Consider the following 71096-nt stretch of genomic DNA (forward strand, 5'->3'; position numbering starts at 1 on the left):
AACAGAAAGTGATTTCAAGTAGCAGGACTAGGAGAAACCCCTGTCTGATAGAGTTGCCAGCTCCGGGTTGAGCAATATCTGGAGATTTTTGGGGTGGTGCCTGATGAGGGTGGGGCTTGGGGAGGGACTTCAGTGGGGTATAATGCCATAGAATCCACCTTCCAAAGCAGCCATTTTCTCTAGGTGAACTGGTATCTATCGGCTGGAGATCAGTTGTAATAGCAGGAGATCTCCAGCTAGTACCTGGAAGCTGGCAACCCTATTAGCATCTTACGATGCTGGCCTAAGGCAACTGTGCATTCTCCTTTTATGCCATGAGAATTCCTGTGTAAATAAAGAGCATTGCTAGGTTTTTTTTAAACCTTCAGCAAATGCAACTATCCTGCATGGTTGGCAGTGGTATGGAGGCTGTTACTCTTATTGTGACAATGGTGTATTGATGTAACAATATTCTCGTGCCATTTTTTTAAATTGCAAATGCCCTGGGGGCCCAGGGTGGGTAACTTGCCATGTGAAAGCCATTGCTGCTGCCCTTTATCAGCAGCTGCACCAGCCGTGGAGAAACCACAGAAGCCCATCCTAGTGTGGAAACACTCAAATTATTGTGCATGCACACTCCCTGAGAAGCTAAGCCTCCCTCAGCCTGGTCTGTCTCTAGGCAGTGTGGGAGAAGGGTTTTATTTTTGTTGCCAAGACGCAGCCAATTTAGGGCAACCCTGTAGGGTTTTCAAGGCAAGAGATGTTCAGAGGTGGTTTGCCATTGCCTGCCTCTGTGTAACGACCCTGTTTATTCCTTGGTGGTCTCCCATCCAAATACTAACCAGGGCTGACCCTGCTTAGCTTTCGAGATCTAATGAGATCAGGCTATCCCGGTCAGGAGTAACTAAGCTGAGCTCCATCAGTGGATGGGTGTGTGGTGTCTCCTGGCTCAATCCACTGTTGTCTGTTTTTCCCCCTTCCACCATCTTCTCCAACTACTGCCAGTTGGTGTAGTGGTTAAGAGTGGTGGTTTGGAGTGGTGGACTCTAGACAGGACAACCAGGTTTGATTCCCTACTCCTCCCCATCAGAGGCACACGCTAATCTGGTGAACCTATAGCTAACAGCATGGTGTAGTGGTAAGGAGTGGCGAACTCTAATCTGGTGAACTGGGTTGGTTTCCCCATTCCTCCACATGAAGCCAGCTGGGTGACCTTGGGCTAGTCACATTCTCTCAGCCCCACCTACCTCACAGGGTGTCTGTTGTGGGGAAGGGAAGGTGATTGTAAGTCGGTTTGATTCTTCCATAAGTTGGTAGAGAAAGTTGGCATACAAAAACCAACTCTTCTTCTTATCTACCAGATCACCCTCTCTCGTCTTTCCACAGGCTTCCTCATCTTCCTTTGGTACTTGGCAAAGACGGTGCAGGCTCGCCGGTCTCTCTCGGCTCCGTTCACATCTTCTAACAGCGTAAAGCTCCATTCCAGCAGCAGCGTGTTGTGACCTAGCAGGGATTTGCTGACCTTGAGGCTGTGCCATAACCCTCTGGAGCCTCGCAGATGAGGCCTGTATATATGTATTATTGTCATACGGGGCGGGGCAGGCACTTGCATCCTGAAATAATATATTTGTGATGTCTTCATTTCTAATGTAAATATGCATTCCCCCCCCTTTTTTTTTGTAAATGGCACGTGTGAAAGTTTCTAAATGCTTCACATCCAAACTGCACTTATTAAAAGAAAAGTCTCCTTCAGGGAAACTGTGGAGGCGTACTTGCTTGCACTGGAGTTAAATATTTGCGAGGTGGTGTCACTGTTGTCTGAAACACCACACTGGGGAGTGCATTCTGCCCACGGCTTGCCCTTGAACGCTCCAGCTGGCGCATGTTACAGCCAAGCTCCCACCTTCCCACACTCGTCTACACTCACTTCAAAGAACAGTAAAGGCAACTTTTCTGTGGGCGCACCAAGCAAAATAAGATTTAATTCGGTCCCTTTAGGAAATTGCCGGAGTGTGGTAATGCATCAGCCTAAGTCAGAAGAACACCCGGTACTTTTGGGGCATATTCACCGCTTCACACTGTTGAGGGGGGAAATGCTCCTAGTACCTGTTTCTTCTCATCTTCTCCATGGAAATAACTCTCCACAAGGGCTATTTTGGCTCAGGAAAAAAGATGGGAAGGAGGGAGGAGCCCCCCCTCCCCGCCCCCCACTGTCCTAAGACTAAAACAGGTTCCCACAGACTTTAAAAAAAAGTTTCCCACAGCTGCTGTGTGACTGTAGGAAAAGCAAGTCAGGTCCAAGGAACCCAGGTCTTTCAAAAACATATGGTATAGTTTGGCCCTGAAGATACGGTGCAAGCATGAGGCAGGGAAGGACTTTCAGTGGGTTAGAGGCATTGGAGGAGTGGGTAGCAGTTTTCTGTAGCCTCCAAGGGAAGACCAGGGGCAGCACGGGCAAAGAGGGACCGTTTGTTACTCAGAACTGCAAACAGGAACCTTGGACTTAAAAGTCCTTTCATAAGACCTCTTGGAACAGAAGAGGGAGGGTGAAAACAGACATGAAGCAAAACATCTCCAAGCCTTCAACTTCTGCTTGGTTTTTCTAATCTCCTGTTTGCTGATTTAGCTTTCTAAAAGGGGAGAAATGTTTTTGGAAGGCACAGCTTTCCCCTCCCTTTAGAAATGCTAATAGCAGCACTAAGAATGCAGCCAAGTAGAGGCTGAAGGGTTAAACCCCCTTCTCCTCTGGCTCCGCCCAATGCCAGTGGGCGCTGCATGACTATGATGGATGCAATAAGGTTTCTATGATCAATATCTGGTCTTAGAAACAAAGCAGGGTCAGGCAGCTATGAGTACCATTGTATCTCTTGGCTGAGATAAGATTCAAAAGAAAAGCATGTAGCTGTGGTACTGTGCAGGTCTGTTGCATTTCCACTAAAGCTGGTCCTTCAGCCTCCCAAAGTTAAACTAGGACTAGAATAGCCTTTCGGAAAAGAGGAAGACCCAACAAGGGATGGATTGACTCAATAAAGGAAGCCACATCCTTCAATTTGCAAGATCTGAGCAAGGCTGTCAAAAATAGGACATTTTGGAGGACTTTCATTCATAGGGTCGCCATGAGTCGGAAGCGACTCGATGGCACTTAACACACACACACACACACAAAATAGCCTTTTGGCACGTGAATGAAGCTTTCCATCCTTAACACAGCAAGAGTACAAGAAGAAGAGTTAATTTTTATACCCTGCTTTTTCTCTTCCTTTGTGTCTCAAAGCAGCTTACAATGACCTTCCCTTCCTAGGGTTGCAAGGTCCCTCTTTGCCACCAGCGGGAGGTTTTTGGGGTGGGGTTTGGGGAGGGGGAGGGACTTCAGTGCCATAGAGTCCAATTGCCACCGTGGCCATTTTCTCCAGGTGAACTGATCTGTATGGGCTGGAGATCAGTAGTAATACCAGCCACCACCTGGAGGTTGGCAACCTTTTCCCTTCCCCACAACAGACACCTTGTGAGGTAGGTGGAACTGAGGGAATTCAGAGAGAACTGTGACTGGCCCAAGGTCACCCGGCTGGCTTCATGTGGAGAAGTTTGGAATCAAATCCTGTTCTCCAGATTAGACTCCGCCGCTCATGTGGAGGAGTGGGGAATCAAACCCGGTTCTCCAGATTAGAGTCCGCGGCTCCTAACCACTACACCATGCTTGCTCTCACACACCTGCTTTTGTTGTGCAAAGTTGTGAGAGGGTAGAGGCCTCTCTACTGCTGTAGGCAATACAGGAAATGAAGGCAGGGTTTGCCATTTGGGCTGGGCACATGCCCCAGAGGAACGCCAGTGGGACAGGCATCGTTGTTTCACTGCAAATGGTTGAGAATGCCATTACTGGCTGCTGCATTTCTGCTTTTTCTCAACACAATAAGGCAAAGCTGCCCACTTCCCACTTTGCTGACCTACGGGAATAAGTTTTGCTTGTATAGCACAGCATCCCAGGTTCACATCACTGACGCTTCCAATTAAAGACTGAAGGTATTAGGCAGAGAGGAAAGACCTCTCTGCCTAAGAGCCTGAAAAACCATATATTTAGCAGTAACCCCCTTGGTTAGGTGGATTGGTGGGCTGCCTAAAACGAATGAAATTAGGAGCTGCCTCTTTCTGTCACATGGCATAATTCCTGTTATAGCAATGTGCTAAGGACCATATCCACAGCCCAGTCTCACAGCGTCATAATGGCCCTCCATGGTGACTGGTTGGCCACTGTGGGAAACAGGATACTGGACTAGATGGACCACTCGTTGGGCCCAGCAGGGCACCTCTTACATTCTTATAGTGCAATTCTGTGAATGGAGCAGTTGTGTTATTTAGAAAGTGTCTACTTGCAAAGGATGCTCGGAAAGAGAGTTGCTTAATTCCTTCCTACGCCAGTGTCTCCCTCCCTGGCAGACAGGTGAAAATTGCTCCTCTAGCCAAGTCATTGTATCAAGAATGAAAGTGGACTGTGCAGCTGGTCAAATGCCATTGCAGACTCTGAAGTTGTGCTATGTGGCGGGTTTTTTGCACATTGCACACAAGGTTCCCTGTTGGGGGTAGATGGCTGTATAGAACCAGACATTTCTTCTCCAGCTTCTCTGCTACAGAGTCTACAACATCCCAAGGTCATCTCTACAAAACGATTGACCTTCAGTTCCAAATTTCTAAACGCAGAGCGTTTCAAGGTCCAAATGAGTCACACTTATAGAGGCATCCAATTTTTACAGTACAGGGTATAGGGGGTATATGTGCTAGGTTGTGCTGAATCTTTTCCACCTTGGTGTGCTCCCATCACTTCAGGCACCTTTCTCCCTAGCTTGGCTTTCTTCCAGCATCAGAGCAACCATGTGAACATGAGGAGGGGCCATGGCTCAGTGGTAAAGCATCTGCTGGACATGCAGAAGCGCCCCTAGGTTCAATCCCCAGCATATCGAGTTAAAGGGACTAGGCAAGCAGGTGATGTGAAAGACCTCTACTTAAAGACCCTGGAGAGCCGCTGCCGGACTGAGTAGACAATACTGACTTTGCTGGACCAAGGGTCTGATTCAGTATAAGGCAGCTTCATGTGTTCAACAATTACTTAGTTGCCCATATTTAGTTTAGCAGGCTCAAGATGTAGCCAGAGAGAAAGACAGAGGCACACACCCACCTTTTCTTGCAATTCTCAGCTTTAATTTGAACTCTGCTGCAGACAAGTTGCTCATTTCTTCATGGCTTTGGCTACAGCAGTCAAAATGACAGCAATACCGATGCCTGCCGAAACCACTGCACCGGGGATCCAGAACTGTAGGTCTAGAGAGAGAGAGAGAGAGATGAGCATTTGTGTATGTGGTAATCAGAGCCAGGAGCCCAGGCTATTCACACGTGCTGGTTAGCATCTGAGGTAGGAAAACATTACATACCCCATGGAGGAGATTCTTGGCTACCATTGGGCTTCGTGTTCCGTGTTTGCAAGGAAGCAGGGGCCAGGAGGCGAATAGGTCCGTAGGAGACTATCTTACTGTAGTCATTATCCATCGCTCTTTTGCGTTTCGACTTACTGGGACATTGCTGGAAGCAACAGCAAAAAGTATTAAGGCAATGTATAAAGGAAGCGAGATCTGACTGACAGTCGCTTTCCCTGTGTCGATCAATTCTTGGAAAAATGACAGCTACAAGCTGCAGCAATTCTAAAGGTCAGACAAGCCTCTGCTTTGGAAGACCACGGATTTATTGTAGAAACTATATGCTGGCTCACAAAGTAAAAATCATAAAAACAACATAAGAATATGAGAACAAAATTCAAGTTCAGTAGCAACACCCAGCAAAATTTCTTAGGATATACATGATGTTTCAGGCTATCTACCTCTAACATAAGTTTATGAATAATAACACAAGCCATGGCCTAAAAGTATAAAGTATTCAGCAGCCTGAAAATATATCCTTAAAACAGCCTTCAGACTAGAAGCGGGCTGCAAACTGGACTCCAACACTACTCAGAGAGAGTGACTGTTTAACCCTTTCCTTTTGTTCCAGAGTGGTGTAGTGGTTAAGAGCGGTGGTTTGGAGAGGTGGACTCTGATCTGGAGAACCAGATTTGATTCCCCACTCCTCCACATGAGCGGCAGAGGCTAATCTGATGAACTGGGTTGGTTTCCCCACTCCTACACATGAAGCCAGCTAAGCGACCTTGAGCTAGTCACCACTCTCTCAGCCTCACCTACCTCCCAGGGTGTGTGTTATAGGGAGGGGGAAGGGAAGGGGATTGTAGGAAGAATCAATCTGGCTTACAATCCCCTTCCCTTCCCCCTCCCTACAACAGACACCCTGGGAGGTAGGTGGAGCTGAGACAGTGTGACTAGCACAAGGTCACCCATCTGCTCTCTTAAGTATTTGAAGGGCTGACACTTAGAGGAGGGCAGGGAGCTGTTCCTGTTGGCAGCAGATTGATTCTTCCTTAAGTGGTAGAGAAAGTCGGCATATAAAAACCAACTCTTTTTCTTCCTTCTTTAAGCTCATCCAGGCTGTTTTCACCTGTAGGAGGGCAGGGCCAGCCCAAGGATTTTGGGCCCCCTAGGCTAAAACAGGGAGGTGGGAATCTGCCACCAGCCTTCCTCACCGTGGGGAGACAGAAAGATACTGGGATGTCTCCCAGGGCTGGTGCTTGCCATGGCAGACCCTGACTCTGTGGGTGGGCAGGTTAGCCACAGCACTGGTTGGCACCCCTTCACCTCTGGCATCCTAGGCAATTGTCTAGGTGCACCTAGTAGACGAGCTGGCCCTGCAAGAGGGAGAAGAGAAAACCTGGCTCTCTCTAGCCTTCTCTCCCAAGTTGCAGTTTGGCAAGAGCTACTGAGCTGAAAAACAAAACTGAATCAGCTTTCTCCGATGCATTCAGACACTGTCTGCCCTGTTTCCTTTTTGATTATTTAAAAAGAAAAACCAGGAATTCCTTTGGAACTTTGCTTCGTGCGCCATTTGAGCTGCAGACTACCCTCCCTCCGCCCCCAACGAGACACAAGGTTCAAGAGACCATACCTTGGCACAGGGCTCTTGGTTTTCTGGAATGCACAGGCGCACCTGACAGTGGAGGTACACCTCCGTGAAGTTTTTGAACTGGAACATCTGAAAACTGAACTTTGCCACGGTGCTGGTGCCAATGTCATTGAGCAAGGTCACGGTCTTGTCATGGGGACACCTGGAAGAGGTCAAGTGTATCATCGGTCCAGTCATTGCTGAAAACACACCGGTCCACAGTGTAGGCTAAGAACAGCAAGGCCGAGCCTTGGTTTAAATCAGTGCTTCCCAAACGTTTCAGGCCACCGCCGCCTTGGTTCCACAAACCCAACTCCAGCACTCCCTACCCTACCCTATTAAAAGCATTATTCAAATAGGGGTTTGCATGACTCACTAAAGAAGATAACAACAATAACATTTCAAAACAGTAACAATTAACTACACATCTATTCAAAATCAAATTTAAACTTTTTTAGTGGAAATTTATTCAACAAAACTGATGAACTGATGAACTTGATCTTCAAGGTATGGGAAACAATTCTGATAGTTTCTACCAAATTTGCCAGCATGGTGCCATAGCTTGATCTATTGTAAATTAGTGAACAACACAGTTGAAGGGGCCCATCTCAGCGCCCCCAGCTGCCCTCTTGCCTCTTAGTGCCCCCCCGGGTAATCCCACTGCCCCCCCAGGGGGCGGTACTGCCCACTTTGGGAACCACTGGTTTAAATATTAACCCTCAGTCCCAGCATGTGGTAAACAAAAAGGTGCAGCCAACCACAAAATGGCAGCTGTGGGGGCTGGGGCCATAGAGTCCAATTGCCAAAGTGGCCATTTGCTCCCGGTGAACTGATCTCTGTCAGCTGGAGATCAGTTGTAATAGGTTGGCCACCCTACTGGGGCCCCTCACAAAAAGTTGTGAAGCTCCGAGCCAAGCATCATCCTACAGTGGAGGCTGTGGTTTCTGACTGGGTAATCCCTGCAGACCTAAAAGTGATGCCTCCTGGGGGGGGGGGGGGGTTGAAGCACCTTCTGCTCCAGTGAGGTGGTGGAAAGCTAGAATTGGCTGTTTGCTTTGGAGTGGAAATATTTTGGGGAAGAAGGAAGCAGGTGCCAGGAAAACACATTAGCCGTTCAACATGGTAAAAGATTCCTTGGGTCAGCTGAAGAAGTCACTAAACCCAGCATGGGCTGTACCTGGTCACCCACCGTCACCATAACCCACCACAGATACTCATGAGTCAATCACAACACAGGGTTGCCAACTGCAGGTTGGGAAATTCCTGGAGATTGTGGGGATGGAGACTGAGGAGGACAGAGTTTGGGGAAGGACCTCAGCAGGATATAATGCCCTAGAGTGCTCCCTCCAAAGCAGCCATTTTCTCCAGGAGAAGTGATCTCTGCTGTCGGGAGATCAGTTGCAATTCTGGGCAATCTCCAGGCTCCACCTGGAGGTTGGCAACCCTATGACATACACAGTGGTGTCTGAAACCAGACGTGCCCAAATGGGGGAGAAAGCCCCCCCCTGCTCACCCTTTCATAATCAGGTGGTGCTTTAGGCTGTGGTCCGGTTCACTTCTCGGAGTGCCCCAGCAGTCCTCCACGCTCAGGAAGAAGTACTTCACCTGCTGCTGCCCTTCGATTTGCAGAAGGACGTAAAGGGAGTCTGTCAGGAGGAGGGAAAGTAAGCGCTGCTGGGAGTAGGCCTGAGCATAGCTGGGGCTGTCATACAGCGCCATGGTCACCATGAAGTCCCCTTCCTTCACCGCAAACTGCACAAGCCTAGAAGAGAGGGAGCCACAGGTTCGACCGGGAATGCACATGTACAGGGAGCTGGTCCCCATGTGTGTGTGTGTATAGTCCCATCAAGTTGCAGACAACTTATGGCCATCCTGTAGGGCTTTCCAGGCAAGAGACGATCAGAGGTGGTTTGACACTGCCTGACTCCGCGTAGAGACCCTGGACTTCCTTGATGGTCTCCCCTGCAAGTACTAACCAGGGTTGACCCTGCTTAGAGGGCTTGCCTACCACCTGGTCCTTTTAAGTAACGCTAGGTATTGAATCTAGGACCTCTTGCATGCAAAGCAGATGCTCTACCACAAAGCCATGTCCCTTCCCCTGAACTTAACAAGTGGCTATGAGCAGGGGCCAAGAGAACTGGCCACCTTTCACCCCAGGATCATAATGCTGTTATTGCCACCACTAAGCCAGGTGGTTTCAACAAGGGTTTGTGTGCTTCCCCGTTGAGCTGCCAACAGAGCACAGGGGCAACAGGGCTTCGACTTGACCAATTTCCCTACACTTACCCTGCCCCAGTCCCCTGCAGCACCCATTCCTCAATTTCTGACAAAGCCAGCAATTAAATATTGTAATATTGATACATCATTGTAGCAATCTATGTAACAGGTTCTCTGAATTGCCAGCTTTCATTAAAGAAAAGTCTTTAACCCTTTCATTGAGGAGATATGCCTTTCCCCTTATACCTCCGCAATAGAAAGAGCTAGATTACTTACTTTTTAAAAACGCAAGCTTGAAATACAGAGAAGCTGGTACGCAGATTGTTATCATACCGATATAACATAATTCAATTGCCAGTTAGGAGGGGAAAAACAAAAAAGCCTCCTAGTGGCTGGGGATGAAACGGCCGCCACAGAGAGTGCGTCGGGGAAATGTTTACCACGTACGTGGGAAAATCTGAACTCTCGCACCCACATGACACGAATTCCAGCTTTACTGTGATCTATCTGAGAATTTCAGAGCAAAGTAAGCTTGAGAAATATCGGAGAAAATCCCAGGAGGTGCATGAATGCAACTTGATGCCGTGAGAAATCAGAAGAAGAAGAAAACCACTACTCAACAGCATTCAACTCCTGTCGGATAACTCGTGTGAAAATGGCCCCAAGCAAAGACCTTCCTCTTCAAATATCCATACATTTGGGTGAACGTTAAGAAAGGGAGGGGGGAATTTGCCACAGCAGAGTGAGGGTCTACAAGGCAACAGCTACTGCTTTCCTAGTACAATTTGTAACTTGGAAAGACAGAGGGTGAGGCACATACGTGTCCACAGCTCTGAGTGGGTTTTGCAAACCAACCACACGCGTGTAGGCGTAGATACAGGAGAACTGCACGTTTAGAGCAATGGTCCTTGTGATCACGCCGTCGTCCTCTCTATCTGTTTGAATCTCATTGGCGTAAGACACGTGAGAGCCATTGACCTGAAAAAGAGCCAGAACTTTGGTTTAGAGAATCAAAACATAACTGGAGTCTATTAAAACATCTACATGTAAGTTGCAATTGGTTCTTCTTTCACGGTACATGGCAGGCTGCTTGTTTTAACACACTATACCGCACATATACTTAAAAAAATAGTAGAGTTAATGAAGAAAAACATTTTCACAAAAATTGCAAAGCTACACAGGCAATTTAATTGTATGTAGGAGAACAAGCAACACGTTGACGTCACCAGTTCCTGCCAATATGTGCCATTTCTACCCGGGTCTGCCATGAAAGCTTCACCACTTTGAGGGTATGTCACAGGTACATCACAGCCTCCCTCTCTCCTCTGTTAAGGACTAAGATTTCCAATAACCTGGAGAAAAGATGTCTTGCCCCCCCTGGTTTGTTTCGTTTGTTTGCCATCTGGTCACAGCTGACTTCTGTTGACCCCTGTAGGGTTCTCCCCTTCATCGAAAGGGGGGGAAATTTAACCCTAAAACCTCCAGAATTAAGTACCCTAAGGTCAAGAACGTACATACATAAGGGCCAAAATTAATAGTAAGTACAAATAATGTTCTGCAATTACATATAATGAATTACAGACAAAAATCAATAACTTATATACAGCCCTGCTATAGCCTCTATATATACTGTTTAACTTATTCAGACTTGATGACATCTTTATGACTGGGATACCTTGATCAGTGCACCATAGTAGGCAAGAAATCCAACATCTCATTTAAGAGGGTTTTATAAAAGAATTTTTTTTTAGATTTATTGAAGCCTCAAATTGAAAAGGAAAACCTGGATGGTCTTTATAAGCAATCATTATATTTTATAAACACCACTTTTACTCAGTCATAAAGATTGTTATACTGACATATATTTGTATATCTCTATAATAGTATAATTGAATTCTGGAAACGCATTTAATCGAATGCGTTTGGTCTCAGTTTTGGTCTAATTGGATGTTATCTTGTGTCTATTTGTGTTCCATATCCATATTTACAATAGAAATATAGAGGCTATATAGCAGGGCGGTATATAAGTAATTGATTTTGTCTGTAATAAATTCATTATATATAATTGCAGAACATTATTTGTACTTAGTATTAATTTTGGCCCTTATGTATGTTTGTTTTTGACCTTAGGATTCTCCCCTTCTTCATTTTATCTTTGCAACAACCCAGTGAGGCAGAGAGAATATGACTTCCCTGAGGTTACCTAACAAGCTCCATGGCAGAATGAGGACTTGAACCCAGGTCTTTCCAGTCCCTGTTCAACCGCTACACTGCACCGAATTCTTCCTGCACCCCTGGCTTTCAAAAGGGCTCCCCATAAGTTTGGTGCGGTGTGCGAGAGGCTGCTTCAGAACCTCACCTGAATCAGAGAGCCACATGTGGTGTGATTCTCCTTAGTCAGCTTTGCTCCGAAGAATGCCGCACCACCTTCATCTTGCTCAGAGACTTTGCAGGTGCTGTTCTTCAGATGGACCAACGCCAAGGGGATATTGAACATTTCAAACACTTCCTTTCTCACCATCATCATCATGAACTCTTCCTCACATTGCAGATCTACCACCATTTCTGGTGGGAGACAAGAAGTTTGCAATGACTGAAAACAAAACGGACTAGATATTGATTGCCAAAGTTTTCCTAGGGAACTCGGGAAGGGGTGTCTTTAAAAGGTTGATAATGATGAAAGACCATTTACTCCCACCTTTCAGTTCTCTCTTATAATTACTAGCAGCAAATATTAATGGGGTGGGGTGCCAAGATAAAGAAACCTCGCGGGTCAACATTTTGTACTGAACACAGCTCTGTATTCCCCATAAAAAGTCAGCAGCATCCACCTGTTTGGGCATGGTCCTAAGAGCCTGTTTAGTTAGAAAGAAGTCCTGCTTGGTGAAGGTCCCACTTCTCTTGACAATTGTCTGTTTATATTTTATTACTTCTCTTTTTTCATGGTGCAACCACAAGCACTTGTATTTCTCTGTGAAGAGTTACATCCTATCAGTTTACAGCATATGGATCGTAAGCCAATTCCTATGCCGGAATCTAATGCTTTTCCTTTTGTAGCCAAAGGTATTAAGAACATAAGAAAAGCCATGATGGGTCAAGACCAAGGTCCATAAAGTCCAGCAGTCTGTTCACACCGTGGCCAACCAGGCGCCTCCAGGAAGCCCACAAACAAGAAAACTGCAGCAGCATCCTACCTGCATTCCACAGCACCTAATACAATAGGCATGCTCCCCTGATACTAGAGAGAATAGGTATGCATCGTAACTAGTATTCATTTTGACTAGTAGCCATGGATAGCCCTATGCTCCATGAACATGTCCGCTCCCCTCTTAAAGCCTTCCAAGTTGGCAGCCAATACTACATTCTGGGCAGGGAGTTCCACAATTTAACTATGCTATTGGTCACTGATTTTATTTTATGTTTCCATGGATATGTTTTCATTATTACAATAAAGGGAAAATTAATGGTCACTTTTCCTGCAAAAGGAAAAACAATAATTAAAACCTCTCCACCAACCCAGTGGACAGATGAAGGATTCGTTCAGGAATGCCATGAGAGTGAACAGAAAAATAATCACATTGAATGAATCCTCATTTTGTTTGTTGCCAGGAATGGTGAAAAGGTTTTAATTGTTACTTTTCTTTTTTCAGGAAAAGTGAGTGTACATTCATTTTCTTTTACTTTTTTTTCTTTATTGTAATCATGAAACAGACAATAAAAGTATTCAACAATATCTTAAGCTACAAAGGGAAAAGCAGTAGCTCGCTTGTCTTTTGGAAATGGTATAAGTCTGTTGTTTTGCAAAGGACATTTCTAGCAAGATGCTCTTTGAGAGAGTTCTGAGAGAACTGTGACTGGCCCAAGGTCACCAAGCAGGCTTCATGTGGAGGAGTGGGGAATCGAACCCAGGTCTCCAGATTAGAGTCTGCCACTCCTAACCACCACACCACGCCATTGAATTGATAGCTCTCCAATCAGGCAGGGCACTGGGGAGGTCCCCAAAAGACTTGGTTATTGCCCATGGGAACTTGTCTGTCCCAGAAACCCTGCATGTTGTAGAAGATTCTGGGACAGACAAATCACTGTGGAAAGCGTTCCCCAAAATTTAATTGCAAAACTTGTTTAGAATACAGGGAGATTGGGAAAGGCCGCATGTAGGCAACAGAGATGCTGTCCAGCCGCACACCTGATTTACCTTTGCAGAATGGTCCCGTGAACCCCGGCTTACAGGCACAACTTGGCTTGCCATCGACAACACTACAAATACCCTGGTTCCAACATGGGCTTGGAAAGCAAGGTCCATGGTTCCTTGGAGTTTGCAAGACTGTCAGCTGACCTAGAGCAGAAGGAATCAGTCAGTTGCTCAAAAACAAAGAAGACCTCTGCTTTCATCACCCACCCTGCCAGCCACCCAATTCCAAATATGCATCCATACGACTGGTTCAAAGTATTTTGGTCACCCCAGTGCCTCTTCCTGCACTGCCACCAATCAAGTCCAAGAGGCAATGGCCGGTTTGGAGCTGAGCCCCCGCAATGGGACTGTACCCCTTCCATTGTGCCCCACCCCAAGCAGTCACTCAGTTTGCCTGGCTGGGGAACCCACCCTTTGCACCTGGATAGCAGCTTCGTGAACTCCAAGATAGCAACTGGGAAACTCACCATGACAACTTCCCACACCTGCCAGTAAAAGCACCAGAATCAGTGGTGAGATCATGGCCACTTTCTGGGGGGAGAAAACAACACAGTGCATAATAGAGCCAATTAGCATTATCGGGATGGTTATATTTGTGTTTCTAAAACTGATTACATTGAACGGTTAAAGAGGCAGGAGAACTGTGTTTTGAATAAACCGAAGCCTTGAAGCAGAAGCCTTGAAAAAAGAAACAGGGAATGTGTCAACTAATTTAGCATCAAAGCAGAAAGCACATTTACTGGAGCACAGTTGATTCCCAGGAAAAATTCATCTTGCAAAGCAACCAGCTGCTTTGTTTCTTGGGTCCAACCAGAAGGAAACCAGAGGGGAGCTGGACACACACAAACCTCAGAAGTAGGGTTGCCGACCTCTAGGTGCGGCCTGGAGTTCTCCCAGAACTATAACCAATCTCCAAACTATAGAGATCAGTTCGCCCTGGAGAAACCATCATGTCTAGGACAAAAGGAAGTCCTAGAGTTGCGAGACAGAGCAGAGGATCTAGGTAGGGTTGCCAACTGGGGTATGGGTAGGGTTGTCAGGTCCCTCTTCGCCACCGGCAGCAGGTTTTGTGGGTGGAGCCTGAGAAGGGCGGGGTTTGGAGCTGTGAGGGACTTCAATGCCATAGAGTCCAATTCCAAAGCGACCATTTTCTCCAGGTGAACTGATCTCTATTAGCTGGAGATCAGTTGTAATAGCAGGAGATCTTCTGCTAGTACCTGGAGGTTGGCAACCCTAGGTATGGGAAATTCCTAGATATTTGAGGGCGGAGCCTCAATAGGGTAGGATCTGGGGAAGGGAGGGATCTCAGCAGGGATGTGTGATATCATAGAGTCAACCCTCCAGTGCTTATCGTTTTCTTAGGGGAGCTGTTCCCTGTAGTCTGGAAATCAGCTGTAATTATGGCCAAACTCCAGGGCTCCCCTAGAGGTTGGCAACCCTAGGTCCAAGACTTGCATTGATCCTATGGTACACCACAGAGGCTTGGAGAAAGTGATTGCCTGTGAAGACATTAGAGGAATGTTGGTTAAGGACTGAGAGACTAAGAACTGCTGGTGTCTGATGTCCTCCTATAGATTTTGAGATTAATTTTTTTTCTCCTTACAATTGAGAAAAAGACAATTTTGAGAGTTTTTTTAGGCTGAATGATACGAGGCAGGGATGTTCAATCGAAAATCTGAATTTGGGTGGGAGAAAATAGTCTAATAGGAAAGGGAGAAGTTGGAGGAACTGACCTTTAATCTAGATTCAGCATCAAGGGATATGACATCACAGCTCTGTTGACCTCCCCTCCCCAAAGTTTACCATCTCCAGACACTGTCCCACTCTTCCTGAAATTTCACAAACTGGCAACCCTGAAGTCAAGCTGGCAACCCTAAAGGAGCCATTCTGCAAAAATTCCATCTGATCTTGAGCGCTCACCTGCTACTTCCTTTGCATACAGTGCAATCCTAAACACAGTTCATGACAGATCCAATATTCAAACTGGGCTTGTCAGTCTCAGAAGGAACAAACCTAAGGAGATCTACTCAGTTCCATTTTATTCAGTGGGGGCTTGTTCCCAGGAAAGTATTCTCCCAAAAACATTCCTGACACTGCAGTAGAAGGGGAGCTTTCGTTTTCGAATATTTGCAGGGGTGTTGTTTAGACCAGCACAAGATGGACCCTCTGGTGCCAAGGCTGGCTATTGGGGAAAGTATACAGCCATGGAAGCTTTTATTTTATTTATTTTTTACAGAATTAGGAAATAAAGCAATTGAAGATGAAGCAGTGGGATGTGTTGGCCATATTGAAGAATGTGAAGGGAAAGTGTCACATTTATTACCAACTGCATTTATTACTGACTGCCTACAAGTTACTTGGGTGAGCAGTGAGCCTATCTACGTAGAAGCCTGCTGATCACACCCTCACTACCTTTACTATATTTTGAAGGCATGTGGGGAGATCACCCACCACCCTCTCTACCCTATACAAATTCTACATAGCTAGGACCAAATTCACACATACTCTTTAGCCTTTCTCCTGCTATTAGTGTGTGCATGGGAAAAGCAGGCTGTTTTAAACATGCTTGTGGTTGCTTTCTGAATCAGTTCATAGCATACAGAAAGACTGGTTTACAATTGTATTTCAGCTTTCCTGTGCAATAGAACACACGTGCGAATTCAGTCTAGAAGCTGTGCTGACTGCTCTTGGTACATGGGGGAGGAGGGGAGGCAAGTAGGTGCACCCACAAATTTCATTTTTAGGGTGCATCCAAGTAACATATATATATAGTCAGCAACCCGTAGGAGAAAACACACAAACATTTCTTGTCATTTGTAGTTCTTCACTTTAAAAAACCATCCTAGGAGAATTTATGTTCGAGTATTGAAGTTCCCTAACAGAGACTTTACAGGCTGAAGAAGGGTGACAGAATTTCCAAGCAATTTGTTCTACAGTTAATCAAAGAAAGAACTGGCAAACAGATACTTCCACATTCTTCACAGGATTAAAAATGCAGGTAGCTCTGTATAGTTACATGCCTCACTAGGCTATAATTTTTCAGTCCATTGTTTCAGGGTTGTCAGAAAATTGCACCCGAGCTTTTAAGTGCAAATTGAGTTTCCAAATTTTTTCAGACACTGATCCTATGCCTTTAAGATCTGGATCACCCCAAATAATTTAGCAGGTCATACTTTTCTTATTTTTATATTCAAAGAAGCCACGGCTGGCACATTTCTGCCCAAACGCCTGCAAGCAGCAGTTAAAAGCACAGGAGCCTTGCCAGAAAGTAGATGGCAGCCAAGTTCAAATCAACAGCATGCCTAAAACAATCATGTTCCATATTTAGGCAGAGCCCCCAGACTGGAAGAATTACAGTGGCAAAGGCAGAATAAAACAGCCATTGGCTTGTCAGCTGAAACCCAGTGCCCTAAGGATGCTCCTGACCGAACACCCTGCCTGGCATTCGGAATTATATTCACATTGTTTTCAAATATTGCAATAGCAGGAAGGTAAACACAGGACCAGAACTCTTTCACTGACCAAGGCATTGAGATGCAGAGATGATATGCGCAGGCAGCATGGGTTTTGGAGCTAAATCTCCAAGCAGCTGAAAGCTAAGAAGAAGCAAAGACAAACCAGCAAGCATGCAGTTCAGAACAATATGGACATTCCCAGCACTTCTCCATAGTTTTTAAGAATGCAACCCTCTGAATGTTATTTGGAAGTCTAGCCATTTGAATAAAGCTGGACTAACTTTTGAGTAAACCCGCAAAGGATCTCCAAGCTCTGAGGCTTCTGTGCTGAGTCTATTACTCACCATAACCGGCTTGCAACCTCTTAGTTCACACCTGGCAGTCACTAAACTCCTTCGCTGTTCCTCACTCTACTGCTTATATTATCTCCCAACAGCTGGTGCTTCCTAACACACCCAGCTTTCCCTGTGATTGTTTCTAGTCCTCAAGGTCTTGTTGCTGTCAGGTTCAAGGTCTTTTAATTGCTGCAATCCGGAGAAATGCTTTTGTGTCCCTACTGCTAATTTCAGCTCAAGGAACTGAACAGTTGTCAGATTTAAAAAAAAAAACATTCTTGTTGTTTGTGATTTAGGGGAAATCCTGATCTTCCTTCCCTGGGCGGTTGGTCATCCCTTGTAGTTTTAAAAGCGGCTTGATCATCTTTTGTCTTCCAAGAAGGTATTCAGACTCAAGACAACCATTAAAAGCAAACAATTCTGAATGTTTAATACATTTCACTGTGCTCTCTAATTTTCTTATAACACATGCAAACAAACCTTGTACATTTTATGAACCAGTAAAAAATAAAAGCGCCTTCAGAAATGGACCCAGACAGTAACAGTGATGTAATACCTTTTTTTAGGACCACAGGAAGTAATAAACTAAGGAGCTAACTTCCACATTTCAGGGGAAAAAAATTTTTTTAAGCAAGGAAGGAAAAAAGATCTTGCTGGTAAAGTGCCCGTTGGAAGCCCATCTGAAATATGCGACAGAAAGGGATTCAGGAAGCTCCCTGAAGAATAACTGAATTAGTGATCTATGCAACAGAATCCTTTCCAGGTGATCTGCTTTGTAACAGGTGTGTAGCTGTTACTTATTTCTTGCAGGACTTTCTAGATGTTTTCCCCTCGAGGTAGTGCTTCTTTCGCAAGGGCATTTCATTTCCCCACTTGACTGTAATATCCTGCTCTGGGTAGGGGTGCCAACCTCCAGGTGGCGGCTGGAGATCTCCCACTGTTACAACTGATCTCAAGGCAATACAAATCAGTTCCCCTGGAAAAAATGGCTGCTTTGGCAATTGGATTCTATGGCATTGAAGTCCCTCCCCTCTCCAAACCCCACCCTTTTCAGGGTCCGCCCCAAAATCTCCAGGTATTTCCCTACTTGGAGCTGGCAACCCTAGCTCTGGGGGAAATGCAGTTTTTCCTCCATCTAGCCTAGGGATGCCAGCCTCCAGGTAGGACCTGGGGATCCCCTGGAATTGTAGCTCATTATAGCTCATCTCTAGACTACAGAGATCAGTTCCCCTGGAGCAAATGGCTGCTTTGGAGGGTGGACTCTATGACATTGTACCCCACCGAGATCCTTGTCCTCTCCAGGCTCCATCTCCAAATCCCCAGGAGTTTCCCAATCTGGATCTGGAAGCCCTGCCCCCCACCAACAGTCAAGGGGATTTGGCAACCCTAACCTAGCCCTATCCTTGTTAATCTGATAAATGCATCAAAAGTGCTGTTTTTATGGGCCTTTGTGGGATAGTCAGCACCCATGATACAACCCTGAAGAGAAAGGTCCTTTCCCCAAAGGCTTCAAAATTTCTGCTCTGCAAATACACCCCTATCCATCAGACTCAACCACAGAAGCACTGCCTAGCTTTCCCTCTGTTCACCCCTCCTCTACCAGGCCCTGCCCTTTACCTCCCACCCAGGCTCCACCCGCTGAATCTCAGGTCCTGAACCTCAGGAGATCTATTACCACCCCAGCGTAAGAGCGCTCATTAGGGTTGCCAGGTCCCTCTTCGCTACTAGGGGGATGCTTTAGGGGCAGAGCCTGAGGAGAGCAGGGTTTGGGGAGGGGAGGGACTTCAATGCCATAGAGTCCAATAGCCAAAGCAGCCATTTTCTCCAGGGGAACTGATCTCTATCAGCAGGAGATCAGTTGTAATAGCAGGAGATCTCCAGCTAGTACCTGGAGGTTGGCAACCCTAGCGCTCATCCAGTGTCCAGTCAAGTGTGGTCTTTATATCTGCCTATTCCTAAATGAGCCAAGGCACTGGGGCTGCAGGTAGGCTTTCCAATCTCGGGGTGTGTGTGTGTGGAGATCTCCTGGAATTTACAATTGATCTGCAGATGACAGAGATCAGTTGCGTCCGACTTGAGCTCCATTCCCCAAACTGCTATCCCCAGTCTCTGCCCCCAGACCTCCAGGAATTTCCCAACATGAAGTTGACCACAGCAGCACTGGTATCTTTCTGTCCTCTCAGTTACTTTCCTCCTTCCTCTGCTCTGGAAGTCCAAACGATGGAGACTTGCTGGCCCGCTCAAACTGAGGAAGAGGATAGAGGGAAGAATAGGGGTGGGGGATACCTTAGCTGCAACCATGCATTTCACTGAATAAGCTTCCAGATGCAACCGTAGTTAAAATGTGGTTATATTCTGTATAGGGTTGCCAAGTCCCTCTTCACCACCGGCAGGAGATTTTTTGGGTTGGAGCCTGAGGAGGGCAGGATTTGGGGAGGGGAGGGACTTCAGTGCCATAGAGTCCAATTGCCAAAGTGCCCATTTTCTCCAGGTGAACTGATCTCTATTGACTGGAGATCAGTTGTAATAGCAAGAGATCTCCAGCTAGTACCTGGAGGTTGGCAACCCTAATGATGTATGTTTTCTAGCTCTCTTGGTGGCCCTCATTGTAGAACTCCCTGCCCCAGGATGTGGTGATGGCTGCCAACTTGAAAGGCTTTACGAGGGGGGTGGACATGTTCATGGAGAAGAGGGTTATCCAAATTAATACTAGTCCTGATGCATACCTATTTTCTCCAGTATCCAAGGAGTATGACTATCGTATTAGGGGCTGTGGAGCACGGGCAGGATGTTGCTGCAGTCGTCTTGTTTGGGGGCTTCCTAGAGGCACCTGGTTGGCCACTGTGTGAACAGAGTGCTGGACTTGATGGGCCTTGATCTGATCCACCATGGCTTTTCTTATGTTCTCATGAGGTCAGAAAGACAGGATTTAACTTTTGTCAAATAAAGAACTAAGATTGACCCTCACAGGCAGAAGTTGAAAAGATGCAGCTGTCCCAGCAATGCAGCCCCACGTTCTAGGTTGCTGGGTTTCTGTCTATTGCCAATTGTTGCTGCCAGCTGCGAAGTCGAAGTGGTGCTTGTTTGCTCTTCCTCTTGCCAGGTGCAAAGTTTGAGGCATGAGCTCTTGGGTATGAATGTGCCCTTGACCCCAGTTTGGCTCCATCTGGCCTTGGGTGAGCTGACAAGTTGAATCCAGGTCTGGCCCGAGATACGTTTAGTTTTTGTTTTGTTTTTTGTTTTGCTTGTTATGTTTAAATTGTATGTTGTTTTTTCTTCTATTGTCTTTTGATTGTGTTTTTCATTATGGTGATGAACTGTTTTGGATCCTTTCGAGGAGCCCTGTGTGGGCGGCTCCCTGAAGCTCTGAAAGGCAAAAGGACCATCTCTTCCCGCTGTCCCCCTGCTTCAGGAAACTCACCCAGGCTTTAAACACGATTCTTGCTGCAAACCAAATTATGCCATTGGAATTACCAGGAATGTTTTAAGGCATGCTTGCTTCTTTGGGACTGTAGTGGCACTGGAGGATAGGGTCGCCAACTTCCAGGTACTAGCTGGAGATCTCCCGCTATTACAGCTGATCTCCAGCCAATAGAGATCAGTTTACCTGGAGAAAACGGCTGCTTTGGCAATTGGACTCTAGGGCATTGAAGTCCCTCCCCTCCTCAAACCTCGCCCTCCTCAGGCTCTGCCCCAAAAACCTCCTGCCAGTGGTGAAGAGGGACCTGGAAACCCTACTGGAGGAGAGGGGTATTCATGGCTATTAGTTAGAATGGATACTAGTCATGATGCATACCTATTCTCTCCAGGATCAGAGGAGCATGCCTATTATATTAGGTGCTTTGGATCACAGGCACGATGGTGCTGCTGCAATTGTCTTGTTTGTGGGCTTCCTAGAGGCACCTGGTTGGCCACTGTGTGAACAGACTGCTGGACTTGATGGGCCTGGATCTGATCCAGCAGGACCTTATGTTCTTATTATATATATATAATAGGTGCTGTGGAACACAGGTGGGATGCTGCTGTAGTTGTCTTGTTTGGGGGCTTCCTAGAGGCACCTGGTTGGCCACTGAACAGACTGCTGGACTTGATGGGCCTGGGTCTGATCCAGCAGGGCCTTTCTTATGTCCTTATGTTCTTATGAAGCAGCTCAGGATTTCGTGCCCGTTGCAGGAGGTGAAAAAATACAGACTACAACTCCCAGAAGCCTCAGCCCGTGGTTGTCATGGAGATGGAGGTGGTTGTCATGGAGATGGAGATCAACAGGCCCCGGAAAATAGAGAGCAAAAGGCAGGGAAGGTGAGCCCGTGGGGAAGGGCAAGCGGATGTGTGGGGTGGGGAGACATGTACACACTGAAAGGGAGATCTTGATCGATGTGAGCTATTGTTTATAGCATCATTCCCCGCAAAGGGAAGGGGGAAATGCTATGTGCCGCTGCATGTGTGATGTACACCTTCCCCGCTTTAGATGCTGAACGTACCCTGCAGTTATTTTCTCAGCGGCCAGCTGAAGGTGTGCATTGAAGGGCCAGCCAAGCTGAACGTGAAAACAGCAAAACAGACAAGGAAGGGCTTTCTACATGCTCAGGGGACTCCCTAGGTGGCCAGAAAAATATAACTTTGTAAATTAATTGGAGGGGGGGGGCAGGCAATAGCCCGATGAGGATTGAAGCGGGGAATATTGAGAGAAGTTGGAAGTCGGCGGACAGGGGCAGGGGAAGGGAAACTGGCCTGCCCAAGTCGAGAGCTTATAGAGTTTAATATCCCTAAAACACCTGAAATAATGTTGTTAAGTATAATACCAGATTCAGTAGCGACTCAGAGATCATTTTTGATACATGCCACTATTGCTGCAAGATGGGTCTATGCAATGAAATGGAAAACATCTGAAATACCAGATGAGACCGCTTGGATAGATAAAATGATGGAACTGGCTGAAATGGCAAAACTTACTGCATTAATAAATCAAAAAGAAAATGTTGAATTTGTGGAAGAATGGGAGGCATGGGCAACATACTGGGTGAATGAACTTAATGTGGGAAACGTTAAGGGATATGTTCTGATCTAATTCAAATTTTTTGAAGTAATTAGGATACTAATGTTAAAAAGTAGAGTTTAAGATAATGATAAAGGTGGTTTATTACAATGAATTAAACACTAAATACAAAGAGAGAAATAAGAATATCAAATGGACAGAGCGGGGGAGAGGGGAAGTCAACTATATATATTTGTTTAATGATAAGATAGAAATTGTTTATAGTATATACTGTATGAATGGAATGATATAATAGAATGAATTAGTTTGAAAAATAATAATATATATATTTTTTTTAAAGAGAGCTTATAGAGTTGTTGGGAAGGAGGTTTTGGAAGAAGAGGGTGAAACTTGCCATTCCTCATGAGGTCCCGGCTTTTCGCTATATCTAATAATGAACTGGGCGGTCTTTGTCAATCTAAAAGGAGAAAAATGCAGACAAGGAAGGGGCTTCTGCATTCGTAGGGCTGCCAACTTCGGGTTGGGGACTACCTGGAGATTTTTGGGGTGGAGCCTGACGAGGGAGGGGTTTGAGGAGGGGAGGGACTTCAATACTATAGAGTCTAATTGCCAAGGTGATAATTCTCCAGGTGAACTGAGCTCTATCAACTGGAGATCAGTTGTAATAGCGGGAGATTTCCAGCCACCACCTGGAGGTTGGCAACCCTATGCACTCGACAGGATAGGGTTGCCAACTAGGGCAAGGGAAGTTCTGGAGATTTGGGAGCGGAGCCTGGAAAGGTGGGGTTTGCGGAAGAGAGGGCATCAACGTGGTATAATGCCATAGAATCCACCCTCTACTAAAGCAACCATTTTCTTCAGGGGAACTGATCTCTATTGTCTGGAGATCTCCAGGTCCCACCTGGAGGTTTTCAACCCTACTGTATTGACTTCCCAGATAAAAAAAAAGGAACACAAATTAACCAAATATTGGCCCCCAGCCCCAGCAGGTTGAGAACTGAGCATGTCCAGAGAGCACAGAATGTTGAGCGTCATTTAAAGTTTTTTTTTTGGGGGGGGGAGAGGAAAATGGGGCATTTGATCTGCTCCGGCCTTTGAGAGTTTCTAGCATACCAGAGGAGGAAATCTGTATGTGAAGTTCCAAAGAGTTTCTCCTCCCTGCACCCATAACAATTCCCTGCTAGTCTAGTTTGCCTCTTCGAATGATAACAGCTTGGTCCTTCTGATATAAAAATCAGGTGAAACAAGAGAATGGGTGACTAGTACTGTAATGGCTCGATCTTAAGTATGTGCCTGGGGATGTGTGAGTGTAGAAAGCCCTGATTGCCAGTCCTGGTCAGATGTCATCTAGAATCTAGCGCAAAGGGAAACTAGATAGTGGTACTTTCCTGGCAGGGCTCAATGGGAGAAAGACACATGCACATTTCACTGACTTAACCTTCCTGCATAATTTTCATTCTTTCCTCCCAAACAATCTCTGATAAAGGGAATCTTTGAGGCTCCACTTTCAGTGATTATCTTGGCTGAGCACAAAAACAAACTCGGTGGTGGGCAGGCTGACCAGAAATAAAATGCCTAGCTCATCGCTTATGGCTGTGGTTCACTGAAATCTTGGGGGTCTCCTCTCTAATAACAACATGTTGGGGGAACAGTGATGGATAAGGCCACGAAGATATGAAGAGGGAGACTTCCTTCATGCCTCGAAGGCACCAAAAACACATCTCCCTGCCAAATTGTAAGTTAGGACATGGGAATATTTCAAAACTGGGATCGATCCACTAACTGGATCTGCTCAGCCCCTCCCCTTTGCAGGGCCTTTGGGGGGAGGTGAGGTACCTTTAGGGTTGCCAGGTCCCTCTTTGCAACCGGCGGGAGGTTTTTGGGGCCGAGGCTGAGGAGGGCGTCGTTTGGGGAGGGGGGGGACTTTAATTCCATAAAGTCCTAGACAGCCCAGCCTATGATGGGAGGGTGGTCCATTGCTGGAGATCAGTTTACCTGGAGAAAATGGCTGCTTTGGAAGGTGGACTCTATGGAATTATACCCCTCTGAAGTCCCTTCCCTCCCCAAACCCAGCCTTCCTCAGGCTCCACCCCCAAACTATCCAGGGATTTCCCAACCTGGAGCTGGCAACCCTACCCATATCCAGGGATGCTTCCATGATTTGGGGAGGGGGCTAGGCAGAGAGTTCCCAGGTCCTCCCTCCCATCCTTTGCTTACCACCAGGCCCCTTGCTTGTGCCCTCCTTCCCACCTATCCACATGCATCCCGCATGCTTGTGTGTTCTTCCCTTGTCTGCTCAAGGGCCCTTCCAGCACCCTTGCTCACAGCTGCCGGCAGCCCTTTCCCCAGTGGCACTAGGCAGTGTGTGCAGCCGTGAGCCTGGGTAGTGGTGTGCTAGCAAGCGAGCATGCAATGGGCATCAGCAACAGTGGGCCCTGCCAGAAACCCTGGGCCTTGGCAGCTGTCCCAACTCAAGATATGTTGATGCCAGCCCTGCCCATATTATTATTATTATTAGTAGTAGTAGTATTAGTAGTAATAATAATAATAAACCATTCCCAGAATTAAAAAAGGGAACACTGACAGTATGTCCAATAACAATAATAAAATTATATCATCATCATCATTATTAGAGAAGTGTATTCTTATTATTATATCCACATTCTGATGTTTTTGGAATGTCTCCCCTGATAATGGTTTTGCAGAACTCTGATTTGACCCCTAACTTACCTTTTTAATTTTTTTTTTTTTTTGGGAAGGGAATTATGTTAAACCTTTTTCTAAAAGAAGAGTTACGTAACTGCCCGGTTCCCAGACTTGCAACTTCCATTCATTTAAGTGGGAATCGTGCAGGAGATGTTTCTGGTGGATTGTGATCTTTGCTTTTAACCATATTTTATTTCTGCAGCTCCTTCCCACAGGGTTTCTAAACTGTTTGCACAGACCAAAACAGCAGAATGGAAGGTGTAGAAGAGAAGGACCAGAAAATGCTGGAGAAATTGGAGGAAGAAGAGGAGGAGGGCGAGGAGGAAGAAGAACTTAGCTCCTTTAATATCAATGATGAACTCCATGACTTGGAAGACAAACTGTCACAAATCCAAGTCCATATTCCTGAAGTTGTCTAGTAAGTCATGTGTGTCTGTGTGCACATGTATAATGGATACACCAGCCTTGCTCCACCCCATTTTCCAGTTTAGTTCATATTTCAGAAGACCAGTCCAGATCAAAAGATCGTGTAGTGCTATCAAAGGGTCTTTCCACATGGACGTTTTACTCCATCTTGGTTTCTTTACAGAAATGCTGCGTGGGAATCCTCCTCCTCTATTCATATAGATTCTGAGTGCCCCCTTGCTATGATCTTGCCTAAGCCTGACTTGGTACAACTTTTGGGGGGAAGAATTGCAGTCAAAGCACCTTTCAAAGCCATTATTTTCCTTGCCACCCCCCCCCCACACACAGTCACCAAAGGAATTTTTAAAAGATGCCTAGGTCACTATAGTGTTTTCACGTTACAATGAAATATTGCTGTAATCTTCTCAGATTTTATTTCAAAGGAAAAGTAAGTGTGTAGCCCTTTTCATTGTGGAGTTATAAGGGAGTAAGGTGCAGGCTTGCTCAGCAGAGTAGTCTAGATGAGACTTTACTAATGATGGGAGAGAGAAAAGAGCAGTTTGGCACTGCTACAAATGAAAGGCAGGGGTAGCTTGTTTAGGTTACTTTATGACCGAAGTCTTCCTTCACAGTTTGGATGTGTGTGTGTGTGTAAAGTGCCTTCAAGTCGCAGCCGACTTATGGCGACCCCTTTTGGGGTTTTCATGGCAAGAGACTAACAGAGGTGGTTGGCCAGTGCCTTCCTCTGCACAGCAACCCTGGTATTCCTTGGTGGTCTCCCATCCAAATACTAACCAGGACTGACCCTGCTTAGCTTCTGAGATCTGATGAGATCAGGCTAGCCTGGGCCATCCAGGTCAGGGCGACAGTTTGGATGACATGTCTACAATGTGTTGGTGAATGTGTTCCATTGGTAATTTTTTTCCTGGTCTTTCTTGATGCGTGTGTTTGCTTCCTTCTGTTTTTTTTTTTTAAGAGTACCTTACATTTATTTGTAATATTTTTCATCTTACAAAAATGGTAACCATTTTAAAAATATTTGTAAAACTTCTCCAGAACTCTGTGTGTCTTTGTGACGTTACAGACACTAGCCAATCATTGCTGTCTACCGCTAGCTTTTGCAGCGGACTTGCAGAACCAGTTTTTCAAAGCTCTTCCCTGCAGTGGAAAGGGCGCTTTTGTACTGAGGGGCACATCGAAGTCTGCCCTGCTGCTCTGCAGATGTTATGTATGTCCACCCAGAGTCATTTAGTCTCCTTCTCCCCCAACCCCCATGCCTCTTTCTGCATCTAGCGCATTTGACTGGAGTTCTGTCGACACCTCCGGTTTGCCAGCATCCTACAGGACGAATTCTCCCAAGGAGCAGTTGCTGCTGCAGGTGGTTGAGAATTTCCGCCAGCAGTACGTGCACCTCTGCCCCGACCGGGAGCCGCTTTTCCTGCACCCGGTGAATGAATGCAGTGTGGAAGTAAGTGGAGGGGCTGTCGACGATGCGAGGGTCATCTGAATGTTTATACTACAAGGGCTGGGCGTAATTGGAAGCTGACTCCCTAGAGGAAAAGGAAGACTCCTCAAAGGTTGAGGAGGCCACTTCCCAGCCCCGACGCTCCCTGTGCCCTACAGCCTCCAGAGGAAGACCTCCTGCCTTCCCTACCACAGTAGAGAAGAGGCAATAGAAATAGCATAGAATCATAGAGTTGGAAGGGACCACCAGGGTCATCTAGTCCAACCCCCTGCACAATGCAGGAAATTAACAACTACCTCCCCCCACATCCCCAGTGAGCCCAACCCTCCCCCCGCTATGCAGGATCCCACAAAGCACTCCCGACAGATGACCATCCAGCCTCTGCTTAAAGACCTCCAAAGACGGGGACTCCACCACCCTCCGAGGCAGCACATTCCACTGTCGAACAGCACTCACCGTCAGGAAGTTCTTCCTAATGTTTAGGTGGAATCGCTTTTCTATTAGTTTAAATCCATTACTCCGTGTCCTAGTGTCTGGAACAACAGAGAACAAGCTAGTTCCCTCATCAACATGACATCCCTTCAAATATTTAAACATGGCTATCATGTCTCTCCTCAACCTTCTCTTCTCCAAACTAAACAAACCCAACTCCCTAAGTCTCTCCTCATAGGGCATGGATTCCAGACCTTTGACCATTCGGGTCGCCCTCCTCTGGACACGCTCCAACTTGTCAACATCCTTCTTAAATTGTGGAGCCCAAAACTGGACACAGTTTTCCTAGTGAGGTCTGACCAATGCAGAATAGAGTGGTAGTATTACTTCCCTTGATCTAGACACAATACTCCTATTGATGCAGCCCAGGATTGCATTGGCCTTCTTAGCCTGGTGTGTCTTCCAAGGCTCTGAGAGAGAGGGGGCCAGGTAGAGAAGGGGACATCCCTGGTGTGTCTTCCAAGGCTCTGAGAGAGAGGGCCAGGTAGAGAAGGGGACATCCCCAGCTTGTCTTCCTAGGCTCTGACAGGGAGGGCCTGGTAGATAAGGGACATCCCCAGCTTGTCTTCCCAGGCACACAGAGAGAGGGCCTGGTAGAGAAGGGGACATCCCCAGCTTGTCTTCACAGGCACAGAGAGGGCTAGGTAAAGAAGGGGACATCCCCAGCTGCTTTTATTTTTTTTTGGATTCTTTGTCTCTGGACCAACACAACCACCTTCAATTTTTGACAGATTGTTTTGTGTTTCAAGTTGTCTCTGCTGAAGCCCAAATACCTCCCTTAACATACCCAGTAAGCCAACACCATTTTCTTGCAGAAATTTGTGAGTACTACGGTACGCCCGACCTTGCTCCCTTACTCCGAATTGTATGACTGGGATAGCTGTGCCCGTTTTGTGTCTGACTATCTCACTATGGAGCCCCTTCCGTCTCCTATTGCACCGGTAAGATACAAGGCCTTTTGGGTCTCCTTTATTTGAGCCAAAGTCACTGGCTAATGGTGGATCTAGGGAATCAGAACCTGAATCCCCATTTGTATGAAGCAAAACTGAACTGACCAAGTGGAGTAATCCTCTTCACCTGCAGGGTTGCAGAGTTTGTGGGTGTCTGTGGGTAGTTTTTGGTTCACTCTTGAATTCCAGTGTTGCATAGTGGTTCATGTGTTGGACTACTGCTGGGGAGACCCGAGTTCAAATCCCTGCTCAGCTATGAAGCTTTCTGGGCCAATCACTTGTGCTCAGCCTAACTTACCTCAGAGAGTAGTTGTGAGAATAACATGAAGGGGGGGGGGGGAGAGCCAGGCATGCTTTTCTGAGATCCCAGAAGGAACAGCGAAGAAGAAAATAATAATACTTTTCTGTCCTGTCCTACCCAAAGCATTTATTTGCTATTATCTGGACACAGGGTGATGTATGCAATGAGCCATTGGTCTGATTCAGCACGACAGTTTTAGCATTCTGATCCCCCAGTTCTTCCTTTCCAAACTGAACTGAAGAGGATTCGGGAGAACGAGTGGGGAGGGTGAATATTGCTGAATTGTTTGTCTTTTCTCTGTGTAGCCCAGTTACCTGTACTCCCCGACCACGATCCTGCGGTACCAGAGAGGGAACTGCTTTGACTTCAGCAACCTCCTGTGCTCTCTGCTTATTGGTGCGGGTTACGATGCCTACTGCGTGAACGGCTACGCCACCCGGGAGATATGCATGATGGATGAGACCAAGGAAGTGTGCCCGCTTTTGCAAAAGGAAGCAGAGGTGAGAGCTGAGGGGTTAGCGTTGGAACAAAAAAATGGGTGGGAGAGTTTTGAATGGCCAAACTTCAAGGGCTTTCCTACCCTTTGCCTTGGAGTTCAGGGGAAGCTTCTCCATCTACCCCATCCTTTTATTTTCTCAACAGATGATAGATAGGTCCCCTAGGGGGCAGCAAAGGCCTGTTTTTCCCCCAGGGGAGTAACACTGATGCTAAGACCCGTGGCTGAATGGATAGGGGCCACCCGTGACTGACTCCAAATATTAAGTCATTGTCCCAGAACAGTAAATGTCCGATGTTTATGTTTTATCGTTCAAATGACATCAGTGTTTTATAGGAGCATCTGCAGGAGAGCTACCGGTTTGTTTGTAGTTGCTTCTCAACTTGGGCACGGTATCTGGGCTGAGGGAGAAAGATTTCTATGGGCCAGTCTGCACCCCATCTCCTCAAACCCTTTATCCCCATAGTTGTCTCGCAGCTGCAGCTGCAGACGCAGAGCATTATTGTGTGGTACCTGCAAGCAGGGTCGGCGCTACCCTTAGGCGAACTAGGCGGTCACCTAGGGCACAGACCTCAGAGGGGTGCAGAACTGGCCTGAGGGGCACAGTTTTAAACAGATAAGTTTCTTGAAAAAAATGCAGCTGACAATTTATATATTTTTTTATTTTAAGATAAGTACCACAACAATACCCAGCTTGCTGGGGGTAAAGGGAAGATGACTGGGGAAGGCACTGGCAAACCACCCCGTAAACAAAAGTCTGCCTAGGAAACGTTGGGATGTGACGTCACGCCATGGGTCAGGAATGACCCGGTGCTTGCACAGAGGACCTTTACCTTTTTTCCACAACAGTGCTATGGAATATAATTAATTACAGCGTCCTTATATTAAAAGTTTTGTGCTTTTATTTTTTCTACAAGATATCTGTTTTTGAAAATTGGTTAGCAATGGGAGGGGGGCCCCAAGTAGTTAGCCTTGCCTAGGGTGCAAAAATGACTGGTGCCGGCCCTGCCCACAAGCGATTGTGTTTGTGTCGGGGTGTGTGTGTAATTGACTGAGAAGTTTTGCCACCACCAGATGCTGCCGGGCTCTGAGGTGGATAAACAGCTTCCCACTCACCAAGCCTCGGCAATCCTGGGCAGTGTCTTTTAGCGCTGAATCTTGAGGTGAACAAGAAACTGGCCCTAGCGCAATGCCAAAGATGCTGTTGATGTTCTGAACCCGTGCTTGGAGTCAGTAATGGGCTGGATAAGAACATAAGAACATAAATGTATGCTCCAGTCAAGCCAAAGAGATAAAAATGTTCTTATAACATAAGAAAGGCCATGCTGGATCAGACCACGGCCCATCAAGTCCAGCAGTCTGTTCGCACAGTGGCCAACCAGGTGCCCCCAGGAAGCCCCCAAACAAGACGACTGAAGCAGCACCATCCCGCCTGTGTTCCACAGCACCTAAGATAATAGGTGTGCTCCTCTGATACTAGAGAGAATAGGTATGCTGCATGACTAGTATCCATTTTGACTAGTAGCCATGAATTCCCCCCCTCCTCCATGAACATGTCCACTCCCCTCTTAAAGCCTTCCAAGTTGGCAGCCATCACCACATCCTGGGGCAGGGAGTTCCACCATTTAACTATGCATTGTGTGAAGACATACTTCCTTTTATCTGTTTTGAATCTCTCACCCTCCAGCTTTAGTAGATGACCCCATGTTCTAGCATTATGGGAGAGGGAGAAAACCTTCTCCCTGTCCACTTTCTCCAAACCATGCATAATTTAATAGACCTCTATAAATGTTATAATGGTGAACAACTTGGAGTTTAATCCTGACAACTCAGAGGTTCTCTGGTTTAGCAGAAAGGCAGAGCAGGGACTTGAGATCTCTCTTTTCTTATACTTCCAGTGTGGTGTGGTGGTTTAGAGTGGTGGTTTGGAGCAGCGGGCTCTGATCTGGAGAACCGGGTTTGATTCCCCGCTCCTCCACCTGAGCGGCAGAGGCTAATCTGGTGAACTGGGTTGGTTTCCTCACTCCTCTATGTGAAGCCAGCTGGGTGACCTTGGGCCAGTCTCAACTCTCTTCACGCTTTCTCAGCCCACGTACCTCACAGGGTGTCTGTTGAGGGGAAGGAAAGGTGATTGTAAGCCACCGGCTGCCTCTGAAGCAAATGCTGCCACAACCTCTGTGACAGCAGCTCAGTTTGGCCCATGACAGACACTTTAGTTGAGGCAGCTTTGAGGCATGATGGAACTGGCTTCATTTTTGCCTTGTGGTTTCAGGTCACGGTGGAAGCCATAAAACAGAAGCCCAAGAAGTACGCCGTCAAGCCTCTGCGGGACCTGCAGAGCAAATATGAACTACATCAGGCGGCCAAGGAGACAGCGAAAGAGCAGGAAGCTGAGGAGAAGAAGCGGAAAGAAGAGAAAGAAAAGATTGTGGTGAGCAGCTGCCCGTGCATTCTCCTCTGCCTGTCTCTCTGTCTGTCTGCTTCATTTATACCCTAATGGGAACCCAATCAGCTTACATCGTTCTCCATGTTATCCTCACAACAATCCTGTGAGGTAGGTTAGGCTGAGTGTGACTGGCTCAAGGTCACCCAGCAAGCTTCCATGGCAGAATGGGGATCTGATATCCCAGATCCTAGCTCAGCACTCCAGCGACTACACCACATTGGCTCCTTTTCCATAGCCACAGAAATGGACGTGCTCCGATAAAAGTGGGGCTAAATCTAAAATGTCCCCAAAATGACTCCCCTTTTTTGGTGACTTTCCAGCCTTCGTTGCCAGTTCCCTTTGCCTCTCGCTGTAAATTGCACTCGCATGTCCACAACGAAATATTAATGTAGCCAAGCCTGATTGAAGAGCCAGCGTGGTGTTGTGGCTAAGAGCTGTGGTTTGGAGCGGTGGACTCTAATCTGGAGAACCGGGTTTGATTCCCCACTCTTCCACATGAGCGGCAGAGGCTGATCTGGTGAACTGGGTTGGTTTCCCCACTCCTACGCATGAAGCCAGCTGGGTGACTTTGGGCTAGTCACACTCTCTCAGCCTTACCTACCTCACAGGGTGTCTGTTGTGGAGAGGGGAAGGGCAGGTGATTGTAAACCGGTTTGATCCTCCCTTAAGTAGTAAAGAAAGTTGGCGTATAAAAACCTTCTTCCTTCTTCTTCTTCCTCTTCTTCTCTTCCATCACATATGCTGTGTGATCCCTGGCTGGATGAAATTACCATTGGGAAGCTTTAATTTGCCCTCATTGATGTCATCATGCTGGCAACTCTGGTTGGCCGCACAGTGCTGCAACATTATCTGGTTTACTGTATGATCCCTGATTGGCTGGGGATCTGTCAGGTAACCAGTCCAGAAAAGAGAAAGACACAGTAGCAGGGGGAAATGGCATTCAACATTAATGAGGGGGAAAGTGACCAATAGTGCAGTTCTGTGGGATGGTACTGTAATCTAAAACCATAGATTTCAGCAGGCTTAAACTGGAGTCACTGTACACAGATTGATACTGTGAGATTGTTTGCCAGGAAAATATCGATCTCACCCAAATTTTCATTTTTCAACCCAAAAATTGAAACTGGAGGCTGTAAGTAAAAGTATCTGTTTTCCATTGACTATGAAGTTTTATTTATCATTACTTCTGAATAGCCGTGAGACCCTTGGAAGGAATGGGAAAGAGCGAGCAGTCGAAGTCTTTCAGGCACATACCTTTTGCTCCCGCCTTTCTCTGTGCTGCAGGAAGCTGAGAAGCCCATTCCAGATTCTCTGTACGGCCTGCGGGTCCATGCCTGGGTTCTGGTCCTTTCAGGCAAGCGTGAAGTGCCAGAGAGCTTCTATATCGACCCTTTTACAGGAAGAAGCTATGACACCAAGGACGAACTTTTCCTTGGCATCGAAAGTGTCTGGAACCACCGGAACTACTGGATCAACATGCAGGACTGTTGGAACGGCTGCAAGGTACTCCACGGGAATGGATGGCTGTGAGGCATCCTCTTTGAATGAATTAATAAATGGGTGGGTGGATGAATGAATGAATGCCTAGCTAGATCTGATGAGCATAGCGTGGAGCAACTCTCTTCCATCTAAGGCCCTTTCTTCATCGCGTGCGTGATAGCCCCGGATTAAGCTATACGGGCTGGCTCCCACTGACAAAAGGAAGCTCACAAGGGGTCATTGAAAATGATTTCCCTGTCTGGGGGTGGGATAAAAATGTAAGGAAGATCACACCTCTCTGGCCATCTGAGAGATGTGAATTGCAGGCTCATGCAACTCCAATTGCACAGGGGCCAAGCAGGGAAGGGAAAAGGGGTATAACCGTTTTGCTAATCAAAACCGGCTCTGCCACACGGTTGTTAACCCTTTAAAGGGGGAAAAGGTATATTTTTTAAAGGATGTCCTTGTTTTTCATTTAAAATGCTTAACAGTACAGCAGGGGAGCAGGGTTTTGCATACCAAAATCGAGCAGAGCTTCAGTGGTTAAACCCACTCTCCCTTCCCTGCATGGCCCCAATGCAAATTGGGGCAGCGTGAGCTTGCAGTTTGCATTTTACAAATAGGCACAGATGTGTGATCTTCATCACATCCATTTTGTCTTCATGGTATGCAGTTCCTGGAAGACACTGTCAAGGAGGTCCGGCCTGCCCTCCAGCAAACCGGTTCCTCCTTGGGTCAAAAGTTGCCAAACTCCCCACTGGGCTTCAGGACTCCCCCTAAAGCACAATGCGGGTAGACTCTGTTACCTTGTCGAGGAGACTCGGTCTGCTCTCCAGCAGGCCGGTTCCTCTTCAAGTCAAAGTCGCCAAATGTTTTCCTAGGAAAACCCAAATTCCTTACTGAGCCCCAGGATTCCCCCTTTGAGCGCAGTACAGGTATATCGCCACCAGCTCTCAATTCCAAAAGGCTGGCTTTCCCAGGGATGAGCTGAGAGCTACTCTTCCCAAGCCAGTTTCCCAAAAGTCAAAACAAGCAAAAACCGTCCCTGCAGAGTAGAGCTTCTGCCAGGGGAGGCTTATTGCCACAAAACACTAGGGTAGGTGGTTTCTCACACACACACACACACTCAGGCACTTGGATTTAGCCCTGAGACCCAAAAAAAGGTTTCTCAGGCTTCAATATAAAGTCTATAAGTTTATTTAATAAAATGTGCTCGTTACAGAAAGGAAATTGTTTGTGAGGCAGATAGCATAAAAACAAGAAATCTTAGCAATCTCTAACTTCACAGTAGTTCTTTAAGTTTCAGGCAAAATAGGCAAAGTTTCCAAGAGAGTAACAAATGCAAGGCTTTAGTTGATTTATAGTTACCAAGACCCAGTTTTGGTCCTAACACGCAGAGTGTCAGCCCTTCATGGTTGCCAGATGATGATCGCTTGGAGACATGACCAGCATGTCCCCCTCCCAAGCTTCATGATTTTGATTAGAACAGAGTTCATATTTATCTCTCCCATCTCATTGGGTGATGGCCATTCCGCCCAATGAGATGTTGGGGACGCAATAAACTTGTAAGATATTTGGGATGACACCTCTAGGCCTTTTGAAGTTACAGATGTATTTGCATCTCTGCAGCAATACAAAACATCTGGGCTCCTTCAAGCTTTTGAGATGTCAGGCTTCTAACAGGATTGTCACCAAAAGAACAGATAGCTGATTTACAATAGGAAGGCTTTGAAATGGAGGTGCTTTGAAGTGGAGGTGGCAGTGCCTCCGGTCTCCACACCTTTTCCCCCCAAAGTGAAGTGGCTTCCCATGGGAAATGGAAATGGTTTCCCACGGGAATGGTTTGTGAGAGAGCTGGTCATCAGCTCCCAGTCTGATATCAAGACATTGAAGACATAGAAGGCCGCAGCCTGAACCAAAGTTTGGTGATCAGAAGAAGAGCAAGGTTGCTTTTCTTTACAGACACATCAGATGTGGACTTGGGGACAATCTCCAGCCTAGCCCTTTTCGCTGTGCACTTCTCCTGGCAATCTTCCTCTGCTATGGTTGCTGAGTCATTTTGAATCAAGGGGAGAAGGAGACTGAGAGAAAACAAGGCAGGAAGAGGAGCAGGGCTGGTAGCTCTCTCACATGGACCCCAAGTTATGGACTAACAGAGCAGAGGGGGCTGGCATGATGTAACAGATAGAGCATCAAGCTAGGTCTTGGGAAACACAGGTTCAGATCCCCACCCTACGTTACTTTGGGCCACTCTCTCTCTCTTGTTCCTCCTGAACTCCCTCGCAGGGCTGTCACAAAAGGGGAAAAAAGAAGGAGAGGATAATCATGTATGGCACCCTGCGATAGAAGGGGGATAATGGGCAGGTAGGTAGGGAGGTGACTCATTTCTGCAAGACCCGACTTAATTTCAGGGTTCTTTCAGGAAAGGGCTTAGTGCCCTCCTCTTACCTGTGGCCGGAGTGAGGTTGCCTCCTGGGGGTACTGTTGACACGAGGTCCTTCAGATGAAATTGAACTTGCAGGGCGATTGAAATGGGTCCCCCGGCCCCTCTGTTCCATGTCTCTGAATGCTGATCTGTTTCCTGGCTGTTGCCTTGTAGGATCTCGAGTTTGACCTTGGTGACCCGGTGCGATGGGAGTTCATGCTGCTGGGCACCGACAAGCCCCTGCTGTTACTGCCAGAAATGGAGGAGGAGGATGAAAATGACGACGAAGTGGAAGACTTGGTAAGCCGTCACACACACCCTTTTTCTTGGTCCCCTGCTGCCACCGCAGCAGTGCTGGGCCCGGACACCACTGGAGCCTCCCACCGGCCTCTGGCCACTGGCACAGGCCGTGGCAGTGACCTGGGAGGTGTTCCGGCGCCCCGGGAGGTGTTCCCAGGGCGTAATCGTGCCAGTCGATGGGTGGGGCCGAAGTTAATCGACCTCCTGAGCCGTTTCAGCTCAGAAATGCCCCTTTTGTTGTTGTTGAGATACGCCACCTAAAAGCCCTATGAGGGCTGCGTGGTTTTTTTGCACCGGGTAGAGGTTTCAGCGGTGCCAAAACCTCCTTAGGAGGCAACGCCGCTGGGTTGCCTCCTAAGCCTGGCGCAGGCATTTCTCTCAGGAGTGTGCTGTAAATTAAGGGGGGATTACTCCAAAGCAGCAGCATGTGGCAGAATGAAGTCACTGAACATAACAGGATAAGAAAGAACGGGAGTTTCTCACTACGCAGGCATTTGACAGGACACATTTCTACCACCCAACCACTACCCAAACCTCTATTTAGGGCTGTTGATTCGGTTCGACAGCCCTAAATAGGCTGGGAGTCCTGGGAGTCCCAGGAAACCGGGCGGTTTTTTTTTTTAAGTGCTCTGCGCTGCCTGGGCAGGCAGCGTGGAGCAGTTTAAAGACCCCCCCGCCTGGTTTCCCAGGAAACCGGGCAGGGGGGGTCTTTAAACCGAATTTGTTTGGGAATGCCGAATTTCCCGCCGAATTCAGCATTCCTGAACCGGGGGGGGGGGGTTGGAATTCGGCCAAACCGGACCCAAGTCGGGCCGGGTTTGGCTGAATCCGAACCGGCCTGAATTTTTTTTCTCAACAGCCCTACCTCTATTTTAAGGCTGGAAAACATAATGGGTGAATATTAGAACAACACCAGCCCTGGGTGTGAAGGTTCAGGGCTTCTTTGGGGAAGGGGCTAAACCATTTTAGGTTTGTTGTATGCAGACAAATAATCTCGTGCTGAATCCCACTGTGGGTACCAAACTGTACAGGCCACCCCACATTGCATTATTCGCTCTTTGGGGAAGCAAGCGTAAAGGCTGTTGTTGGTAAAGTGTTTTTCAGAGTCAAAAAGCAAAAAAAAGAAGAAGGTAATATTGGCTGGTATAGTCAGAGCAGCACTTCTTAGCATCCTAACGTGTCCTCTCTCTGGGTCTCAACAGATGAAGGAAGAGGAATCCAAGGCCTTCGACATGCCAGCATCTTGGGTTGAACCAATCCGAATAACTTCAAAAGGTATTTCCTGCCTCTCCATGTTTGAATGTATTATGAAGTGGCCATCCTATGAATCAGGAGCTGAATGTAGCTTCCAGGCATTTCAGGTGAACTACTGGGCAATTTAAGCAAAAGGCCATTTGAGACTGAGATTTCTCTATATTCTATACTAAGTCTTGGAGCTCGGGTGTGTGTGTGTGTGTGTGTGTGTGTGTGTGTGTGGGAGAGCTCCTTGGGGCCTCAAGGAAAGTGGAATCCTCGGGGCTTATGGGTTGGGGGAGGAAAGGAGCACTAGGCCAGCCTGGAAAGGAGGCGGAGGGGAATGTGGGCTGCCTGCTGAATGAGAAACTACCTGCTGAATGAGAAACTGCAGTACCACCCTTGGCCATTTGCAGGGGTGGTGCTAGAAAGCAGGATAGCTCATATATGTGTGGAACTCTCCTTCGCATCACCTTGGAACAGCTTCCTCGTTAATGGTCATGGAATGAACCAGTTTGTGTGTATTATTTGTGTAGTTGGATCAGCATCCTCTTTAGAAGCTAATAGAGACTCTTGCATAAGCAAGAGACACAGGAATACCGGGAGGGGAGTTCATATATGCATGCGTGCTTGTGTATATGTATGATAAAATGCTGTTGAAAACATTGTTTGACAAAGGAGGAATAGCAGGGTCATGGCTCAGAGGCACAGCATCTGCTTTGCAATCAGTCATCTTCAGTTAAAAGGAGGTGGTAGCAGGTGTGGGAAAGACCTCTACCTGAGACCCTGGAGAATCGTTGCCAATCAAAGTAGACAAAACTCACCCAAATAGACCTGCGTATACTCAATACAAGGCAACTTCATGTGAAAGCTTGCTTTCCGCGTTGATTTAAACTTTGAGAAGAGAAATCTAAGTTAGCTGAGTATTTTGCACGATCACAAAACTTTATACCCAATGAGTACTGGTTATCCTGAATCTATTAGAGTTCACATCCTTATTAAGGATGAATTTTCTCAGGTAACAAAGTTGGTGGCCAGGTTTTGTAGAATAGTATTTCATTTTCGGAAATCTAAATAGAAGTGAAAAGTTGTGGATGGGTTTGAAAGTTTAAATTTATATTGCAGACCAGTTTTTAACCATTTTAAAGAGAGTAATGTTTTGTTTACTGTTTTAACCAAAATGTTTTGTTTTATACTGCCGGTTTGGGTAAGACAATGTAACTGCAAACATTTTATGTTTGGTCTAAGGACCGCAATAAAGAATAAAAACTATACTCAGTGGATGGCAATTCTGTTTCTGGTCTGCAGAATTTGAGGTGCGGTGTCCCCAAGGCAAAAAGGAGATTTTGTACAAGAATGCCAAGCTGGAGAAATGGGCACCTTACCTGAACAAAAACGGGCTGATCAGCCGTCTCACTCTCTATGAGGATCCAGATTGTGAGCACCACGATAAGACCCCTTGAGCACTCTGAGCAAGATGAACAGTGGCTGCTTCCTCACGGATGGTTTAGCTCCACTTTCTACCCTAAGTTCAGCTTTTATCAACATTATCAACAACATTATCATGCAGTTCACAACCATCCAGGTTTCCCTGTGCTTCACGGAGCTTTCCCCCTCAAAACTACTTTAGTCCAATCTTTCCATGAAGATCGTACTCAAAGCAGGTTTGGTCGCGGTGTGGACAGGAAGATGCAGATTTATTTAATTAATTTTTAAAAAAACCATTCATTCCCCACCTTTCCTCTTGGCCCAAGGTGATTTACGGGCAACTGTTAAAACATTACAAATCAAAACCAGATAAAATCCCCAAATGCTTCCCTCCCCACTTAAAGATGCCTGCTGTTCATACCCCATCAAAAGCCCTGGCAAACAAATAAGCCTTGTGGTGCCTCCTGAAGACCTCCAGTGAGGTCTTTTTAATCCCCCTTTGGGATCAGATGTAACCCTTAAATCATAGACGCACTGAAAAAAAAAGATGTTCCTGGGATAGGTTGGGGAAGGAGGATGCTCATCCTTAATTATGGCATAAATGTTGTCCAATAAGGTACCCAGGGCATTTGTATTGCCATTTATATTCTCAGGAAAGCCATGGAAGTGCTTTCAGGGGAATGTATCACATTTTCTCAGGTATGTTGTAAAATATAAAGGCATCCTATGGTGGGAAAAATTCAACATCCCTAGAAAACAGAAGCCCAACTCTGAGGGAGGATATGTCTGTGATAAATGCTCCTTTATTGGGCAAAAGCAGGTCAGCTGCTAATGACCTGTATCTAGCACTAAGTTATTGAGACTAAAGATTCTCCACCCCCTTTTCCTATTCCCACGAGATTCCAAAATGCTGGAGGTGAAGGAATGGTTCAAGAACCGAGAAGACATGATGGAGAGACGAGAACTGAAGAAGCAAACAGACGTGACTACAGAATACTTTGCCCCTGGACATGTGCAAGGTCTCAAAGGTACCGAGGCCCTTCACAGAATCATTACTGCTGGTCAACGGGGGAGGGGAGGTGCTATGTGTAGGGTTGCCAACCTCCAGGTACTAGCTGGGGGTCTCCTGCTATTACAACTGATCTCCAGCTGATAGAAATCAGTTCACCTGGAGAAAATGGCTGCTTTGGCCATTGGACTCTACGGCATTGAAGTCCCTCCACTCCCCAAACCCCACCCTCCTCAGACTTCAGCCCCAAAACCTCCTGCCAGTGGTGAAGAGGGACTTGGCAACCCCATGTGTGACAACGAAGCTCTCTTGCTCTGGACCCAACCTGTGAACTCGGTTGCAGCCATACATGATTGGCTTGTGTTTTTCTCTTCTTCCCATGTGTGCTGTTCCTGCCTTGGACCGGATTGTGATAGGGTTGCCAGGTCCCCCATGGCCACCAGCGAGGGATGGGAGAGTAGGGTTGCCAGATCCATCTTGGGAAACTCCTGGAGATTCTAGGAAGGAGCCTGGGGAGGACAGGGACCTCAGTGGGGTACAGTGCCACAGAGACCCCCTTCCAAAGCTGCCGTTTTCTCCAGGGGAACTGTTCTCCATAGTCTGGAAATGAGCTGTAATTACGGGGGAACTCCAGGTCCCACCTGGAGGCTGGCATCCCTAGATTGTGACGTGGGAGCAGAAGGAGATTTAGCCTCTCCCCTCCCCCACTCCATGCTGTTATCCTGAACTGAAATGGTCCAGAGAAGAAACAATTTTACCTTTCATGGAAGACAATATGTCCATTTGGTTTTCTGCAACAGGCCAAATAGCTCCCCCCCCCCATACACACACATGCATTGTTTCTGTTCAGGGGAAGAGGAGTGGGTGGGAGGCTGAAGTTCCTTATGCTCAGATGCCATGGTCTGATCGGAAGTGGGGACAGCACATGTTGGAAGAGAAGAGGAGCATGTGATGGAGTTCATCTACCCCCTCTCCCGGTATCCCACCAGTTTTGGGCACCATAATTCAAGAAGGATGTAGACAAGCTGGAATGTATCCAGAGGAGAGCAACGAAGATGGTGGGTCTGGAGACCAAGTCCTGTGAGGAAAGGTTGAAGGAGCTGGGTATGTTAAGCCTGAAGAGAAGAAGACTGAGAGGGGATATGATAACCATCTTCAAGTACTTGAGGGGCTGTCATAGAGAAGATGGTGTGGAAGGGTTTTCTGTTGCCCCAGAAGGTTGGACCAGAACCATTGGACAGAAATTAAATCAAAAGAGTTTTCAGCTAAACATTAGGACGAACTTTCTGACAGAATGGTTCTTCAGTGGAACAGGCTTCCTTGGGAGGTGGTGGACGCTCTTTCTTTGGAGGTTTCTAAGCAGAGGCTAGATGGCCTTCTGTCAGCAATGCAGATTCTGTGAACTTAGGCAGATTATGAGAGGGAGGGCAGGAAGGGTTGCATCAGTGTTTGGCTCTTGAGGCCCTTTCTTACATGTCCAGGGTAATGCTGATCACCGCTTTGGAGTCAGGAAGCAATTTTCCTCCAGGCCAGATTGGCCAGGGATTCTGGAGGGTCCCCCCCTTGCATCTTCTGGGCATGGAGTAGGGGTCACTGGGGTTGGGGGGGGGAGGTAGTTGTGAATTTCCTGCATTGTGCAGGGGGTTGGACTGGATGACCCTGGTGACCCCTTCCGACTCTGTGATTCTATGATTCTCTTTGTGGAAATTGACCTTTATTTGTTGATTCCTCCAATTCTCTGAGATTTCTGCGGGCACTGGACAAGTGCTATCTAACTCGAGCCTTCACCAGGGCATCTCTCTGATTTCTCAGCACACACCTACAAGACAATGGAGCCCGAGACAGAGCGCACCATGGAGTTCTACAGCGAGACACGGGTGGACGGCCTTCAGAAACGAGTCGAAACGCCCACAGACATGATAGAATATTTTGAAGGGCGATCAGATTTCCTGCGGTACCGGCACACTGAGTTTGGCAAGCGAACAAAGAAACCGGCCAACAACACACAGGTCAACACAGAATCCAATGCCCGACCGATTGTGGTAAGTTGGCACCCTGGTTAAGAGATTGAGCTACAGAGTCAGAAGATCCCAATTCAAGTCTTCATCCTTGCCAAGAACTTATTGTGTAACCTTAGACAAGCCCCCCCTCTCTCCCCCCCGTCTTCAACAGACAAAACCTTTCAGAGTTATCATAGGGACTGTAACAAGATAATATATGTATAGCACTTTTGAATATTTGACACCGCCATAAGAACATAACATAAGAACGTAAGTCAGGCCATGCTGGACCAAGGCCCATCAAGTCCAGCAGTCTGTTCACACGGTGGCCAACCAGGTGCCTCTAGGAAGCCCACAAACAAGACGACTGCAGCAGCAGCACCATCCTGCCTGTGTTCTACAGCACCTAATATCATAGGCATCTTCCTCTAATCCTAGAGAATAGGTATGCATTATATATAAGCGGGGGCTAATCCGGTGAACAGGATTTGTTTCCCCACTCCTCCACATGAAGCCAGCTGGGTGACTTTGGCCTAGTCACATTCTCTCAGCCCCACCTACCTCACAGGGTGTCTGCTGTGGGGAGGGGAAGAGAAGGTGATGGTAAGCAGGTTTGATTCTTCCTTAAGTGGTAGAGAAAGTCGGCATATGAAAACCAACTCTTCTTCTTCTTCCTGCACCATTTTTGCCAGCAGAAATGGCAATGTTTGCCCCTTTCTCAGGTGCCACATTTCCTGGGATGGTGACATGGAACCTGAGAAAGGGCAAACAGTCCCATCCCCTTGCAGCTGTTTCCGCCGGTGAAAACTGCACAGAATCCTGAAGCCCCTTCTTCACCCTTACATGGTTTGGAGCCGTGCATAGCAACGGAGAGGTTTTTAACAGTTAGTCCTGGTGTGAACAAGTGACTGAGGGTGCTTTCAAACATGCCAAATACTGCACTTTCAATCCGCTTTCAATGTACTTTGCAGCTGGATTTTGCTGTGTGAAATGACAAAATCCACTTGCAAAAGATGCTTAAAGTGCATTGAAAGTGCATGGAAAGTGCATTATTCAGCATGTGTGAAAGCGCAGTGAGAGTTGGGTTGGGCACCCATGAAACGACATGACACATGTAACATGTATTTTGGTCCTAAGCCCAAGAAAAGCAGATGTCACTGCACCCGCTTTCTAAAAGGGCACCCTTGATTTGACCCAGCTGCTCATTTTACTTTTGACCTTCAAACTCTTTAGTTTGGTTGGCCCAGAATTCTATTCCAGCTTCCTTTGATCGTCCTTTTTCTCCCTCGTCTCCATGCCCTGACTCCTCTCTAGAAAATCACAGAGCGATTCCACAGGAATCCAGAGAAACCAGCAGATCAAGATGTGGCCGAGCGCATCTTTTTGATCTCAAAGGAAAAAATCCTCTTGACCTATCACTACAAGCAGAACTACATCACTGCCTCAAAGAGGGAGTTCAACAAACGGTCAGACGTGGACAGCACTGGGAATAAGATCACCATGACCCACGATATGTGCATCAGCTATAAGGTACAGAGAGCCCCTTGCCACTCACTACATAGGAGGCATCTGACACTTAAAGAGACTGAGTAACCGATTGGTATGTACATCTGTACAAACATTAAGAGCAGAAGGAAACAGGGACTAACTGCAATCCTTAACAGAGTTACACCCTTCTATGTCTACTGAAATCTTTGGGCTCTACAACTCAATTGAAATTAAATCAAAAGAGTTTCTGTCTAGACATTAGGATGAATTTTCTAACAATTAGAGTGGTCCTCAGTGGAACAGGCTTCCTCGGGAGGTGGTAAGCTCTCCTTCCCTGGAGGTTTTTAAGAAGCGGTGAGACGGCCATCTGTCAGAAGTGCTGATTCTATAACCTTAGGTAGAAGATGAGAGGGAGGGCATCTTGGCCCTCTTCTGGGCATGGAGTAGGGCTCACTGGGTGTGTGTGGGGGAGGTAGTTGTGAATTTCCTGCAATTGTGTAGGGGGTTGGACTAGATGACCCTGGTGGTCCCTTCCAACTCTATTATTCTAACCCACCTATGCTTTCCAACCCCACCACCTGGGTTGTGAGCTCCAACAGAATGCCTGGCTTTTTTTTTCTCCTGCTTTTTGGAAGGACTTGTGCTCATGTGCATAGAATTGTAGAAACATAGAGTTGGAAGGGCTCGGAGTCAGGATCAACTCCCCTCAGCATGGGACCAAGGCAGCTGCCCTGTTGCCCATTGGCTAAGACCTCCCCTGTGGGAGGGTCCTTCTTCACTGGTATGTTTCTCTTTAGGCAGGATTAATGGAAAAAGACGAGAAGTTGTTTCATCTGTACGAAATGATGCTGTGCTTAATTGAAGAGGAGAAGCTGTCTAGGCACCAAGTCTGGGAGTCCGAGATGGAGGTAACAAGGAAGCTTCAGGGGCAGAAGATCCAAGGTTTACAGCACCATCCTGCAGAGAGTTACACCCTTCTAAGACCACTGACTTCTGTCGTCTTAGAAGGGCATAACTCTGCTTGGAATGGCACTGTTGGTCCACTCCTGTTGAAAGGGTCTCAAGCGCCAGGGCTGGGAAGGACCCCTGCCCAAGGCCATGCAAAGGCATCTCTGGTCAGAACAGGCAGTTCAGAGCTCACCGCGTCAGTAGCCTGAATCGGCATAAGGCAGCTTCCGAGAAACTCTTGGCGATGCTCCGAACCAGATCGAGAAACGGGAGGGCTGCAGCATGGAGCCTTCCTGAATATGCAAACGGTGGCCATTTCACAAGTGGTTGGGGTGCTCACCGCTCCCCTTTGCGAAATCTGAAGACTTCCTCTGGCCTAAGGAGACTTCCGCCAACTTACATGGCCCTTCCTCATTAGGCAGGAGGAAGCATGAATCCTATGGTTCCTGAGCTTTTGCGCAGATGTGACAGGGAAAAGAAGAGGAGTGAGAATAGCAATAGCAAATAGCAAATGGTGGCAATAGCAATAGTAAATGGCCCTCTTGGAAGCCCTTAATGAAATGGATTTTCAATCTGCATGCAGGCAAATTAAATGTAAGGTATCATCGCTTGATAATTGGAGCACGGGCTGCAGAGCTTGTAGAGTATGTTCCCTATATTACCTGAGCTTCTCAGTCCCGAAGTTATTACCTGCATATTGTAAGTTCTTAACGGTTCCCAAATATAGAATTTTATTCTGGGCAAGATTAAATGAGTACCCAGCTTGCTGGGGGTAAAGGGAAGATGACTGGGGGAAGGCACTGGCAAACCATCCCATAAACAAAGTCTGCCTAGAAAACGTCAGGATGTGACGTCGCCCCATGGGTCAGGAACGACCCGGTGCTTGCACAGGGGAGCTTTACCTAAGATTAAATGCTTTGCCATTAGGGGAACTAACTGGTAGACTTCAAGGAATCCCCTTTTCAAGTCAATTCTGTGACTGTAACTCAGGGGACTGAGACACCCTTTGGCACTTTTCCATTGGTTGCAAGAAATACAATGTGGCCTGTGAGAAATGGATTTATAGATGTGTTCAAAAATGGAGCCCTAATACCAAGCAAGAGCTTGTAGCTAAGCTACTAGCAGATATTGATCCAAATGTGTCCTTGGGGGTCACAAAATTTTTGTCTATGGCATTTACTTACTTTAATGATATTGCTCACATGGCCAGTTCAGCCCTGAACAACGTCACACTAAGATCAAAATAAGAAAAAGAAAAAGTAACTAACAGTTCCATAAAGAAATTAATACTTGTTAATCTTAATTGTCTGGGAAATAAATTTGGCAACAGCCAATGTAATATTAAAATCTACCCCTGCTAAAATAATCCTCAAATTCTCCAATCTAGAGGCAGATTCACGGATAAAAGGCTTTATCCATCTATCCCTAGCCTCGCTGAGCAGGTCACAGCCAAACACAGCTGAAGAGTGTCTGTTTGGCCAGAACCACACTGACATCCTCTCTCACAATACGGAACCCTATTTAAACAACCTATTAATTCCCCTGATGGAATGGCATTCAGTCTAGCCCGCATAAAAAGTCGTCTGTATCGCGGGATTGTCAAAAAAGCAAAATACATTGGGAAGGATTGCAGCAAGTTTAGACCTAGGTATAGAGAACATAAGAACATAAGTACATAAGAAAGGCCCTGCTAGATCAGACCAAGGCCCATCAAGTCCTGCAGTCTGTTCACAGTGGCCAACCAGGTGCCTCTAGGAAGCCACAAACAAGACGACTGCAGCAGCACCATCCTGCCTGTGTTCCACCACACCCAAAATTATAGGCATGCTCCTCTGATACTCCTCTGATACTGATACTAATTAATAGCGGTGAGCACACTCTATGTGGTCTAGTTTTAGTACTCTCAAAATCCAGTTTTTGCATGCAGCCCAAGATGGACGAGAGAGCTGCCAATGATCCATGCTCTTTTAGGTTAGAGAGAGAGAGATTCCTAAAGACTGGATATGACATTTGACCAGTTTACTCCATGGGGTTTGATAAGAGTCAGCTTGGAGAAGATGTAAATATCCATTCAACTCCGTTGAGAAATAGATCTTAACCCAGAATCTAAAGGTCGCAGCCCATATCTGAGCTTCAAGGGAGCTAAGGCCCAGTTCACCATGCAATGATACCCCAGCAACACAGGAGCACCAGTAATTTTTATGGAGAAAAAAATTCAAAAGGGAATCGACAGATTCTCCACAGGCTTCAACCTGTCTATGGCATTTAATGGTACTATCTTTTAAAGTTTTAACTTGTATCTTTATTTAACATGTGAAAACTTAAATGAATGTTATCTTAGATATTTTGTTTGTTTTATATGTATTTTCTTTTCTTTTTTGCTTGTGACCTGTTGGTCTCTGAGCAGTAAATAAATGGATGAAATGGCCCATAAGTGGGGGGTGGGCACGGCCACCATTCCCGACAGCTCCTGTGACACTGCCGATGCTGCAGAGAAACATGTTTTCCCGCCTCCGTGTGGAAGTCGCCGTTGTCCTCAAACATAAACAAGGTGGTGTACAGCATAATACACAATGTTTTGGTAGGCAAGGGGTGTGTGCAGACCCCCACAAATGCCATTATTATGATGCAAGTCACATGTGAACTGAGCTGCCCTTGACCTCACAGCGGGAAACCTCCTGGTCCCACCCAGGCTCCTGCTAGAAAGGGACTTGCTAGCCGTTTGGTTCTTTGCTAACTTTTCTATTCTAAGGTTCTGGACATTCTGAGGATTCGCGAGGAAGAAGTAGCAGCCAGCAAGTTGACTGTGTCCATTTACGACACGGACAGGAATGAGAAGAGCAGAGAACACAGAGAATTAATGGTAGGTGAACAGGCAGTCTTGAGTCACAAGCACATAGCGTTTGGGCAACCTTCCTCTGGGCCTACTTGCGGTTAACAGTCGCCCCCTTTCCTAGGAAGCCCTCGAACTGTAGAAGAAAGCAAATGAAGTATCTCTGGGATTCCCAGCACCTGACCAGACTGCAGTTCCCGGGTGTTCTTGGGGGGGCACAACGGGGAGCGCAACATGATGGACTAGTGTACAAGTTAGTGGTGTAGATGGGCCCTTTGCCCTCCAGGATATAATACCAACCTCTGGCAGATCCATGCCTAAGCCTAGCATGTGATCGTGTGGATCGGCCAAGGCCACAACTCAAACAATGACTAATTTTTTTCCTAGTTGGACCCTAAAACTACGACCATGTAGGTGACCAGCCTCCATTCAACATTGCACATAATGTTGACCAGGGTGGTACAGTAGTAAGCGTTGGACTAATATCTGGGAGACCCAGGTCCAAGGGGGGAAAGTAGGCAACGAGAAAAAAAAAAGTAGGCAAAAAGCTAGCTGTGCAAAAGACAGAGCAGATATTTATTCAGTTTTCTTGATGACTGGTGTCCTCGTGTTTTCTCTTCAAATCCCCCCTCCGCCTTAAAGCTCATTGGGTGACCCCGGTAGGGTTGCCAACTCATGGCTGGAGCAGGAGACAATTGGTGCAGTGGGAGAATTAATTTTAATTCACTCTGAGACCCCCTACGCATTTTGCATAAGCTTAAATGGGAGGGATGTATAAAATATCATAGCCTGAACACTTCCCACGGCAACAGTCCTTGCTCTGCACTTTTCGTTTCTTTTCTTGCAACTCTATGCCTGGAGATTTAAGGATTGAGCCTGGGGAAGGGTGGGGTTTGGGGAAGGAAGACACCTCAGCAGGGTATAATGCCATAGAGTCCACCCTCCAAAGCAGCCATTTCCTCCAGGGGAAAAGATCTCTGTTGTCAGGAGATCAGTTGTAATTCCAGATCTCCAGGCCCCACCTGGAGGTTGGCAATGTAGACCTTGGGCCAGACACTCCCTCACTCCTTACTGTACCTTACAGGTTGTTGTATGGACAAAACAGAGGAGGAAAGAATGATGTATGCTACCCCCCAGCTGCTTGGGGAAAGGATGGGATAAAAACATGCCAAGAAATAATTCCCCCAAGGGGATATGACAGCTGACTATAGTGTTGGCCCACACTGGATGCACATCCGTTGCATCACCAGCTGGCCACATGGATACGTCAGAGACCCGAGTCCTGGGTGCGCCTTCTAAGAGAGCTTAATGGTGCCTTCCGAGGGAGGGGCTGGCGCTATGTGGTTTGCTGCAGAAGTATCCCTTCTGGAGACCCTCGATGGTCCAGCTGGTGTAGCCAAGGCTGCTCTTCCCCTGTAGGAACGCCTGCTGCAAGAGGAGCGCCAGCGGCAGGTGGAGCAGGATCTGGACTACCTGGCCCCTTTCCTGGTCCAGATGGGTGGCATCGAGAAGATGACCAAGTGGCTCGCCTTGCGCCTCAAGGAAGACTGCCTGAACGATTTCAAGCACCACCTCGTCGACAAGGCCAACCTCATCCAAGCCCGTTTCGAGAAGGTGCCTCGTCCCCTTGCCTCATTGTCCCTTGGCGGAGAGGCAGAGGAGGGACCAAAGCAAGGGCTGGCTTGGCCCAGTGGTCCTTATTTCTCCTCCTAGGTTTTACCCTGTTGCCTGAATAGCTTCCTATCAAGCGTGGTGTAGTGGTTAAGGGCAATGGTTTGGAGCAGTGGAGTCTGATGTGGAGAACCGGGTTTGATTCCCCACTCCTCCGCATGTGTGGCAGAGGCTAGTCTGGTGAACAGGGTTGGTTTCCCCACTCCTCCACACGAGCGGCAGATGCTAATCTGGTGAACCGGGTTTGATTCCCCACTCTTACACACAAAGCCAGCTGAGTGACCTTGGGCAAGTTACAGCTCTCTTAGAGCTCTCTTTGTCTCACCCACCTCGGTGTCTGTCATGGGGAGCGGAAGGGAAGGTGATTGTAAGCCAATTTGAGTCTCACTTAAGTGGTAGAGAAAGTCGGCATATAAAAAACAACTCTTCTTCTTCTCCCTTTTGTCCTCCCTCCCTGATCTATTCTCTGCCTTTCCATCCTCACACAGGAAACTCAGGAGCTTCAGAAGAAGCAGCAGTGGTACCAGCAGAACCAGCTCAACATGACCTTGGAGGATGAGGATGCCTACTTAAGCTTCTGCTCTGAAGCCATGTTCCGCATTCGCATCTTAGAGAATCGCCTCAATAGGTACTGCGAACAGGTCTCATCCCCAAGTGCCCCCCCGGGCAAGGAATTCCTGGGTGCTCCAACCAATGGTTGCCAGCCCCTGGTGTGGTATCCCCTTGCCCCCATCTCTTGTTTCCCACTGGTATTTGGAGCAGAAGTACAAAACGTTTTAAAAATGGCTGTTGGGGCAATGGCATGACATCATGAGAGGGGATATAACCATCTTCAAGTACTTGAAGGGTTGTCATATAGAGGATGGTGCCGAGTTGTTTTCTGTTGCCCCAGAAGGTCGGACCAGAACCAACAGGTTGAAATTAAATCACAAGAGTTTCCATCTAGACATTAGGAAGAATTTTCTAACAGTTAGAGCTGTTCCTCAGTGGAACAGGCTTCCTTGGGAGGTGGTAAGTGCTGGAGGTTTTTAAGCAGAGGCTAAATGGCCATCTGTCAGCAATGCTGATTCTATGACCTTAGGCAGTTCATGAGAGGTAGGGCATCTTGGCCATCTTCTGGGCACTGGGGGTGTGAGGGGGAGGTAGTTGTGAATTTCCTGCATTGTGCAGGGGGTTGGACTAGATGACTCTGGTGGTACCTTCCAGCTCTATGATTCTATGATCATTTCCAGGGAAACCCCAGAAGTGACAGCAGTCCTGTCTAGGAATCGCTGGAAATTCTATGGTAAAACCATAGTTTCCAGCAATGCCTAAAGAGATATGATGCCACTTCTGGGTTTTCTGGAAGGGGCATCATGCTGGTGGCGCTGCCCCCCCCATCCCCACTGGTCTCCCATTGGTTGCCATCTGTATCAACCCTACTTCACCACATAACCCTTGCTCACTATCTCAACTTACTCACTGATCCTTTTATTTATTTAGCTTACTAACAGTGCTGTCGTAAGCAGAACCATTGACTTGAGCTTGGAAGGGTGCATTTCTGCTTTGGGTGGCATTGCAACTTCCTTAGAACTTTAAGAAAGTTTTTTAAGCCCGTTTATGTGCGTGTGTGTAAAATGCCATCACGTTGCAGCTGAGTTATGACAACCCTGTTGGGTTTTCAAGGCAAGAGACAAACAGGTATTCCTTGGTGGTCTCCTATCCAAATACTAACGAGGGCCATCCCTGTTTAGCTTCTGAGATCTGATGAGATCAGGCCAGCCTGGGTCATCCAGGTAAAGCCTGTTTATACCCTAATCATATTAGAATATCCTCAGTAAAACTGTTAATACCATAAAACGGGGATCCAGACACAGAGCGATATTAAGGATCACATGGTAACATGTCCAGTCTTCGACCAATGTCTTCATCACGTACCCAGAGAATAACGATGATCTTCACCTGCTTCAGGAGCAAAATCAGCGATGAGCACAAGCAAATAGCCTGGGGAGAGCACCCCATAATGCGGGGGCAACCACTGAAAATGCATTACTCAACTGGATGCTGATCTTGCATCTGATAGGATAGCCCTGTTCAGGCTGTACATAGAGAAGGGAGTGGGAACATGCCCCTCCAGCCCCCGTACACTTGCATGTACAACTGAATGTCTGAGGTGATTTTCTGTGTGTCCACAGTTATTTGTGTGTCTGAGTCCCCATGTGATTACGACCCCTGCATGTAGCAGCATCCCCAATTGCATGGAGAAGCCTGTATACATACTACTTGTTGGCAAGGGGCTCACTGCAGACGTTCTCATGGATATTCGGCAGCAGGCTCAGCGGATCCAGTCCTGCTTTCCTCTACTCTTATTGAAAAATGAAGGACAAGTCAGAGGAGAAAAGGACCTGGAAGTCGGGAGACCTCCTGGCCTCCCCCTTTGTTATCTGCCACCGCTTGGTGGGCAGTGTGTGTGTGTGGGGTGGGGGGGAATGACCAAAAAGTGGCATCACACTAGACATTCACCAGAAGTGAGGTCATGATGTCTGCATGATGTCATTCCTCCCATCCCTGCCACCTCTCTCTCCCACTGGCTGGCAACCCTACAAGGGGATGCTAAGTTTTGGGACAGCAGATCTGGGATTCCACATTGGGGAGGCCTAGTTCCTCAGGAAAGTTCTGATCTTTTCCCTTCACCTACAAAGTTTGTCTGTACTGCCAAGTGATAGCAGTTTTATACCACTTTGACTATCATGGCTTCCCTCAGGGAATCTTGGGAAATACACTTCTATGAGGTACTAAGAATGTTCAGTTAAAAATCTCGTCTTTGCAGAACTACAGTTCCCCGGGAACATTTCTGAGGGAAGAGACTGCTCTGCCATTTTGAGCCCAGAGTGTGGTTATGCCCTTAATTTAATATTTTCTCCCCCTTCCCCAGGCACAAGGAGAGAGCCCCACAGAAATATCTAGCACTGGAAGAAAAACTATGCAAGGATCCTCGCCTGGTCGAGTATCTCAAGTTTTATGCTTGATTTACTCCATGCTCAGATGTCAACGGGAGTCACCCCTGGACACCTCCCTGAGCATCCTTGATGTAAGAAGTTACAAGGATCCACATTAAGTTATTTCTTCCATATTATTAGCCTGTTTATTTTTTCTCCCAAAAAATATGGGGGTCTTCAGGAAATAACAGAAGTCTATTTTCACGCTCCAGTCTCGGGTCAAGTCTGCTGCATGTTACATACACAGGTGCATAACAAAAGCGGTATGGATGCTTCATCGGGGGAAGGGACACCTTTGGGAGGGGGCAGTTTTGAGAGCAGAGTCAACAGGCGGTGTGCGGGAGAAGGGTGCACACAGACACACACGCACCACATCTTGTCCACTCCAGTAGTGCCATCCTGAGCAGAGTTACTGCCTTTCTAGGTCCATTGGCTTCAGTGGAACTTAAAAGGGGGCAACTCTGCTTGGATTTGATCCCTTGATCCCTTCCCATAAGCTGGGCTCCTGTTATGCATGATCGCATGCCCTGTGCAGTTCATATCTGTTTGACCTGGCAGATTTGACCCTAATAAATATTATCTTTCTGCATCGTTCGTTCTGTGTTATTGCTTCCCCATTCATATGCCTCTGCACTACAATCGTCATTCAGTATTCTCAGGTATTTGACATCTATATGGGCCTCCTGGTTTATGAGCTGCTTCCCCCCTCCACCTCCCCCAATGACTATAGATGTGGGTTTCTCCTGTGGATAGGATGTAGGTGTTCTCCACGCAGGGATAGGCTTGTGTGTTTTCCTGTTGTGGCTGCCATTACAGTGCAGCTGCAACAGAGCTTCCAGGTGGCAGGTTTCCCTCCATGTTCTCTGCCCTAATCTCCTGCAGTGGCCATTAAGAAGAAGAGGAGTTGGTTTTTATATGCCGACTTCCTCTACCGCTTAAGGAAGAATCAAACCGGCTTATAAACACCTTCCCTTCTCCTCCCCACAGCAGACACAGCAGAGAGTTCGGAGAGAGCTGTGACTAGCCCAAGGTCACCCAGCTGACTTCATGAGTAGGAGTGGAAAAACCAACCCGGTTCACCAGATTACAGTCCGCCGCTCATGTGGAGGAGCGGGGAATCAAAACCCGGTTCTCCAGATCAGAGTGAACTGCTCCAAACCACTTATTAAGTCCTATCTTCACAACAAAGAGGGCTAGAGAGACCTACTTTTTTTAATGACAGCTGAAAATTCAGAGAGATTGTTATAACGTTACAACAAAATGTCAGTTGCCGATTAAAAATCTGGTGGTGGCGGCAGGAATGGGCCCCTGTGGGGGACAGAAGCAGGGGCAATGGCACCACCGTGGGCAGGATCAGGAAGATCTGGACTTTCCTGTCCACACAACTTTCCCTTCCACACAACTGTCTTTGTTGCTATCTTTCCTCAACCACAGCAGCAACACAGGTTTGGGAAAGCTCAGGAAATGCATGAAACCACCCACCATAGAAGTAGGAACAAAACTTCAGAGGGTGGAGTCTACGGTGTCACATCCCTGCTGACCTCCCTCCCCTTCCAATCTCTGCTGCCCCCCGGCAGCACTCCCAAGAATTTCCCAAGATGGACTTGGCAACCCTACAAGCTGATTGCAACAGCATTTGAAAGCAGCTCACTCACAGACCGCAGGGGGGGATGGAGATAGAGTTGCCAGCTCCAGGTTGGGAAATACCTGGAAATTTGGGGGGGAAGCCTGAGGAGGGTGGGGTTTGGAGAGGGGAGGAACGTCAATGCCATCGGGTCCAATCGCCAAAGCGGCCATTTTCTCCACGGGAAGTGCTCTCTGTCACCTGGAGATCAGTTGTAATAGCGGGAAATCTCCAGCCACCGCCTGGAGGATGGCAACTCTAGGTGGAGTGGGGGGTCAGAAGGAAATATTGGGCAGCAGCTCCTGGAAGTACTAAGCATACACTCCTTGATTAGTTCAAGGGGACATCCGATCTACACACCAGCAGAGGGACTCAAGCTCAGTCCCCTCTGCACTCTTCCCCCTTCTCTTGCATGATTTTTTGGGGGGTGGCAGAGACACGGAGGCCCAGCTCAGCACCCTAAGGGTCAGTCAGTCAATTTAGCGGCTCGGGCTGCTCAGCAGCGTGGATGACGGAAGTGGACAGGATGCAGCAACTTTCCTGTTCCCAGAAGTGGACTCGGGGGTCTTCCGAAAACCCAGGCCTGCACGGGGTTATGTCTCCTAGCTCCGTTCCACTTCATCTCCTCTGGTTGCCCACGCGTCGCATCTGCTCGGCATCTTAGCAGGCTCGCTGTTTCGGAGTGCCTCTCACTTCTGCATAAACAACTTCAGCATCTGGCCGCACTTCCCTTTTGTGGAAGTGGAGGTCGGCGTACGTCACATCGCTGGGTTGGCTGACTAAAGGAGGATGCTGGCAAGACAGGGCCGTGAGAACGTTAGTCAGGTTGTGCTTTGCTGCCTGCGTTTTCATTGGAAAAGCATTTGGTTTGCCTGGGAAATCACAGCAAGGTGAGCTTTTGAAGTACCACCCCAAGTGGTGCCAGTTCCACGTTCTGGGTGGGCCTGGGCAGACAGTGTCCGGTGGCCCTCTTCAACTCACCACCAGGCCCCCTCCTGCCTCCCTTTGCACCCATCTGTGTGTGTCCCCTACCACGACTGCATCCTGCCCCTGCTCTCAAGCCGCCCTACTACCTGCACCCACAGCTGTCTGCACCACATTTCCTTTAATTACCAGCAATGGCTGATGCATACAGCTGGTAGTGCTGCTGATTTGCTCACCCAGAGTATGGCCAATGTTCACCACCTGCATGAACTTCCCCATCTATGCTGGGAAGATGCAAGCAAGGTAAGGGGTGGAATGCTAGCAAGCGAATGGGCAGGGAAGGCCATATGAACACACATGAACGCATGAAGCTGCCTTATACTAAATCAGACCCTTGGTCCTTCAAGGTCAGTATTGTCTACTCAGACCAGCAGCAGTTCTCCAGGGCCTCAGGTCTTTCACATGACCTACTTGCCTAGCCCATTTAACTGGAGATGCCAGGGATTGAACCTGGGACCTTCTGCAAGGACAGGTGGCAGGAAAATATAGTGTCCAGATCACATGAAGGGATGGTATCGCTTTACTCTGTTCTGGTTAGACCTCACCTAGAGTACTGTATTCAGTTTTGGGCATCACAATTTAAGAAGGATGTAGACAAGCTGGAACATGTCCAGAGGAGGGCAACAAAGATGGTAAGGGGTCTGGAGACCAAGTCCTATGAGGAAAGGTTGAAGGAGTTGGGTATGTTTAGCCTGGAGAGATGACTGAGAGGTGATATGATAACCATCTTCAAGTACTTGAAGAGCTGTCATAGAAGGATGGTGCCGAGCTGTTTTATGTTGCCCCAGAAGGTCAGACCAGAACCAACAGGTTGAAATTAAATCAATGGAGTTTCCAGCTAAACATTAGGAAGGTCTTTCTAACAGTTAGAGCAGTTCCTCAGTGGAACAGGCTTCCTCAAGAGATGGTGAGCTCTCCTTCCCTAGAGGTTTTTAAACAGAGACTAGATGGCCATCTGTCAGCAATGCTGATTCTATGACCTTAGGTAGATCATGAGAGGGAGGGCAGGATGGTTTGCATCAGTGCTTGGCTCTCAAGACCCTTTCTTGCATGCCTAGAGTAGTGCTGATTGCCACTTTGGGGTCAGAAAGCAATTTCCCATTCTCTGGAGCTGAGAAAAATGAGTTGCCCATCCAGAACCTTGCATAAATCCAAAATGTGTACCACGTTACAAGAGCTGGATTTATCCATTTTATTATGGAAAACAATCATCCAACTTACCAGTCCAATTTCTTTGGCTGGAGACGTTTCTGACTCTGAGCTGCTTACTAGAATTTCCAAGGGAGAAAAACAAAGAAAACAATTTGATTAAAAAGTGTTTCTTCTTGGATGAGCATTAAATTAAAGGGATAGAATAAGCCAGCAAACTAGCATCCCATTTGAACATCTCATGGATCATCATGTGGTCCCAAACACGGGTTTTGGATTCTCTCCCGCTGTCAGATTGATCAGTTACATGTGGCCCTGCCTCCCCTGTGAATAGGCTTGGCAATTCTAGGTTGGGAAATTCATAGAGATTTGGCGGGGGTGGGGGGGAGATACCCAGGAGGATGGAGTTTGGGGAGAGTGGAAACCTCCAGAAAAAGATCTACAGAATGTCTACAGACTGCATTCCAGTCTGATCATTTTCTGGTGGGATGAGGGGCGGGATTAGCAAGCTCTATTCTAACAGGGCTTTGCAATCATCCCAGTTCTGTATTGCAGTCTTCGTCGTCTTTGTTGAATTTAGACACCTGCGGCAGAATTCCCACCTTGGTGAGTGTAGCCCTGAGGATCCACTAAGATACAGGGTAACGATATCATAAGTATATCCACCATGAAATATTGTATGGCTGATGGGTTAATACCCAGCATGATGAGCTAGGAATGGAGAACAGACTTGTATATTGGACAAATTTGGGGTGTGTGTGATTCCTTTTGGGTGCATGACAAGCCGCCCAGTACCCATTGCTGTCATTACAATTATGTCCTCAAATGCAGCACTTTATACTTCCCTCCCCCCCGTAAGAGTGAAAGGCAACACTTCTGTTATATGGAAGACAGTCAAAGGTGCCCTTTTGGGGGTACAGGTAATGTTTGCTCTCCGATTCTGGTAACTCCAGCTCCTAAGAACCAAGTCAGCCTCTTTTGCAAAGCCTTCAGTTCTGATTCTTGGTCACAAGAGAACACAGCTGAATTCTGAGAACTGGCATTTAACGATATAGATACAGTAAATTGCCGCTTGTAAGAATGCCAGGAGAGTCTTGCTGGATCACTTTCCTTGCCAGCCATGTTCTTCCAGGGAGAAGGGCTGTCCCTCCTGTTTGCCACACAGCAGCAACTAGTACACCAAGGTATACTGCGCTGGATAGGGAGGCTCCATTTAGCTATCATGGCTACTAGTCCCTCAGCAAAGTTCCCCAGCATCTCTTCTTAACAGAAAGGTGCAGCATGCTTCTGATTGTTCAAAGGGAAATGGCGTGCATGCGTCATGGGAAAGAATCTTACCTTTGGATCTGTGCTTCCATATAACGACACCAGCCACAAGCAGCAAGAGGATGGCGGCTCCAGCTCCAGCCCCGGCTCCAATAGTGGCAAGGCCTGTCTTCGGCTGGTTGTCGGGCATGTTGTGTTCTGGGCATCCAAAGCAGCTTGTGTTCTGGGCATCTAAAACAGCAAAATAAAATTTAAAAGTTGTTTAAACACAGAAGAAATTGTAGCATGCAGTTGAGTCCTTCGAGGGTGATTCTTTTCTGGTGCTCCAGAGTCAGCTCTGTGTGTAACTATCTCTTCCATGTTTCTTCCAAAGGATTTTTTTTCCCTTTAGCAAATTTAGCTGCTATGCTTGCTTTATCAAGGAAAAGAAGGATGTGGGAAAGAGAGAGAGAGAGAAAGAGAGAGGGGGGAGGGGGAAAGAAAGGAAGGAAGGAAGGAAGGGAAAGAGAGAAAGAGAGAGAAAGAAAGAAAGAAAGAGAGAAAGAGAGAAAGAGAGAAAGAGAGAAAGAGAGAGAGAGAAAGAAAGAAAGAAAGAAAGAAAGAAGGAAGGAAGGAAAGAAAGAAAGAAAGAAAGAAAGAAAGAAAGAAAGAAAGAAAGAAAGAAAGAAAGAAAGAGAAAGAAAGAAAGAAAGAAAGAAAGAAAGAGAGAGAGAGAAAAAGAGAGAGAGAGAAAGAAAATGAAAACCACCTTTTGCTTCTTAGGAAAATGTACAGATACCAATATTTCTCCTCATCAGGGGTAAAAGAAGCTTCAGGATGACTTTTTCCAGCAAAATGGCCGCTTTGGCAATTGGTCTCTATGGCATTGAAGTCCCTCCCCTCCCCAAACCCTCCCCTCCTCAGGCGTCACCCCAAAAATCTCCTGCTGGTTGTGAAGAGGGACCTGGCAACCTTACTGATGGGTAAATAGGGAGAAGCTCTCCTAAAGGTTACATGTCCTTGGACACCATATCCCGACCCCTACATCACGGAATGCCCATCACCCACATGTCTCTTCCCTGGCTAGGAAGGACATTTCCCACAGCCAGACCAACTTCCTCCTTCCTTCACAGCACCCCCACAAACTTCGAGCATTCTATGACAGACCCTTTCCCCTCAGCCCCTTTTGAACATGCTGTGACATCACAGCAACCTACTCAAAGATTTAATCCAGTCCCTTGCATATTTCTAATGTGTCTAGAGAAAGGATGACATTTTGCACCAACTGAGAAGATTGGGCATGCCTAATTCCTGTATTGTTGAAAAACGGAGGGTTCGTTGACTATCAGAAAAAGAACACTGAGCCCCTGCTCCCAAATGTCCTACCCCTTGTAAGTTCTCTTCACAAAGTGTGAAAATAAAAGGGGTGAAGATGAGTGGTAATGGGTGGCCATGAGCAGTGACGGATCTATTATGAAACGAATGACGCTTAAGCTTCAGGGCCCCTAATCCCGGAGGGGCTCTGAAGCAAGTTTTTTTTAATGAGTGAATTTTTCAACAAAATCGATGGAGTTTTTTAAAGGGTTTATTAAAAAAAAATAAGGCTATTTTAGTGATAGAATCATAAGCCATTGGGTTGAAGTACTTAATATTGACCTTAGAATATGCTCGAATACCCATTTCATATGGCCTCAAAATGTCCCTGTAATTGGTCAAATTGCAAAATGTTCTCGAGGGCTTACAGCGCCCAAACCCTCAGCTGTATGAGTTCCAGCATTTGGGCCTCGAAGTCCTTGCAAGGGCAGCAAGGCCCTTTGGACCTTGTTGGATATTGCCCTATTGTTGCTGGTTGCGAAGGGCCCCCGATAACAGTTCAAGCTTCAGGGTCCCAAAAATGTAGGTCTTCCACACGCCATGAGAGTGGACAGTTGAGGTATCTCTTGCCTCCTGTGGCAAAGTATACAAAATATAGTTTCATGGTGCCCTTTGCACATTGATCTGTGAGCTGCAAAGGATTCTGGATCATGGCTCATGGCAAACACCTTTTTCACCTGGTGCACTGACCATGATTTTGGGACCTCCACATGACTCATATGCACAAAGGCCATGCCGAGCACTCTTCTGTACTACACTTTGCAGGGAAAACGGTGGGAGGGCTGCAGGGAGCAAAAGAGGGCAAAACGCTGAGGGCCGTGGTCACCCTCGGGTAGGATTGCCAGTTCAGGGTTGGAAAATACCTGGAGATGTTGGGGGTGGAGCCTGAGGAGGGCAGGATTTGGGGAGGAGAGGCACTTCAATGGGGCATAATGCCATAGAGTCCACCCTCCAAAGCGGCCATTTTCTCCAGGTGAACTGATCTCTGTCGCCTGGAGATCATTTGTAATCCCAGGAGATCTCCAGCCATCATGTGAGGGCTGGGAACCCTACCCTGGGGGCCCCAGGGGGTTGTGCAAGTCATGCGATTTGTTTTCACATGACATTTAAGTTGGGTTGGAGTGGTGGTGGGGCCCATTGTGACAGCCCTGGATGGAGGTCAAGCTGTTTAGGGAAGCTCATCTGCCTTTTCACCGGGTAACCTCTGAACAGTATCTAAGGGACCCCAGCCTTCCCTCAGAGAACCATTCCAAAGCTGCTACCCTATAGACACATTTTAATCCTTTTCTCTGCTCTTCTCATAACAGCTTACCTGTTGTGATGGCAACTCTAGATGCGTTGCCTGATCCTGTCAGGTTCCTGGATCTGCTCTCCACTTGGCATCTATAGTTCCCCGAATCGCTCACAGCAGCATTCATTAGAGTGAGAGAAGTAAAGCCTCTTTCCCGGTCCAGCTCTATTCTGGGGGAGTCTCCTGTGCTGTCCAGCTCCGTTCCATTCCTGTACCATCTCACGACCGTGGAATTATAGTCATTGACTGTCCTGAATCGACACTCAACGGTGACATTTGTCCCTTCTGATTCGCTGATGCATTCTGGAGTCTGATTCACCATCAAATCGGTAATCCCTGCCCAGTAAAAGAAAATACGAATCTGTATCTCTTTTCAAAGCACCGTTCTTTGCTAACTGTAGCTGGTGGTGAGGATGAACGCTCCATACGTTCAGAGCGGAGTCCAGGCTACTGTCCCTCTTCAGGAGGAAGAACGGTATGTTTATTTGAGCGCTCTGTGACTATTTAAAAAACACGCCACTGCCTCTCCACATCAGGAACACGGCGAGAAATATCTCACCTAACCTGCCGCTTTGCTGTTGGCGGGTTGTTTTGACACAGGGGACTCTTCAATGCCAAAAAAAAGCTTCTGCTACCAAATTTACCCAGAATCCTGCCCCCCCCCCAAATGGTGTAAGCTCTACTTCAAGGCACACTAACCAGCACAGTTTTAAATATAATCATAGTATTGACTTAGATCAGTGGTTCCCAAAGTGGGCAATACCACCCCCTGGGGGGTGGGATTACTTAGGGGGCCACTAAGAGGCAAGGGGGCAGCAGGGGGGCGCTAGAACAACTGTGTTGTTCACTAGTTTACAATAGTTCACTAATTTACAAATTTGGTGGAAACTATCAGAATTTTTTCCCAGACGATGAAGAGCTGGTACCGCTGGATCAAGTTCATCAGTTTTATTGAATACATTTCAACTAAAAAGTTTTAATTTGATTTTGAATAGATGTGTAATTAATTGTTACTGTTTTGAAATTTTATTGTCTTCTTTAGTGAGTCATGCAAACCCCTATTTTGAATAATGCTTTTTATAGGACAGGGTAGCAGGCCCTGACCTGGATGGCCCAGGCTAGCCTGATCTCGTCAGATCTCAGAAGCTAAGCAGGGTCGGCCCTGGTTAGTATTTAGGTGGGAGACCACCAAGGAATACCAGGGTTGCTGTGCAGAGGAAGGCACTGGCAAACCACCTCTGTTAGTCTCTTGCCATGAATACCCCAAAAAGTCGGCTGTGACTTGACGGCACTTTACACACACACAGCGGGCGTTGGGGTTGAATTTGTGGAACCAAGGGGATGGTGGCCCAAAAAGTTTGGGAACCACTGATTTAGATTATCTGGCCATCCTGATCCATGTGACAGGAACTTTGAGGCTGGACTATTGTAATAGGCTCTGCCCAGGGTTGAGTTAAAGATGATCTGGAAACTCCAACTAGTACAAAATGCCATGGCTCATTTAATATCCAGACCTAGTCACAATTCACATATTCAATTAAACTAGTGCATCGGCTGCCTGTTTATTATCGGGTCCGATTAAAGGTGCTGGATATGATCTGCAAGACCCCTTCACACATCTTTAGAGCCGCCTCCCCCAGTCCATCCTGAGCAGTAATGGCATTCATCAAACCAATGTGCCATTATGCAGACAAATTAAATCAGCACCTGGCCACTCCAGAGCCTTTTCAGTGGTGGCCCCTATGTGATCGAACAGCCTTGCTATGCAGGCCAGGAAGACACCCCTTGGTTATGAACAAAGGCAGCACAAGACCAATTTATTTAGACAGGTCTTTCAGTAGATGAAAAGTTTTCCAGTCATCTGATTCAATCTGTGTAATACATACGTTTTAATTGTTTTATTCTGTTATGTTTTTTTTTAAAAAACGTTGTAACTGGCCTCGAGTCCATTTTATGAGAGAGGTGGGCTAAAACAAATATCTCAAGTAAAGAAAGTGCAGAAAAACTCAAACATTGCTAAAGACCCTAGAAGACAAAACAAGTTTTCATCTTTTCCTAAAAATCTACAGGGAAGTCACAGGTGCTAGCAGAGGAACAGCAAACAGTCCTGAAGAAGGAGCAGAGAGAAGTGGCCAACTGGATAAACACAAAGGACCAACGTTTATACTCAAACCTGTGTACCAAAAGCTGAAACTTTGGGGTTTGGAAAGGGGAAGTGGGGTGAGAAAGTGATGGGTGGGGAAGAGTTAAGCACCCTATCCTCCTTCTGCCCTTCTCCTTTCTAAAATGCCTGCTTCCGGTGCTGCTTTACCTTGGAAGAAGGAGCCAGTAGGGTTTTATTACACGTGATGTGGGTAAACATAGTCTGCCTAGTAAACGTTGGGATGTGATGTCACCCCATGGGTCAGGAATGACCCGGTGCTTGCACAGGGGACTACCTTTACCTTTAATGTGGGTAATATGGTACACTAGCCCACAGATTCTTTTTGAGGGTACCAGTACAGATGTCAAGTACAAGGTGCTGAAAACTGCTGGCAGCTACCAGCAGATTTTGAGTTTCATTTGAAACTGTTGAGGAAACTTTGGGAAACAGCAGAAGTGGAAACAAGTACACAGAAGAAATGGACTGTGTTCTTTGCTTGTGTGAGAAATAGCGTTGTCTCCATTGAGCCAAAGGTTCATATTTTGGACGAATTACATAGCACGCCATTTCAAGGTCTACCAGTCTCCACACAACCCACATCTATGAAAGAATTCAAAGCTTCCCACAGTACAAGATGTGATTTTTAAGAAAAGATTTTACCATCCACCGTCAGTTGTGTTCCATTACTATGCAATTCATGAATGTCGTCATAGTTGGTAAATTCACACTTGTAGATTCCAGAATCTGCTACTTCAGTCTTGTTCAGAATCAAAATACTATATCCTTCTTTACTTGAATGTATTGATATTCGGCTTGTGTTCGTCAATGTATTGTTTCGTACATCCTTAAACCACCCCAAAGACCAAATGGTGGTGTTTATCCTCTCCAAAAGTGAGCATTTCATGTGCACTGTAGAACCTTCTAGCACTTTCTCAGCAGCCGGTGTCTGGATTATGGAAAAGGGCTGAGGCTTCTTTGGAGATTCTGAAAGACATGTAAAAACACTTTCAAGGGCAGAAATAATTTCTGAATGATCCCTCACACATAGGGTTGCCAACTGCCAGGTAGCAGCAGGAGATCTGCTAATTCAACTGATCTCCAGCTGATAGAGATCAGATCACCTGGATAAAAATGGCCACTTTGGCAATTGAACTCTATGGCATTGAAGTCCCTCCCCTCCCCAAACCCTGCCCTCTCTGCCCCTAAAATTTCCCGCTGGTTGAGAAGAGGGACCTTGCAACCCTACTCACACACACACTTAAAAACGAATATAGCCTCTAATTTGGAAATAAAGAACAGAAAAGGAAAGGGAAGAAGGACCTAGTCCAATCTCTGGACATATATGCATACAAATATCTGCAACACGCCCCTATGTATATTCTGGTATACACAAACAGTTATCTTCATGGGCTCTCTGAAGACCTGGGGCTGTCTTAACCCAAGGACATCAGGGGACACTGCTCCAGGCCCTTCGCTGGGGGTGCCCCAACAGCCTATAAACCTCCCCCCACAACAGCAGGGGCGGCTGGCTCAGCAGGAGTGGCTGCTTGCATCTGCCCTATCTGAGACTCAGGAGCCGGCTTCTGGGGACAGCGGCAGCTCCCGCCCACCTCACACAGGGTGAGGGCTGCCCCTTGCTTGGACCCTGGTGGCAGGGGGTATGCCCGGAGGGGGTGGCAGTGGTTCTGAAGGCCCAACCAGAATTTTTGCCCAGGGTCCCAGTAACACCAAGACCGTCCCTACTGCTGACATTCCATTCTGTTCACATGAACCAAGACTCCACCGACCACATATGCCAGGAGCATGCAGGTCTCTGTGATGTACCTCATCCATGCAGTCACTGTCTCATACACACAAACTGAACACTCACTTAAGCCATTCATCTTGCTTATCCCACCATACTTTAGGAAGGCTGTCCGTTTTTTTAAATCAGAGCTTTCCCCTCCTTTCCCAAGATTTAACAGCCATTAGCTAACCATCTGCCGTGAAATGAAGATTAATTTCTTCTTGACACTATAATGAGAAAAGTTGCCATGTCTTTCATGCAATTCACCGATCTACTTCATAGCTAGGGTTGCCAGCTCCGGGTTGGGAAATATCTGGAGATTTTGATGGTGGGGCCTGTAAAGGGCAGGATTTGGGGAGGGGAGGGACTTCGATGGGGTATAATGCCATAGAAACCCAACCACCCCTTCCAAAGCAGCCATTTTTTCCAGGTGAACTGATCTCTGTCGCCTGGAGATGAGTTGTAATTCCAAGAGATCTCCTGGAGGCTGGCAACCCTATTTACAACAAATAAGTCTGCTTCTCAGAAAGTGTCATTAGCTGTTTTATCCACGTGAACCCTTTTTAAGGGCCACGTGAAACCTTTTCTGTTCATCATCCTACACATTCTCAAAAAGGACTTTTAAAAGTACAAACCTCCTCCATCTCCAGAGACAGTGGAGAAAACATCCTTGCCGCTGTCACAGGGGACCGACTCATTAGTGCCGTTCACAAGCTGCAACTTCTCTTGATTTACAGAACAATTTTTCCCTAGGGCTGTCAACCAATGTAAACAATCTCAGTCAGTCCATATCCATTTTAATTTATTCATTTATGAAGCTTCCATCTAATTACCTTTGGACAAAACAGTTATCCTGAAAAGCAGAATTCTTCCTTTGGTTTTATGTGGGTTGCTGCAGGTATCATCTTAAAAAGGTAAAGGTCCCCTGTGCAAGCACTGGGTCATTCTTGACCCATGGGGTGATGTCACATCCTGACATTTTCTAGGCAGACTTTGTTTACGGGGTGGTTTGCCAGTACCTTCCCCAGTCATCTTCCTTTTACCCCCAGCAAGCTGGGTACTCATTTTACCGACCTCGGAAGGATGGAAGGCTGAGACTACCTTGAGCCGGCTACCTAAAACCAACTTCTGTTGGGATCGAACTCAGGTTGTGAGCAAAGCTTTGGACTGCATTACTGCAGCTTACCACTCTGCGCCACGGGGCTCCTAGGTATCATCTTACCCCCCCCCCCAAAAAAAAAATTCCCACAAGACTGGGGAAAGGAAGCCTAGACAATTTACACTAAATAAATATGATGAAGACCCAATAATCCAAGGGACAGAGAAGGTTGTCAACTTGAAGTTGGGAAATTCCTGGAGATTTGGGATTGGATCCTGGGGAAGGCAAGGTTTGGGGAGGGGTGGGACCTCAATGGTGTGTAATGCTATAAACCCCACCAATCAAAGCAGCCATTTTAATTCCAGATCTCCAGGCCCCACCTGGAGATTGGCAACCCTTATTTAGAAGTCCAGTCACATTGTCCCAAGGAATACCTTGAGATAAAAGGGAAAACAAAACCTCTGTCCCTATTTGTTAGTAACAGGACCTAGAAAAATGTTCTCTTCCCTAATTCTGCTGGAACAGTTAAAAAAAAACCCTAATCTCCAGGTAGGTTGCTTTGGGCTGCAGAAAGTTTAGCTTTTAACAAGTTGGTTGGAAGCAATTAGGAGAGCAGAATGTCATAGGGATACAGCTAGATCTCATTGAGCTAGGTAGCCACATGCTATTCATCTTCTCATTTCTCCACTGTCCATATGTCATATCACGTATTGCCCTTATTTTTCACCCGTTAATTAATGTGTCTCAATAAACTGTTTAATGTGTTTCAAGTAAACTACTGAAGGTTCAAACTGATAAGATGGAGATCATATGTCTTGTTCCATCCACAAAACAGAAATCAGCTTTGCACCTTCAATTTGCCTTGGGGCCATGCAGGGAAGGGAAAGGTATGTTTAATCTTTCAACTTCCAGTCTGTCTTACTATTCAAAACTAGTTTTCCTGCTTCATTATTAGTACTTTAAAGGGGAGAGGAAATATGTTTTGGTAAGCCCACATAATTTCCCCTTTAAAATAGAAACACAGCAGGGATTCCATTTTGAACAGCAAAATTGGGTGGACATTGAAGGGTTAACCCCCACATCTTTCCTTGCACAGCCCCACAGCAAACTGAGGCTGCAGAAGCTTCCAGTTTGCATTTTATGGACAAACACATGATCTTCATCTCATATCTGCTTGAGCCTCTTGTCTGCGTTCCCTTTCAGCGTGGCCTAGGGTTGCCAACTGCCAGGTAGTTAATAAATCAAGAACAGTCACAAAACTGCACAAACACTTAGTTTTTAAATAATAAAGCATAGAAAACGCCAAAGATACATCCAGTATCTATATAACCATAAACAATTTTTCAAAATGACATAAATGTTAAACGAAAGTTTATACAATCCTGGCGTAGTCACTAGGAACTCGTCCTTCTCATAAGGAGGTTCAACTTGACGACCATACAAGAGGTAAGGTGAAATGCAACAGACTTCCGGTTCTTTTTTCTGTTTCGGCTTAAATATAGCCTTCCTCAGGGGCCACTATATTGATAACATAAATAAAAAATGCAGTACAACGGCATAAACATATGATATAGAATTAAAATATATATATATATACTATATACTATAAAGACAATTACTTACACGCTTGCTGTTAATAACAAAGCTTCCGCGTTGGCAAAATAGCCATGTCACCGCCCCAATTAAATACAAGATATCCACGTGATACAATGATTCAGTAATAGACATATTCTTAAAGGTACAATGACCCAATGTTACAAGGCATGATAGAACATATACAGAGTTACAATTATAAATAGCAAGACAGATCTAATGTGGTATTTAAACCTTTAGGATGTACAGTGTCAAAGAGCTGGATATATTTAGACTCTTGACGCTTCAACAACAATTCAAGATCAACCCTGTCATGGTTGTGTAAGCTTTCAAAGCGCCATAATACAAAAAAAGATAAGTCTTCATCACTATGATTTTTATTAAGAAAGTGCGCCGTTAAAGGTGCCTCAGCCACCTGGTTCCTTATTCTAGATCTATGCTCGCTGATGCGATATTTGATGGGTCTAGACGTTTTGCCAATGTACCACTGCCGGCAAGAACAAATTACGCAGTACACAAGATTGCGTGAGTCACAATTGTTAAAGCTGCATATCTTGAAGGTTTTCTTAGTAATGGGGTGTGTAATTTCCTTCACAGTAAGCATGTACTTGCAACTCAAACAAGAGCCACATTTATAATTACCATAAGGAAGATTTGAAATGTTGCTCTTGTGTGTGTGCTGTGTAAGCATATCTCTAAGAGAACGTGTGCGTTTGTATGCTACACGGGGTGGCAATAAACATCCTGGCAAGTGCTGCACTAAATGCCAATGGCGATAGAGAACTTGCCGGATAAGTGGAGACATGGATGTGTATTGCAATACACAAGTGAGACGATCTTCTTTTATATTGCATGTGTCTGTAAGTAGTTCAGCCCTAGGTTTCTGTTGGGCTTTAAATCTAGCTCGTTCAATAACTCGTGATGGATAACCTCGCTGTCTCAAGTTTTGTGTGAACTGTTGCATAGACTCTTTATAGTCAATTTCTTCTGTAGAGTTTCTTTTTAATCTTAAAAGCTGACTAAAGGGTAAATTATCTCTAAGGTGAAGTGGGTGAAAAGAATTGTAGTGTAGTAGACTATTACGTGTCATAGGTTTGGTGTATGAGCGCACGCCCAATTTACCGTCAATCTTCTTATAGACGGTAACGTCTAAAAAAGGGATCTCTACACTGTTGCATTCACCACTAAGGGTGATATGTGGATTTTGTAAGTTAATCCAATCACTGAATGCGTGGAAGCTCTGCTCATCAGACATGACTAAGAACAAATCATCCACGTACCTAACGTAAAGAACAATGTTGTTGCTGAATGAGTTGTTGTGTAGGATGTGTGCATGTTCAAAGGCTACCATATAAATGTTAGCAATCGATGGGGCGCATGCGCTGCCCATCGCTACCCCGTGTGTTTGCATATAAAATGTATCCTCGTGCACAAAGTAGTTTTTTTCGGTCACAATGTCAAATAAGTTCAACAAGAACTGAGTAGATGGTTGTGGATTGGAACGAGTGTTGAGAAGTGTCTCAATTATAGCTCGTACTTCATCAGTCGGTACATTAGTATAGAGGGCATTAACATCTAGAGTGCCCAATACTGAGCTTAAAGGAACCTTGACTTGTTCAATTATACTAATGAAGTGCCTAGTATCTTTAATATAAGCACTGGTAGCTTTACTGAAAATGTTCAAAAATGACTCAAGATATTTAGCTAATGGTTCTAATATGGAAGAAATGCCAGCCACTATTGGTCTACCTAAAGGTGGTCGTGTAGGTTTGTGAATTTTAGGAAGGATATAGAATCTAGGTATTTTGGGAAATTTATTGTAAAGAAACTCAGCTGTTTGTGTTGTAATCTGGTCATCTGCTAATGCCTCATTAATAACCGTGCGAATGATGAGTTGTATCTCATCCGTCGGGTCATGAGATAATTTACAATAAAATCTACTGTTGTTAAGCTGTCTGTAAATCTCATTGTTGTAATCTGACTTAGACAAAATAACTATGGCCCCGCCCTTATCAGCAGGTTTCACTATGATGTTAGAGAGACTGGCCAAATTATTAAGAATTTCCAAATCTTTTTTTGGTAAGTTATGCCTTCTATGCATTTTATGCTGTTCTAATTTGGTAATATCACGATTGACTAGATCATAAAAGGTCGCAATATGAGGATCATAAGACGGAGGAATATATCTTGATTTAGGTCTAAATGTATTAGAAACTTCCGTGGTATCATTTCCAAATTTCTCTTTAAGTTTCAATAATCGTATGAATTTGAATATATCTATTTTAGTCTGTAGTGGTGAATAAGCTGGAGTAGGCACAAAGCCTAACCCATACTCTAAAACTCGAATTTCATCTGCAGAAAAATGTTGTTGAGATAAATTAACCACTATCTGTTGTTCCTCCCTCCTCTGCGCCTTTGAAAAGGACGTGAGTTGCCACGTCCTCTAACATAACGGGACCGTAAATTATATTCCCTGTCGGAACCACGACTAGACAGACTAGAGGATTCACTGTCATAATCATATAATCGGTTACGGTTGGTCCTATGTATGGCAGATGTTGCAACTGTAGTTTCATTATACCAGGGATATACAACATCTTGGCTGTAATCATTAGAATCCCTTTCGTATTTCTTAGTCTTATATGCTCTTATATTTTCTTTAAAATTGTTCAAGTCTAGTTCTAATTGTTTCATCTTATTCCCAAAATTGGTTGGAGTCATGGCTGGCTTCAATTCTTCCTTAAGTTTATCAATATCATCTTTAAGAGTCTCAATTTCCTCATTGGCTTGCCCAATAATCAAAGTCATCAAATCATAAGCGCACTTATTCAAAATAGCAATCCATTTGTTCTTAAAATTAACATTATCTTTGAATAAAGTTGGAGCTTTTTGCATGCGTAATCCTCGTGGTATCATTCTGTTTTTGACATACTGTGCCAAAGAGGAAGCATGCATAGAATATTTAATCTGTTTCTTACATACATTCAACAATTTGCTAAAATCAGGGGTCGGTTCAGTATCTGACATAGAGAAAGGGAGAGCAAAGTCTAATATCTTATCTCTCTCTTCCGTAGAAAATGCAAAAGATTCTTTCCATTTTGCCATGCTAAGAGGAAGTATAGTAAACTTAAATTAGCGTGCTGTAGAATAGTTAATAAATCAAGAACAGTCACAAAACTGCACAAACACTTAGTTTTTAAATAATAAAGCATAGAAAACGCCAAAGATACATCCAGTATCTATATAACCATAAACAATTTTTCAAAATGACATAAATGTTAAACGAAAGTTTAACTACGCCAGGATTGTATAAACTTTCGTTTAACATTTATGTCATTTTGAAAAATTGTTTATGGTTATATAGATACTGGATGTATCTTTGGCGTTTTCTATGCTTTATTATTTAAAAACTAAGTGTTTGTGCAGTTTTGTGACTGTTCTTGATTTATTAACTATTCTACAGCACGCTAATTTAAGTTTACTAAACTGCCAGGTAGTAGCAAGAGATCTTCTGCTAATTCAACTGATCTCCAGCCGATAGAGATCAGATCACCTGGAGAAAAATGGCCGCTTTGGCAATTGAACTCTATGGCATTGAAGTCCCTCCCCTCCCCAAACCCCGCCCTCTTCAGGCTCCGCCCCAAAAATCTCCCGCCGGTTGCAAAGAGGGACCTGGCAACCCTAGCGTGGCCAAGGGTACAAAGTAGGACCCAGATTTAGAGAGATTGTTCTCGAATACATAAAGAAATTGGAACAGAAATGATATTCCAGTTTAATATTCAATGCTGCAGGGATTCCAATAGCAAAATATTGCAGAAACATTTGATCTGATGCTAGATTAACACATTTTGGAATGTAATTAATCTTTAACACTAACATGTATTAAGCGCAGAGGAGTAAGACTGCATTTGAAACGTTTGGGAAAAATACAGAATATCATGTAAAGCGCCGGCGTTGTGATGTAGATGGTCAGAACAATTTCATAGTAGACTGATTTTATGCAATGTTTTATGTGTTCTATACATTACATATTTTCCCTACGTTTTCAATGTTAGGTATTTATACATTTTGAAAAAGAGAGAAGGAAACTCACACATACTGCAAGTCAGGCACAGAAAGGAAAAGGAACTGGGAGATCTCAGGCGTGGGTGGATGAGTGTGCAGTTTTGTTAACGGAGGTCATGTTAGTGCTTGAAGCAGCTCAAAATTCCGAGAAGTTCTTTGCAAGTAACACAACATAGCCCTGGACCTGGGTAACTGCGTCTTCTCTAGCTCAAGGCCCAACTAGGCAGGAAAGGGGCAGCCAGGATTGTTGTGCTTGCCCCTGTGTTGTTCTCAAGGTGCATGGGGGTGTCAGCTCTTTACCACAAAAAGAGGCATGCCAAAGAGCGGATATGGACCCTCCTTACCTCTCCTTGCTCCATCGCTGCAGTCATTTTTCTCCCTGCCCAGCTCCCATTCCAGAAGTGGGACTGGTTAGGGAGAAAAGCGATTTGAACAACAGAGGGAAGCAGGGTAAGGGTCAGCACCCCTTGCCCATACACAGTTTTTCTTGTAATGCTTACGTGCCATCACCCCCTTGATTTAGATGAGAAAAACGCAGGTGTGAATGAGGAAAAGGAGTCTGTGCTTCTCATATGGCACAGCTGCTACTTCTTAAAGAAAGCTTTCCTGTCTTTTGCAGTTTCTGTCAGTCTGATTATTAACTATTCTGGCATCTTTTTGAGTTATCCTGATAAACGCTGTAACAGAGCTTCTTTTATTGTAGTTCTAACAGTGCAATCCTTTCCTGGGAGTAAGCCCCATTGAACAGACCAAAGTAGGAGTCTAAGCAGACCTGTTTTGGATTGCTCTCTAGATAACCACCAAGCATCCTGGCCTTTCTTTGAGCCTCTCTTTTGGCTTCCTCTCAACTAATCTCATTTTGAGAAGTTTCTTGTCTTGGTGTTTAAATATGATTGCATTGGATTTCCTGAGCAAATTTCTGATTATACTCGTATGTATATCAGTTGAACTCGTAGCATTACAGTCACTGTTTCTGATCAGTCACTCAGCATTAACCCCCCTCCCCCTCCCCTCCAAGGGATTGCAAAATGAAATGTTCCAAAGCATGGCCCATTTTTTTTATATCTGACACTGTTGTCTCTTTGACCTGAACTTCATTTGCCCCGACTACGGGTGGGTAGTTGAAATCACCCAGTATTACAACACTTCCTTCTTTGGTTATAATTCCAGAAAGATATCTGGGTTAGTCTGAAGCAGTAGAATAAAGCAAGAGTTCAGAGGCACCAGAAAGGCTAACAAAAAGAACCTCTGCTGGAATGAATACAGTTTGGCTTTAAGGTGCCACTAGACTGCTTTGGTTGACTGCCCAGTGTTTTTTTTTTAAAAAAAATAAATCCCTCTCAGGGTTTTGATGAAGGAAGTGATATTTTAGTATCAGGGTGTATTTCTTTGGGGCATTTGTTTCTACCCGCACGCACATGTACACACAATGAGCCTATGGAATGGTTTCTTCCTCTTAAACTATCTAGTTTATCGCTCCA

General features: G+C 46.2%; 3 protein-coding genes across 3 annotated transcripts in view; 2 read left to right on the plus strand and 1 right to left on the minus strand.

The window, feature by feature from the left end:
* ADGRG1 (adhesion G protein-coupled receptor G1) overlaps positions 1–1509 on the plus strand; it is a 21275-nt gene extending 19766 nt beyond the window's left edge. The window contains exon 13 of the mRNA XM_056862587.1: positions 1366–1509. Coding sequence (XP_056718565.1) covers positions 1366–1481 — 116 coding nt within the window. The 3' untranslated portion in view covers positions 1482–1509. The remainder of the gene's footprint in view (positions 1–1365) is intronic.
* A 3691-nt stretch (positions 1510–5200) lies between these two features.
* On the minus strand, positions 5201–13945 carry LOC130488706 (uromodulin-like). Its single transcript, XM_056862344.1, has 8 exons — positions 13891–13945; positions 13427–13567; positions 11591–11796; positions 10052–10209; positions 8528–8776; positions 7018–7177; positions 5403–5550; positions 5201–5292 (listed from the first exon to the last, which is right to left on the minus strand). The coding sequence occupies exons 1-8, from the start codon at positions 13943–13945 to the stop codon at positions 5201–5203; spliced, it is 1209 nt and encodes a 402-aa protein (XP_056718322.1).
* An 11221-nt stretch (positions 13946–25166) lies between these two features.
* Positions 25167–51292, plus strand: DRC7 (dynein regulatory complex subunit 7). Its single transcript, XM_056862802.1, has 17 exons — positions 25167–25333; positions 26614–26788; positions 28093–28218; positions 28834–29028; positions 31297–31455; positions 32755–32973; positions 35549–35674; positions 36877–36949; positions 38216–38344; positions 39235–39363; positions 41157–41386; positions 42659–42874; positions 43630–43740; positions 46533–46643; positions 48033–48227; positions 48773–48912; positions 51199–51292. The coding sequence occupies exons 1-17, from the start codon at positions 25167–25169 to the stop codon at positions 51290–51292; spliced, it is 2595 nt and encodes an 864-aa protein (XP_056718780.1).
* Positions 51293–71096: the final 19804 nt, after the last annotated feature.

Source organism: Euleptes europaea, chromosome 17 (genome assembly GCF_029931775.1).
Source record: "Euleptes europaea isolate rEulEur1 chromosome 17, rEulEur1.hap1, whole genome shotgun sequence".
NCBI lineage: Eukaryota > Metazoa > Chordata > Lepidosauria > Squamata > Sphaerodactylidae > Euleptes > Euleptes europaea.

Coding starts and splice junctions, on each gene's coding strand:
- LOC130488706 (XM_056862344.1), bottom strand. CDS start 13,945: ATGATCTCACCACTGATTCTGGTGCTTTTACTGGCAGGTGTGGGAAGT. Junction 13,568..13,890: donor AGGTGTGGGAAGTTGTCATG/GTGAGTTTCCCA, acceptor CTTCTGCTCTAG/GTCAGCTGACAGTCTTGCAA. Junction 5,293..5,402: donor CCAAGAATCTCCTCCATGGG/GTATGTAATGTT, acceptor CTCTCTCTCTAG/ACCTACAGTTCTGGATCCCC.
- DRC7 (XM_056862802.1), top strand. CDS start 25,167: ATGGAAGGTGTAGAAGAGAAGGACCAGAAAATGCTGGAGAAATTGGAG. Junction 31,456..32,754: donor AAGAGAAAGAAAAGATTGTG/GTGAGCAGCTGC, acceptor TCTGTGCTGCAG/GAAGCTGAGAAGCCCATTCC. Junction 36,950..38,215: donor AATCCGAATAACTTCAAAAG/GTATTTCCTGCC, acceptor TCTGGTCTGCAG/AATTTGAGGTGCGGTGTCCC.